We start from the raw sequence: 72,089 nt of genomic DNA, 5'->3' as shown, positions 1-72,089 counted from the left end.
TGGCTCCAATTAAATGCCGCTCGGAGGAATAAGTTTCGAGCGGGATGAGGAGAAAGGAGGGGAGGTAGGGCGAGAGAAACAAGTTGACCGTACTAAATCCGATATCCTGCGTCCAGCTACTCCACGTAGATACGTCGATATAAACGTATAGGATTTTTATCGGTATCCCGTTCAGGATTGGCACGGCTCTCCCCCGATACGACGATCTGCCATTAGTTACGTATCGGGGGGATACACGTCGGACGACGAAACGCGGAACTCCGGGCCGGCGATAAAAGTTCGTAACGTAAAAATACAATTTGGAGGATAGTCACGGGGGCTTGCCCGAAGGATAAGAACTCCCGAATAAATTCTATCCCCGCGTTAGCGACCAAAATGTCAGGAAGATTTCCACGTGTTCGCCGTATGCGGCAGATTTATGTAGAGATTTATACCCCTGTCCGCGGCACTAATCAAGCGAATACACGACTCTCTGATGTTTGAGATAGTAAATTTTACGAATAACTCACGTATCAGAGAAATTGTTCGCGTTAACAGACTCAATAGATAAAAAATGGAAAATGTATTTAAACAAAACTTTATACATCTATTGTTACGTCGTTAACAATAAGCCGGAGAATATACCTTATTAGAACACACAGATTCTACGTTCATTCAGATTTAAGTGGTCACGAGAGTGGAAATATTGCTTCTCTCTCGAATCGATTCCATATAAATTTACTAAATATGTCTACTTGTTTATGAAATTAGTTATCATACATATACAGCATTGTTTTAAGAATGCAAAATAAACTGCTTGTTTTCCAAACAATCAAGGGAAACCGAAGAAGCGAGCGAAACTTGTTTCCGATGTTGCTCGATCGGCGGAGGAAAATATTGTCATAAACTCGGAGGTGTCCTCACAGATGAATCTATTTGTATATCTAGGTCACGAATAAACAAACGCGTAAAACGTATAGCGGTATTTGTAGTATCGAAGAATGATCAGCGCGTCGTCAATTCATTCACAATAACAGGATCGCTCCTCTCTCTCTCTCTCTCTCTCTCTCGTGCGATCCGCAATTACGTGCGCGTTGACCGTGCTGAGTATATCGACAGGCGATGACGCGTTTCGACTGGCTGGGGGCAAAATAAACACACACAAAAAAAAAAAAAAAAAAAACGGGTAATCGGTGACTTGCCGAGCGTGCATTTAGTAGAATTCGCGGGCGCTTTTCGAAACGCGTGCCGATATAGTCATACAGGTCGAATCTCTTGCCGTCACGGTCGAGAAGAATATCGACCTCGCTCGCGTGTCGATTGAAGCAAATTTTGCAGAGCGATCTGCAAAGCGAAGATAGCCGGTGATTAGGACGTTGCAGTGAGATCGGTAACTCTGCATCGCTCTGTACATGCAAAGCCCGCACGCGGATTAATGCCGGCCAGCCGACGAAACAACCCTCTCTCGCTCTCGCCGTCGTGCACACGCTGTCAGCTCACCCCGTAACTTTATTACGACCGTAATAAAGTTGTACGCCGCTAGGCTATCGTTCGTATTAAACCGCGCGCATCGCGAACGGAATCGATGGCCGCGCGATTTCCATCGGTCTCGCAGTGCGGCTCGCCTCGCTAATACGATTGTCAGCCGGGATTCAGATGAAATTGGAAGGTGTGGAAGATACGATCGCACGGTAATTACCGAGGCAACACTGTGTCGCGGCTCGTATCTGGTCCTTTATCCGAACGATTCCGGATAATTTGCCGCCAGAAAGAATCGGAAAAAAAAAACGAAAAACGCCGTCAGACAGCACGGTAATTATCGACGACCGAGGCTGTCGTCGTTCGTGTACACGCAGACACGCTTAAACAAAAATAGAGTATGGTTTGAACGCAATTTTTCGAAGTGGCGACACAGATCGGAATAACGTAATCCCTGCTGGGATCAAATAATTTTCTCTTTTTTTTTTTTTAATTATTCTGTTCACGGAGCACGCGATGCAAATTGTACAGCAAATTCACGACGAGCCGTTCGGCTAATGATTATTTCTAACGAAATCCGGATGCGCCACATTAGAGCCGCTTACGCTTCACGTTCATTCGCTCTCGCGTTCGTTATCACTCAACGGATTTGAATCGGATTACTTTCTCGGTATCGCCGTCATCGTCTTTCGCTGAGAGAATCGTACCGGCAACGGCTCTCGTGACTGGTAGGTCATCTGGCGCACTTAACCGCGCTTCCTCGCCGTCGTTGGCGAAAAAGCATGGAGCGAGCATGCTAAAAGGGGAAAAGTGAACGCCGGGGGGGAAAAGGCGGAAGGTGAGTAGGGTAACACCCGTAGGTCGCGGCGGCGCGTTAAGATCCAGTGGATGGTAGCACGAGCGCGGGCGTGAGAGAGAGTTTCACGCATGTAGGTCAGAATTTACGCGAAATTTTCATACGCCAGTAAATATCCGGCGCGATGCCGCGTCATTACATAATCCTCCTGTTCGCCCTTAGCGGTTAATGCAGCTTTGTCGGGTGCAGCGTTAGCAGAGGAATTTAGTGGTTTCCCCCTCGGTTTTCCCCAAGAGTACAAGTGGCGACAGCGACAAATAAGTAAATCATTTTATCGCGCGATTTGGGGCACGATTGTGGATTGCAGAAATTAAGGACGCCGTAACAAAGAGGGGAAAGGCGTAGGTTCACTGTATTGTGTATTAGTCGGTATAACAATGTTTCTTGTTCTCACTCGTTGGCGATATATTAGTCTAAAGTGCCACGTGTCAGACTAAAGGAGGAATAAACGTTCTTGCTCGATGTCCCATTCAAACGATACTTTATCGACTTTATGGGCTTACGACGGATTGATACCTTGTCCAGGAGAATTGATATCTCGCTAGAAACTATTGCCCCGGACAACAGTAACTTCCGGAAGATTGATTCATGTCTCAAGGGAAGAAGGGTCGGAATATAGTTCCGGTGAACACAGATTTCGAGTCTATAGACATACACGCAGATGACGATGGATTTTTCACAGCCTACGGCTGTGGAATCGAGAAGAGAAGTAAAATGGAAAAAAAAAAAAATATATATATATATATGCAGGAGAGAAAAGGAAATTATATTATTATAAATATATTATTATAAATTATTGTAAATTATTAAACCATTTAACATTTTTGCTAAATGCACTTTCGATTATGATATAATATTTCCGTTGTTGCATTTCCAGGCGTCGTTTAACTGCCATTAACACTGAAATTACTATTATGACCCGCGCGTTTGATTTTCATGCGTTATAGTAGTATTAAGCGTGAAATGCATCGTTCCGAAATCGTTCAGGCTGTAAATTTATGGCGTGAAATATCGTGCAGGTGCAATTAACACGACGTGAGTTTGTGTTGTAAATAGAACCAAAACTTATTATGTTAATTATTACATAGCATCGCACGCATAAATTATTGGGTATATGAGCAGTCAACGTTACATGCGATAGCTCTGATGTCTCCGATGTCGGCTGATCTTGCGCGTTACATTAAGGAATATTTCTGCAAATGTGGGGGAAAAAAAAGGAACGTCCTTTGACATCATCTCTTCCGAGATCCGTGCGTTAATTAAACGAATGACTGATGCGAAAATCCTGATCGTATATCAATAGCGTGCAGCGACTTTGATACCTTTATTCACTGAAATACACCGTGTCATCGGATTTCTGTCAAAGTTACGAGATCGTTGCCGAATCGACGACACCATATTTTATAATCACTGAATCTTTTATGCCGCATAAATCCGTTGTGTTATCCGCTGATAATCTCATTATCGGACGGACGAGATATAGCGAAATTCGAAAGCCCATCACGAATCGTTCGATCGAAATAATCGTAGCGTGATTAATTAGCGACAGCCGACGTCCGGATTGACGTGAGTACATTGTCGTATTCGCGACAATCGGTAGCAAAAAAATGAGGTAAAAAAAAACATGGACTAGGAGAGTCGTTAATGGCATCACTTCTGAACGACAAGTAACGTTGTTAACCGTAACATTCTCGGCTGTGCCGAGGCCATTACAACGTATATCGTACGTGTATGTGTATGTGTATCTGTGTTAGTTGCCAGCGAAAGATTCAATTTCTGGACAATACGTCGGAATATCGGCCGCGCACGGTGGAAAAACCAATCGGGAAAAACTTGGGGGGCGGAAGCGACTTGTGTGTGAAGCACGCTGGAAATCTGCGTGAAGAATTCAGAATATCCGAGTAAATCGTGACGGATTAAATATGCGAGTTGTAAATTTAGGTCAAGTTGAGCGGAGCAAAAACCTGGTCAAAGGAGGGGACTCTTTGTTCAGCCGTATATTATGCACGATGTAAGTCAGTGGGGAATTACAATCAGCAGAAACTCGCTGTAACACGTATGGCCATGTTCGAAAATAAAAAAAAAAATATGGGGAAAAAAGGGGAAAAACAACCGATAAAAATCGCAGAACGAAGGCATTCATTCATTCATTCGGAATCTTCCACATTCGTGCGCAGTTCCATTAAAAACGCAAATTTCACGTGTGACTTGCTCCAGCATTTGCAAAATGATGCACGCTAAATGTTTGCGATGCGCAGCTTGCGTTCCGTCTCTTTCAAAATCTTTTATCATGACTCGCGCGTTTTTGAAAATTAAAAAAAAAATTTTATCTCTTTCCTCCCACAGTTCCGTTGATGAGCGAAGGGGATTATCGAGCCCTTGTAATTTTCCGCTAAAATTCAAGAAGTTTTCGCGACCAAATTTAAATTGGAAAATTCCGCTGCAACAAAAAACTAATGTTACCTCTGGTTATAATGTGGACCGGACAGATTTAATACTTGTACCGGCAGGTCACACTAATTGCTTTGAATTGCATACTTTTATTTAAATAAAGCTATCGATTCTCAGCACACGATATAACCTACATAGCGTGACTTCGAAAGTTATATTTTGATCAACAGAATGTTTATAAATGATAGATGAGATCACTAGTTGCGACGCTTTCAATAACAATATATACTTAATAGATAATGTGCTCCCGAACGCGACGTTTCGAGCTGCAGATCGATAGAAAATTCGCGCTCGCGCATTTTCTCGCTTCCCCGTTCACGGGTCGTTATGCACCCCCTCGTATCGCACGATCAATTTGTCGGAGCAATGATCGCGTCTAGGCAAACGAAAATGGGGAGAGTCGAACCACGCTTGACGGAATACAAAAAGCAACTATCCCTTGGTACACACACAACTTCGTAAAATCTCCGGAGCGGAAGTGAGAGCAGGAATTCATCCATCGCGGTTTTGAGCACCGACGACAAGACGCGTCATTGATCAAGTCATGGCTTTTGCTACTATTTTTATTTTTTAAACGTCGCAATACTCGCCATTAAACTTGACAGCAGGCAAAGCGCTATCGATAAATTTTGTTCGTTACAGCCGTGCATCGTGCAATAAATAGGTATTGATTGATTTTAGAGTTACAGCATACTTTTTCTTTGATTTATGTGATTTATATTTGACTTCCGAAACAGATATCATGTAATTGAAACAAAAAAGTTTGAAACTCAGAAATCTGTCAAACTGACTTGTCGGAAATATTTCTTTTTTAATTGAAAAATTATAGATATCTTTACTGCCTCTCTCTCTCTCTTTCTCCTCTCGATCGCTTTCAAACATCCTCGCCATCAAAACATTATCTATCTCTGGTCTATAAAATCCAATATATCTACGACTGTTTACACGTTATCATGTTTTAAGCGTACACCACGGACTGAAGGCGAAAAATGGATTCAAAAGAAAGTGGCTCTCGGTCTTCATACATCATACATATTCTTGCTGCAGACAGAGTGACAACACTTTTACCCTCTTCACGCTCGGCACAGATATCGATTTGTATTTGTCCATAAGTTAATGCGGCGCGCAGCTTTGCGCATGTGAAATTGCATAACACTCGAGGGTCAGAATAACGACAAAAGCACCACACGGAGAGAGGGAAGGAGGGAGAGGGAGAGGGAGAGAGAAAGAGAGAGAGAGAGAGATATATATCCGAGAAGTCGAGGAAGGGTATAGTGCTTCACTTTCGTGGCAACGTGCCACGTACCCGCCTCACGTTCTCTACCAAATTACGTAGCGAGGCACAAGCGGTATAAGCGCGCAACAGGAAGGCGTACCGAATCAGTACAAATAGCTTGATTCGCAGAATACTAGAATGGTACGGTATTCCAGACGGCGAGCAGCGGTAAGCGGCTCTTAATCAGAACCGATGTAACCACTCACCCATAATCAGAAGCTACACGCGACGTCGCCTCGATGCAAATACACTCTCGATTACGATATATAGAATGTAATCTGAGAGTTTAGTAACAATCTCTCAAATTAAAGACGAAGTAGAAGAAGAAGGGGGAAAGAGACGCGAGGAAAACTTGGGAAAATTAAAATAAAAACTTATATTGATTATAATTCAATATTGAATGTGAGATATAAATAATCGCGCATTTCCATGTATCTGTGCTGCAGTTATCGCCAACGAATAAACGTGAGTTACTTTTTGATATTTTTTACGACCGCAGTCGGAAAACCCTAAGTGAAAATTAGATCTCGTGCGGGGATATTTTTATCTCTTTTTCACGCATCGGCAAAGGAGAGAATACGTCGCGCTAGTCTCTCGTTTTTCGTCCCCCCCCGCCCACCCTCGAATCTCTCGACAGTGAACGCGTTCAATAATTCGCGACTTTGTCGAACACGCGATTCCTCGTGAATATTTTACCGTATGCACCGCTGGGAATGCGGCCGTCGCGGCGAAGTCAAACTACTCACGGCGAAGATCCACGAGTATTGCACACCGCTGACCAGCGGAATTGCTAGCTTTCGGCGGAAACGAACGAGTGGACGGGAATACAGCCGCATGCTGCACCAGAAAACGATTCACGCGGCTCTTCGTCACCGCGCTGCAAAGTACGTTTTATATTTAAACACTGCGGGGGTATCGCTCAGAGCGCTGAATTTTCGATGGCCCCCCCCCCCCCGATTGTCCTGCAGCCGGAGTTACAACGTCGGACTTGGCCAAATGGAATCCAATAACCGATTCTAAGGACGGCGACGTTCACCGCAAGGGACGCGGACAAAGCTCGCGCACTTGACTTTTTCCTCCCTTAATCCCCGAAGTTGAGAAGCGCGAGGTGGCCGCGCGCGACCACCACGGCGCGGCAATTCGCTCGCGTGTCAATAACAGCCGGCACAATTTAGTAAACGTCAGATTTCACGCTATCGCGTAACGGTGGGCTATCGATCAGGCACATCGTGTAAAAGTTTAATGTCCGTCGGTGCAGCGCGTGAGAATTTCTTTTTTTTAATTTTTTTACGGTAATTTTTTACGGTAAGTAGAGATAATGCCTTAAATGGAAGCGCTTTTAGTGCGTACTTTAGAATGAATGAAAAGATTAACGAGAGGATTAATACGCCGGCGCGTCAATTGAGATGAAAACTGTTAGCTCGGCCTCCGTTAAACTGCTGATGAATTCCCAACGACATGTTCCGCGCGTCTCGCGCAAAATACACACGCGCGAAACAAATGCACCGGGACGTTATTTGCCCGAGCGCACTTGCAACGGAAATCGCCGCCTGCGAACAAAAAAATCAGCAGCTCGCCCAATGGAAAAAGTGCGCGAGTCAGAGAGAGAGAGAGAGAGAGAGAGAGAGAGAGAGAGAGAGAGAGAGAGAGAGAGAGAGAGAGAGAGAGACGCGAGATGAGGCAAACAGAAAAAGAGAATGGAAGGGGGAAAACATTCGTATCTCCGTGAGTCGGCTCTCTATCTCCGATGCGACGGCGTTGTCCATCGCGCCGCACCGTCGATCCTCTTTCCACCGGTGGATTTATGGAGAACGATGCATTACGTAAATTGCGAACGCGCCGCGGGCGATAGGGAGAAGAGTAACAACAGCGGGGGTTGCGCGTCGTGTCGGAATCGCGTTGCGGCAATCGGAACGTCACGCGGCCGGCTGGCTGACCGGAGAGCGATCGACCGAACAGCAGCAGCCGCGACGTTATGTTGGACCTACGTTTGAAGATAACGTTCCGGCCGGCAACGTACCGGACTCTTCCGCGCAGGGCGCCCGTAATCCTTTTGTACTCGAGAGGAACGCACAGAAATATTTCAAGATTCGACGGCGTTTGCGTTGCGATAGACGGATGTATCGCCGCTCAAATTAAAAACACCGTTCGAAATTCCGTCTGAAAAATTGAAAATAGAAGAATAACATACCATAGATACACAGTATATTTCCCACGGCGGTTTGATTATAATCGGCACATCTGTAATTCGCACGTCGCAATTGAGGATTTGGTTTGACTAGGATTAACATGGTTTTAAGCGGATTTCTCTGCACAGGTTGAAAAAACGCTCAAACAAAACTAGCCATTCCGGACATGTCGAACTATATAGTTACCGAAAAAGGGAGAGAGAGAGAGAGAGAGAGAGAGAGAAACGCGAAACTAGGTAGGTAGCGAACACAGACGAACACGGGGGCACACTTTTTTCGAGTGTGAATTCGGCGACGAGCTAAATTTGAAGAGCGACCTTAATTTCGCGAACTGCGATTCGCGTAACAGCGCGATCGACCGGCTCTGTGTAATCCCGATTTCATAACCGTCATTATTTTCGGAGTAACTTCGACGCGCAAGTGGTGCACTTTGCGGCCATGCGCGCCGGACAATTGCACATGCGTACGTAGCATGTGTGCGTGCGAGCGTGCGTGCGTGTATTCGGCGTGAACGAATAATGCTTGGACCGCGATAAAACGTGACTGTCGATGACGATATCGGTTACGAGCAAACAGCCGGTCGAGCAAATATTTCGCAATGACGGCCCACACCCGCCGTCCATGTCCCCCTTTCCTCTCCCTCGGTATTATTAGCTGGGATTTCTGGATGGTCTTAATTACGTTTCGCCGGTCGATTCGAACGTGGCAAATGGCCCATTAAGCCGCGCGACCGCGTCTGTATAAATTGAAAATCATAAATCGTCAATCAACCGCGGGCTCGACCACGAATGATAATTGGTCCCGTGCCTGCGTCAGCTGAAAGAAGTTAGAATCGGCTGCCGATTGAGCTACCGAGGTTGGAGGCGACGCGTCATATATTTTTCGCGATAGTCATTTGCGACCGCAAACTTTGAGATCATCTGATCACATCCGCGTTACATCACGCAAATAGGACCAGGCTCTTAATCGCATTCCGATAACTAGTACATGACCGGAATAGCAGATGAAAATCTGCAAGTGTCTCGCGATATCTAAAGAGGATTCCTTGACCTCAATTGCTAATATAATTTTGGTGCATTTTTATTAATATAGTTCGCGACTGCAAACGCCTAATCATAAATTTTACATGGATTTGATCTTAATGGAGGATGTAATCGGAAATTATACAAAGTTTATACACGTTGTGCAAGATTAAAGCGACTTCTCGCCGAGAAAGTATCGATTTTTATATATAGTAATCGAATAGTAACATCTAAAATCTCACAAATAAAAATTTTATAAATGTATTAGACAAATTGGACTTTTTGGCACTCCTGAATATTGAACGGAGTTTCTTAGTGAGAATTTAAATTGAGGTATGCATACTGATTTATTTAACACTCAAAACTAAAGGGTTTTGGCAAATTTTCAAAGAGAGTCCCCGCTTCGAACTTAGTTACAAAGGATATTTAAAGTTGGAAATACAAAAGCTGCGAGAAAATATGACGTTCGGCCAAATTGTTACTGCGGAAAACCGTTCTCAAATTCAGCAAGTAATTTGTTCCTGAAATCTCATCCAAACTTTACAGACTGTCGCGTCGATTAATATTTAAAGCGTCAAAATGGGTGACAATGGTACGGTATAATATTTCACACCGTCGAATTTTGGAGTTGATCTTATCTTTATGAAAGTTTGCTAAATTCTGTTCTCTAATAAGTCCCAGCCGCGCGCAACTCGCGCATCAATCAGCTCCTTAGAGTCTGACGAAATCCTGCCTACGGAATCATCTCGAGAACGTGAAAGATGTGAAACTAGGGCAATAATAATACGATCTGGATATTGGCACTCTCTTCCACGGGGCGATTCGTCCGTACGCGAATGTCCCTGTTACCGGGCAGCAGGCGCACCAGCTCCACGTGACTCGATTGGAGGCGATATGTGTCGGGCGAGGCGTGAAAAGGGAACGAGAGGGACACGAGGAGGAGAACTAAGGGGAAGGGGGCGAGATAAAGTGGTCCGTAGAGAATGCCGAATCCACGGGAAATATCGAAGAAATCCTTGGCGTCGGAAGGACCTCTCGCAAAAGAAATTGAAATAGTTTCGTAACGGCTTCTTAGGGTGAAATCAAGTGGTCGGATAGGATCGTTACGAGATAAAGAGAAAAGGATCGATTCCTTTGTGCGGGGGACCTCTTGTGCGAAAGGACTGCTCATCTCTCGCGCCGCCGTCGTAATATCGTGATTGGTCGCGTGAAACGCTTCCGTTCTCTTCTCCTCGTTCTTCCTTTCTGTTTCTTTCGGTGGCTATATCGATCGCGGCGCAAAGCCGCGCGGTTCGAACTGCATTTCATTAATTTTTTTTTCTCTTCCCACCCTCGCCGTACCTGCGTTTCCGCGCATTTCATTCATTCTAAACAGGGACACGCGATTGTCGTGGGGAAAAAAAAAAAAAACCAGACAGGACGATACAGCAAGAAACAATATAGGTTCACGGAGAAGTAGATCGATTTTCCCGGTCTCTCGACGTACGTGTGCCATGCCAACTGGTGCGCTTCCTCGTAACGAGCAGCATCGAGCTATTTATTTGCAAACCCGTCCAGACATAACGAAAAGTTTTCCGACCGGGTCAACCTAATCTTCATCGTTACTGTGTTCTTCAACCGACAAAATTGAATCAATACTTTTGATTAAAGCAAAATTAATAGAAAAGAAACGCGAGAGATATTTTACATTGATATTTCAACTGATTGAAATTTAAATGTCATCATCACAGATTAATATCAATTTCTGACATAAATAGTAGTGAGAGGGTTGAGGAAATGTTATCGGACTTTGACAAATTCAATTCACCTCAAATTCGACGAGAAACCGCAAAGTTCTGTATACACACATAGACGAACGGTGAAACACGATGAGGCTATAACGTGAATTTATTTGGCGAATGCTGAAAGAGCGCATAAAAGAGCTAAGCAAAGATTTAAAAGAAGTGTAGTGATGTACAAGCGAATGGAAAAGAATACTGGAACAGAGAGGACTAGCCTTGAGGCAAATTCTTTTTCTACTTTTTTTTTTCGTCGGGAAAAGCAAGACTAATACCGGGACCTCCGCGTTTTTTGCTGCTTTTAATCTACAAATGCATCGTGGTTTAAATCAGAACGGCCTCGACTGGAGAATCCTCAGTATGACTGCCATATGAGCAAACATAGCTATACTTATTGTAATCAGAATTCTGAAATCTTCACTTTGATTCATTTAGCAGAATAATTACTCTTAATATTCAACAAATAGTAAATCATAAAAAGCACTGTAGAGCCAAAGCTGGTTGGATTATGTTTATATACACAAAGTTTATTAATTACATGTACAGACGTTTCGGCGCATTGGTTTCGGCCAACTTTAGTGTACAAAAAGTTATTCCAGTACATGTAATTCAAATATTTTAATTTTGCTCTTGACATAACAAAATGTTAATTATAACTGAATTAATTCACTCTGGGACACATAATTCAAGAAACAACACTCTTGTATTAATTTTTGTACAAGAGTGTCGTTTCTGGAAGTAGGTTTCTGGAAGTAGTTCTAGAAATGAATCAATGTCGGGCAGTATATAGTGTTATTATTTAAAATTATAAATAAATATTAGATAGCATTTCGGTTTCTGCGGTACGATCACTTTAATTACTCTGGACCACATTTTCCAATTTTTGGCAGATAGGCAGATTGTTATTTTTTTTATATTGTACTAGAAACAATATTTTGTATATAAAACGTGTTTTCTATGTAACGCTCGTTTGAAAAAAAAAGTTGTCTATTTAACGCTCGAGCTAAACTTTGCCGCCCACGATTGACCGTAAATATCTTTTTCAGCAAGTGTTAAGGCACGCCGAAGAGAAGCGTGAATTTCTTCTTTTCTCTTTACGAGCAAAGTACGCTAGCTTTGGTACCCAGGACGCTCTCTCGTCTCCGCACGACTGTCTCTGGCTTTTCGCATTTTCCACTAGCGCAGCTATTGTTTGTTTATAAAATTATCCGCGACCCAATTGGCCCAGGCGGCTTCGTCGGGAGGCTGATCTTTTGGTCGGTTTACTGCAACGCCGCCAATGGTTGGCAATGCAATGCCATTCTGCTGCATTGCCAGAAACCCCGAGGATAGAAACCCCCGGAAAAGAAAGACAGCGTAAAAGTAGAAGGTACCTTGGCCAGATATACAGGGTGTCTCGTCTTTTCTCAGTAATAGATATAATATAATTAAATTTTAGTAACTAATATACTTCTTGATACATACATTATTAAATTCGTAAAAGATACATAATTAAATTACAATGATATAATTCTTAATCTGGCTTCAGCTATAAGCTGGTACTTTAATACTTTAATATTTTAACATGAGACATAATTGTCAAACTGTTAAGATTCAAAACTAAGAGCACCTATTAATCAAAATGAAGGGGAATGAAATTCTCGGCAGAATCGATTTCACATTACGCCTCTCAAACTTAATTCGATCAAGTCCTCTAGCTTTTTATCGTTTATAAAAAGATGAATAAATCGGAAAAGAGTACGGAGAAACTAGAGCGCACTAGTATAACGGTAGAAGCGCCAGAGGGGTTAACGACTCGCCGATACGGTGACGGAAAAATGGGAATTTTTTAGTTATCTCTTCCGTGTAGATCATCGCCTGAAGACGACGCGCTTGTTCAATGGCTGCGTTTACGTTGCGCCATGCAACTGCGTTCAGGCCTCAACGACGTTTATTCTTGCTCTTAACCCCTCCCGACAGCGTAAAGCTGGGCTTCTGCTACCGTCGATCTCGTTGCCGCAACAGCACGCCCGTTTGCTCTTTTGCTTTTACGTTTACGATGCGGTTTTACTTTTCCACTCGTATTATTGAAAGATATGAAGAACTCAAAATTCTCATACAAACACCGCGATATCCAAGAAACGGCTACTCCCCTTAGCTTTAAACCGTCTGTTTCTAAATTTTATTCATCTAATAGCGGTACGTAATGTGTGCGTATGTAAATGCAAGATATGAGAAGCGTTATGGTTATATTTGTATGTTAAATGTGCAATAGAGTCTCCTTCTTTTATATCAGCTTTATCTTTATAATTGATTCAAGTTTATTTAGCTTTCTCAGCTATTATGTTTTACATAGGTTTACATACATGCTTCTTTAACATCCGTTTAAATACATCAATTCTTTCACAGTTTCTAATTTCTGCTGGCAAGGTATTGTATAATTTTACGCCCTCGTAACACACGCTTTTTTGCGCACTTTTAGTTCTAACGAATTTTATGGCGATAGTCCCTTCCTGTCTTGTTTTTCTTTCATTTCCATTACTAATTACTTCTAGTCTATCCCTTAAGTAATTTGGCGCTAAGTTATGTAAAATCTTAAATATAAATATACATACATTATAGTGTAGTCTCTGTTTTATAGACATAAATTGCAACGCTTGTAACATATGTTCTATTTTGGTGTATCTATTACATTGTAATCTATTACTCGCATAGCCCGATTCTATGCTACTTGCAATTTATTCAATTGCGTTTCTCCCATATCTACCAGTAGAGACTAAAAGAAACCGGAAGAGACCGCAAGAGACGGGAAGAGACCGGGAGAGACCGGGAGAGATGGGGAGAGACCGGGAGAGACGGGTAGAGACGGGGAGAGACCGGGAGAGACCGGGAGAGATGGAAAAAGACCGGGAGAGACGGGGAGAGACCGGGAGAGACGGAGAGAAAGAGAGAGAGAAAGAGAGGGATTGAGAAAATTATGAAATATGTAATCGTATCAATCGTAACCGAGAGTGATCGTAATAGTTTGCTCGTAGATTTTCAAGTCGGCGTGCGTAAATTATACAGCGACGCGCGAGAAAGTGTTGTGCTGTAAAGTAAAATCTTCAAGAGCTAAAAAATCCTCTCGGATCTGCACTCGAAAGAAAACGCCCGACGACGTCCAGACACGCTATATATCAACCCTGATACCTTTTATCGCGAGGCGGTGATGTGTTTTCGCAACGCGCCGGTATATAATACTCGTATGTTTTCCAGAGCACGTGCACAATCATTTTATTAACCGCTACCCGACGGGACGAAGAAAATAATCCTACCGTGTGGATGGCTTTTAACGCATCTCTCGAGGTTACCATATTGCTTCGTTCGCAGCTACCGCTGTATCGGGGAAGGGGGGGGGGGAGAGAGAAGGAAGAACGAAATTTCATTCTCTCCGTACGAGAAAGCAGCTCGGGCGACGAGGCGCACAATGCACTACAGCGAAATGGAACGGACGACACACACCGTGCAATACACCGTGCAACCAAGTATTGCATACGACAATGGAAGAGATTGTTTTAGCCTTCGGATGCGCTAGATGCGCGAAAACATTAACTTACCTCTGTCGGCGAATCGACGAGGAGGAAATTCTTTTTCACTTATTTTCACTTATATCGCATAGCGTGTAATCTTTTATCGAGAAAGACGAGGGTGTGTATTTAAGCCTTTCATTTTCTTCTCATTTCAGCCTCTAATTCTTTGTCTCAATGCATAGCCACACGATAAAAGAGAGGGTCGTCAAAGACGATCGATCACGACGCCGCAGCGCAAGGAGTGCACGGGGTCAGTCACTCGACGACGTTACGTTTCCAGTGTAAAGACAAGAGTCGCGCCGACAATATTTAGACGCGATGTAACATTTATGCGATTACACCGCCTGCCCCCGTGGCCTGTATTAATATTTACACGCGGAAGGGGATGCTGTGTGTGAAGACGCACCTCCCGAGGGGATAACAATGTTATGTCTTTGTTGTCACGTGTTTATAGTTTATAGATAGTCTGTAATATTTTTCTCTTGCCGTCCCCGCGTTTCGCTCGGCTTTTAGCGAGAACCTCGCTGGTATCGCGTTACGAAAATTATATGCCCTTTGTTTCGACAATAATGCTATCGAATATCCGCGGTGCTTTTTCACATTAATTAAATTACAATAATTAGAGGCTGACTTTTGTTATGTTGCCGCCGACCCGCGCGCACGCTTCGCATACACAGTTGCGTAATTGCGCTCCGCATAAAACGCGAAATTCTTCTCTACAAAAGTCCATTTTATTATTTTACCCACGAGAGGCACTACCCTCGCCCATTCGCGTCGGCGGGCTCGAGGACCGCGATATACCCGTGCGAGGCATTGAAAACCGGGGCGGGGTTTATTCCGCCCTCGCGTAATCAGCGGAAAATCGGCGCGCGACGCTCGCGGGTGTATGGATCGCGACCGATACGGAAAGCAACTAATTTGATATCCGAACGACATTCGTGAGAAACGCCGCGCCGGGGCTCGTAAGGGCCGCCGCGGTATCGGCGACATTACCGAACGAGGTCGACGGAGTGCTTTCGAGCACGCACGTGCCATTTGCGGAAGTAAGTAGGAACCGGCGAAGGGATGAAGGAGGATACCGCGACGAGTACGGCGTTAAGGCGAATTTACACTCGTTTCGACGGGTGTCTCGGATGACTCGCGCGAAGCCGATACGGTGAGAAACGAAGGGAATTTCTTTTATTCTTCATGTTAAATTTTACTCAATATTTCGCATCTCTTTCCAAATAAATTTCTCTCTTAAGCACAATTTTGAAGTTATAATACAATTTTATCTCCTTTTTGATTTCAATCCACAATGGGGTAATTTCCTCGTTAAACGTTGCGACATCCGTCGTTCTCAGACTTTTTATCCACTTTGAACCGATTCAGTTGGGATGAGCATCAAAAATGAACCGTGTAAATCCGCCTTCAAGTGTACCGCGGGTAGCGGGAGCAGGAGTAGCGGGATTGAGACGGCGGGCGGAGAGAGGACTACGTGGAAATTACCGCGCCAGTAGCAGAGCGTCTCTCGTTAAATGCATCCGACTGTTGTTTTATTAAGCGTAAGCGTAATCGCTTTAGCGATGCCAAGCGCAATCGCCGAGCGAATACGGCACCGGCGAATTGAGTGGTGTGCCGGTGCACTTTCGCGAGATTTCCTTCCGCCTTTGCAGCTCGCAGGATTGCGGACAGTCGTGACGTACCCTTGGGTAAGCTCGTTTCTTACAAAACGGCAAACGGCGCTCGCGCCGAAGCTTTTACGAGGCCGATTACGGGACGACTTTGAGGACGGGGGACAATTCTCCTTGTCATATACAATGGTACACCATTCGCGTAGAGCGAGACCGAGGATGATTTCGAAATCACAGAGACGACGAGTCGGTTGTTACCCGGAGAGGTCGAGAATATACGTATTTCGAGATTCCATACGCCTCGATTCCAGCCGCCGAAATATTCGTGAAAATGTAATCAGCTCACGAAATCAATGGTCATTGAATTTTACTTTCTTTCTTTTTTCCAATGGCCAATCAGAATTTTCTGCTGTTTTCCGCGCTGTTCATTCCTGAGCCCATTGTAATACGCGGTCATAGAATATAGGTACGATTACGGCGCGCACGCGGAAAAGCCCGGAATTTCGTCCAAACGAGCGTTACAAAGGGCGGTGTCCGTGTTCTTATTTTACTGCCCGGAGAGGAGGAGAGAGAAGACCGGGCCGGACGGTTCACGGTAATTAGTACGCGAAGGAGGAGGGGCTTTTTAGTCTTAAATGAACTAGCTTGCCGGGGTTTATCCTGAAAGCGGTGTCGTTAAGCCGCATAGACAAAGAAACGGAAGGAAAAATACGAAGAACGGAGACGGAATGCCGGCTGGCTGGCTGGCCCGACGTGGTGGGCGAGTCGGTTCTTGCGAGGACTTTAAAATGCAGCCAATCTCGCCGATGTGAAGACGATTGCCCGCGATGCACTTTATCTCGAGACACGAGTAAAGTAGATCAAAAATTCCCAACGGGCTTGGCATCGACTTTCCGCAGGTCGATTTTGACTTGGAAAAAGAGTTCGGATGCCGAAAAGATTGAACGTCATCGGTTGTACAATCGTCTTACCTTCTTTAATAAACAATAGTTTTAACCACCCCCAAAAATGTCTTTCAACTTCACACGAGATAAGAATGTGTATTTTCCAGATGGAAATCTCGAAGTGAGATATAATAGAGGAATATTTTTATTAAAAAAAAAGAAAAAAAAAGAAAAAAAAACTCAACAAATACGGAGAAGATCTGAGAACTTCCGCGATGGATCTTTGGTAGGGACGGATGGATCGACGACGCGCTCGGCTCTCGACCCGATTTCACGAGCGTTGCATATTCGCCGCGAAATTATGGCGGCTCGTTTCACGGGATAAGATGTACACGGGTGAAATCGCTTCGCGGAGATCCTATCACATGACGTGCAAGCGCGCACAACGCCATGAGATGAAATTCGGCTTTGGGTAATCGAGAAAATCCGGGATTGAGAGTATCGCTGCTTGAGTAGGGTAACGTTAGGGCGGAAGTTACCTAAGAATCCTCTCGACCGTAATCCACGTCGTAATCGTCGGCTATACCTACGGGCCTGGCTGGGACCCAACTCTATTTTCTCTTATTCAAACTTTCCTCTCTCCTTCTCTCTCTTTCTCTCCCCCGGCGTTCAATTTCTGCATCCTCCTTCATCCAACCTGAGGTGCTGCGAGAGCACCATATCGTTTTTACAGATTTGCGCAAATTCACGGGATGCTCTCGTGCATACCGCGATTTAAGGCGAAATTACAATAATTGAGCCACCACGTGGAATAGCGGCGTGAATCGGTAAAAATACAATTTTGGACTGTACCAGTTTTCGTGCACAATTATTTCGGCACGACTAACTTTTCTTTACAGAGCTGTGGGAAATACTGTAATGGAATAATTAGATTTCACATTAGATAAATTCCGCGAAGCTGACTTCTTTCTCCTTAAAACAGAGGAAATATATTCGGTATAAAACGGTCAAAATAATTTCAGCAGATCCTTTTGTTATTTAATGAAATATCATTGTGCTTAAGACGTGTTATTTAATAACGAAAATATATAAAATATTCTATGTGACGGTTTATTTCCACATAAATCCTACGATATTTAAAATTAATTTTTCCTTCTAGACATTAATTGAAAAGAATTAACTTTGATAAAAAAAAATTATTTAACGTAAAGAAAATTATGATAAATGCACTGAATAAAAATAGAAAAACTTCAATATTTTTCAAAAATTAATTTACAGTTATTCCACAATAGATTTTACAAGTGCCAATTTTTAAAGATAATTATTTTATGTATGAGAATTTTTATACATTTCATAAATAATATTATAGATAATGCCAACATTCTCGCAATACGCTCTTTTCTTGTCAGTAGTATAAATGTTTCTGTACGATCTGTATAAATTTCTGCATGGCTACGCGTTGATAATTCAGTCCCAGTTGGCATAAAGGCCAATATGCGCGCGGCAAAGATACTTCGTACGAACAATGCTATTATAACCTGTTGACTCGCAAACAATCTAAATAATGTTTATAATAGGTTTGTATATATGGGACAACTATACCAGCATATACCATGTTATTGGTTAATGAGAGATTTCTATTATTTTATCAGTGACGCCGTTAATATCGATCCACATTTGCGAGACGATCTTAAACAAAATGTCATTGAACGTGAACATGCAGTAGTACATATGTAACGGAGAGCGATTACTATTTTAGCCTTTGTGTTTACTTAGTGCCTCGTATCTCGAAGTTTAATGCCTTGAATAATGAAAATGCGAGTGTGTAAAAGCTTCGTAAAATATTAAATTGCACAACTCAAATATTCGATGAACTAACAGTTATAGCTCTCCTTCCATAAATAAAATAAATTTTAAAATTTTTATTCGCGCGCGCCGATTATACAATATCAATAAAAATCTATCTTATTTAATAATTTAAAAAAAGCATTCGCATATGCTATTATATTTTTATTCATTTATACAACCAGAAATGTTATACGTTACGCGGATTTGTTATATGTTTTGCAAGTAATTACATTTCTACTTTCAGATATGTTATATTTTAATAATATATACAATCTGAAACGAATTAAGTAAAATACAAATGGTACTTTTCAATATGGTTTGAATATTTCGATGTTACATGTTAACTGCTATAAAAGACTTTTAATCATTTATGTATTAACGTTTATTTTAACATTTGTTGAAATAACTTTTTTTATTTACTTTAAAAAAAGTCAATAAATGTAAAATAAACTTTAAAAAACAAAACGTTGTTACGAGCTTATTACTTTCCAATATATGTATGATTATATTACATTCATTTATTTCAACGCATTCGAAATCATAAATAGGATATCAAATAAATATTATTTTTTACCTAAAGCATTACATTTCTATAATCGGTCCAATTTGGAATATTTAAAAATAAATTTTATATAAAAAAAATTTAAGCTGTGATAAAAAAATAATTTGCAATTATAATGTATTCAACTAATTACAGATAATTAAATTAAAATTAAATATAAAACTATTGTTAATTAATTTTTTGCATTATTTATTATATATCTCACTTAATTTTAAAACCAGTTTAATTAAATTTTATTACATATTTTAATAGCAACTCTAATATAATATATGTAATTGCATGTTGCAAATTGCATAATTTGTTTAAAAAAATAATTGTGTTTTCTTTATATAAATCGATTTGTCCCATTATTTGTACGTAAAAGTATTAAGGTACGGTTATCAAAAATTAATAGTTTACATGTTCACAAGATACTTTATATGTCAAGATATGACAGAATAAAGTATAAAATAATTCGCGTGTAAATTTTTTATTTTAATAACTCTACTGTAATATTAACGTTGTTTTACTTTTACTAGGTCATGTCATTTTTGAAAACTTGACACCCGTAGTTCTATTTGACCAAGATTGAGTTATTAAATTGAGTAATAATCAATAAAATCAGACTGCCATACATCTTCGTACGTGTGTTGCTAAATAATGTTTTTGCTTTTTTTAAACACCCGTAAATTGTCGCGCTGCCTGTACGGTACTTTCCCGACCTCAGAAACTCGAGAGATGAAGACTGAAGCATCGGCTTGTCGCATCGGTGCAATGATTTTTTATACGCGGTCTCACGGTGCGAGCGTTGGCTTATCCTGAGATAAAGCCCACGACATCAGAGTCACGTACACCGACGTACGTTCGTCAAGACGACGTTCTCTCTTCGTAGCAACGTCCGCCGTGCAGATATAATATGAAGACACGAGAGAAGAAGACGCGAACCAAACGAGCCGTCGCCTTCTTCTCCTCAGTGTTGCCAGTGATAACACTAGATAATGAGATTCTGTCTTCTTCATAAATCAGAGGGGGCACTTTCCGGTTGTGTGCTTAGGTTCGCTTTGAATTTTTAACGATCTTTGAGCATCGACAGTGTATCATCTTATCACTGCTTAACGACGGGAAAAATTAGATTTGCGACTAAAATATAAAATTTTAAAAAATTGCAAAAGATTAGACTCGTAAAAAAAAAACACGAATTTTCTTTTCTCGCTTACAGCTTAGAGTTAAAGAATTTCAAATGTGCGTGTGTCATACACACGCACATCTCTGGTTGACTTTTCAGATAAATAAATGATTCGAAAAGATAGGGAGGGTAATCATAAAAGCAGAGTTTATCGACCGGCCGATCGTAAAACTGAGAGTCGGTAGGTGCGCGATGCCCATTCGACCTCGGTCACTTGTCCTTCCGGTCACGCGAAGTCCGGTTCGGGGTCTTAAATACCTAGCGGCTACTTCGACCGTTAATTGGTCGGTCAAAGGTGGCCCGACGAGAAACTTGTTCGCCGATCGGACATCTAGCGCGGACACGACACCTCGGTGTCGTGTCAAATTGGGCAGCACCTTGGAACCCGAAAGGGCTAAATGTCGCGACACCAGGCAATCGTACATTTTCAATGAATACAGGATTGACATTTACGGTCAATTGGTACGAGCCATGATCATGGTGGATAATGGGCCACCATGCTGGTGCTACTCGCGGAAAGATTTCGATTGGGATAGTAGTGACACTTGATCATCGTTGCGTATACCCTCGATGATTACAGAGACCGTTGAGATAATTGGGGAGAGCGTATACGTCTATAACGAGCGGATGTACTGACGGTTGAAAATGAGCTAATTATGATAATGTCTCACGGGAACGTTTTCGACAAGGGTCCACCACGGCGCCTGCTCGAAGAACTCTTTACACAGGACGAAATGAGAACAAATAGCACGATCCCCCGTTGTCATTTACTCTAACAGCGCGCGAGGTGCCGTCGTAATCGAGCGTGTAATGCCGTTGCTTTCAATTTCGGCAAATCGCCGTGCAATCCCAGCTCGAGAGGAACACCACTTGAATACCTGGCTTCTCGGTCACTTCGCCATCTTTTTTCTTTTTTAAGCTTTTAAGGGCGAACGAAGCAATGAAAGTAACGGGGGAAAGGCAACGAGATTATTTGGCACGTGCATGCGAGCAAGCGAGAGCTTTGCGGAACCGCGAAACCGCCGTACGTTGGCTTATTTCTCGTGACGTAATCGCATTCTTCGGGATAGCCGATATTGTTCTGGAACTCGAAATTTCGAGAAAAAAAGCGTCAATGAGAACGAGAAAGAAGGAATTGTTTACCGATGGGAATGAGCGACCGTAATGTCGGATCAACCGTTCGAATTTTCTAAAAATAATGTTGTTTTATATTGTCTAGAAAGAAGAAAAGAGAAACCGATAAGAGCTTATTTAACCGGAAAGAGTTTCTTACAGATTATCCGATGATTACTCCGGTTGATCAAGCTGTTTGCAGTCTATAAAAATTTACCAACACCGGAAAGAAAAATGCATTTTATCATCTACTTGTATCTATGAGCTACAAGCCCGCGAGAAAAGGGGTGAGGAAGGAAGGGAGGGGGTGAGGTGGGCGAAAAAGCCGTTTGTTCGAGTCCGAATTTTCCGAGGCACGAACGGTCGCGAGAAAAGTTGCGCGTCAGAAGAAATAAATTCACTTTTCCAATAATATCGACGTCCTCGAGCACGGAATCGCGTAATTCAACGGTCGCCGCTGCATCGACGTTAGTTCATTAACTTGTTACGTAGTTGCATGGCGGACGTTATCGATTTTCAGTCGACTTCGATGGCCGAACGACACGACGTGGAGTATCTTCGCGGATACAAGCTAATACTCTTCCGTCCAATGCTTTCTCTCCCTCTTCTTCTCTTCCCCGGCCCTCCCTCCCTCTCTCTCTCACTCTCTCTCTTTCTCTCTCGGGCTGAAAGACGCATATACACTCTTTTCCAACGATCTCATCGATCGTGCGACCTACTCATCGGGCGCGCACACGTGTCGCAGGTGCCGTTTTACAGGTGCCCGTGTCCGCGTCTGTATCTAGGCGTCCAACTAGGCGACTCGTGAATTTATCACGACGTTTTCTTCCGCGGTTTTCTCTATATGCTGATGGTAATACGATAGCGGGCGATAAAACCGCGGGAATTCATCAAATAACTCAATTGTTATCGAGCAAACTTTATTATACGGCGAGCCGCGCAATTTTATTAATACTCCTTTCCTTCTTGTTTTCTTATTAAATTAATGCCTCTCATTTTTCGCGTGATATTTTCTTTAAAATATATTCAGCTCGTTATAAATTCAATTCCTCTGAAAATAAGTGAATCATATATATATATTTAAGTAATGTCTGTTATTTGAAATAACCCCGTAACCATCATCTTGAAGTTAACGAAGTTTCCTCGGAAATGATTCCCTTCTTAATGATATACCGACCATTCTAAAGATATCGTAACGTCTCTTAGCAATGAGTATTTTTATTCAAGTTGATCAATGTCGCAATACTTAGAGAAAATTTATGACATACTGTTCCGTCATGACTTCGAGTTCCACTACTAAATATCTTGGATAACTAAATGTGGACTAAGTTTCCACGAAGGTAAAGATCCATTTCAAATTAACTCTCGGTCGGTCTTAGCGTAAACCTTGGTTAATCAGAGAAATTATTCCTTCTACGATACTCGAGTTACAAAGCTACTCTAAATGAGACGAGAATGCGAATTGCTCGGCGGCACTCCGTATATATGTCGAGAGAGAGACAGAGAGGGAGAGAAAGAGAGAGAGGGGAGGGGAGAGGAAAACTACAGATCTCGCGATACAAATTCCGGGGGTGCAAGGGGGAAGCGGATCTCACTTGAAATTGTATTCCCGCGAACGTGACGGGCCGGAAGAACGACGGCGCGCGTGCGACACGAGGAAGCCAAGCGAAGATCGGTTCGGTCTCCCCCGGGAGTGGCGTCTCTCCGTGACCGACGCATAGAGACATGGTAAACGGCACAGAAGCGAGTCGAGCCGAGCCTCGCCGTCGTCAACCCTGCCTCGCGTGCCGGGTCGAGTACGAGGAGGACGGAAGCGGCGACGACGGTTCCTCGTCGTCGAGAATTTTCCTGTGTGGTCTCGCCGCGCGAACGGCGACGATATTTTAGAGTGGCGGACCGGTCGATTTTATACTCGCCGGCGACGGTGCCCGGGGTCTCTTAACGCGCCGGGGCGCTTCCTATGTCGCGTCGACGATCGTTAATATGCCCGAGGGTCGTCCTCAGCGCGGCAGCGACGTGAAATACTGCGACGCGTTCCGTCCCGACGCTTCGCTGCCGTTTCACGTGCCGTCGCGCCGTCCGGCGCGAGTCGTTTCCACGTTAACGCGCCGCTATTTCGTGGCTATCAGCTGGTTCCGCCGCTCGCGCGCGATTCGCCGCGATAATTACGTCCGAAACCGGCTACCCTCCCTTGGCAGAAGGCGAGATCGATTGGTAAGGGCAACGCGCGTGTAATACGTGTGTTGAATAAAATCGCAGTGTAATTTGAAATATGTGAAAACCAAGATCCCCTATTAAATTGATTATATAAATCCTGTAAATATATTTTTAAGTGTTAAGGCACCTGTAACTTATAAGATAAAATTTCAATACGAGTCTGTGACAGCAATGACATTTCTTGACTAAACCTTCCTTATTTTTGAGTGACGTATATTATGTATATGATAATACGTATGGAGGTATTAATAACTTATTTAAAATATTACGTGCGGAATATTCTTGTCAGAACGCGACATATTTCGCCAAGACGGATTTTAATAAAAATCTGTCACGTTGAAATAATTCGCTTTTTATACAAGGTGTTCTCAATTCCTTAAACACTATTCAGTACACATAAAAATTAATAAAAATACCTTACATAAGAGGCAAATCATTTAAATTTGACAGACTGCTATTAAAATCGTAGCAAATATATGTGTATACACACACACACACACACACACACACACACACACACACACACACACACACACACACACACACACACACACACACACACACACACACACACACACATTAACGTTTAGAAAATCTCGTTGCATAAATTTAAACGTTGATCCCCCATTTATTGCAGCGATATTATAAGATTTTTATACGATTCAAGAAATGTGACAGTAACAATCGAATTAATTGTTACTTGCCATACGTTACACGTGTAACTTTATTATCGTGACATTATTCCTCACAATCCGTGCGCACAATATCGCAATCATTTCATATGCGTCCAACCAACAAAGTTCGTTCTCCATTGTGATGTCCGCAATCCCTGTTTCCGATCATTCATAACTCGAAGCATCGATGCGTAGGAACGCGCGTTTCAGGTACACCTAGTATGGCCGACGACGTCGTAGTCGTCGGCGTCGTCATCGCGAAACTCGATCAGAGAGCGTGAGGGGAGCACGTAGACGGGGTATCCGCACGTTGCCGGAGGCGGTAGAGAATCGTCTGGCATTGTGCTTGCAAATCAAGCAGGCCGAATTTACATGAGATTTATGGCATTCCGTTTGCCCGTGCCCTCGGACCCTCCATGCCCCTCGCCCCGGCCCCTCCTCCTACTGTCTCTGCCGATATCTTCGGACGTAATGCGCCCGGTTCGATCGTTACCGTCCGTACGTGTCCCGGTGTTTAAGATCCGCGTCCGATTGCAATCGGAATCCCGCGACAACCGACAGCTGAAAGAGTTGTATTAATGATCGCGGCGCCGTTGGCGAACGTTCAATTGTTTCAGGGTTACGGATTTAAACGTATGCTAATAGCGAAACATTTTCCCTCTCTCCGCCACAACAGTCAGAATTAATATACTCCCTCCGGCTATTATTATCTTCCTATTATAATGTCCGCCTACGTACTATTACTTTCCCGTTATATCGCCCATCTATCACCCAGCGCTCAAGCGCGTACTGAAATTTCAAATATAGTCGAAGTGCAACCTATTTATATAATTGCTCATAATAGATTTCTCGATACGAGCATGCTGTTAAATCATAGCATTCTCCTCGATTGATTTTATAACGAGATATCTCTATCAGAATAATGTTATCTATATAAGTTCGCTATGAAGAATTAACGCAATATTTATTCGCGCGTTTACCAGCTCAATTCGCCTGCCCGGATTCGACAAGCGGATCTCCGGAGATGACGATCATAAGAGGACACACGTGTGCGAGCGTAACGTTTTTTGCAAGAGATGCCCGAGGAACAAGGACGGAGGGCTGTCGCGAAAACCGGTCGGACAAAGACATCGGGATAATGGGTAGGTACCGCGCAAAGCGCCTACGCAAAAAGACTTGGAAATAACGGCCCCGGGTCCGCCCCATCTCGGGCGATATCTGTACGGCAGATGCAGCGATCCGTGGCCGTAAAAGGGGAAGAAGAGAACGTCTGTTGTGCGTGTCGGCTCCGCGGCGAAAAAGAAGCGTACATAAGTATGTGCCCGACGAATCGCAAAACCGCGCGTTAACGCGCCTGCACACTCGATATTCGCGCCTCCGAACCACAAGTGATAAAAACATCCAAGGCGATTAACAGGCAGCGCGTTAAACGGTTCGTAAGTATGTATTAATACACTGTTGAATTTTTCATTATTAATAGTTTGCAATGAATCATTACAACCGCATAGAGTGCTACGGTGAGTGAATTTTCAGATGTTAATTCCAAAAATACAGTTATTCAGATTTTGATAGTTTAAAATAGTATTTAATAAGATATTTTTTATACTAAAAGTGTTAATTTGATTATTCTTACAATTAAATGTTAAAAAATCTTTATTATATAGATCAATTTTTATTCATAGTAAAATTAACATCAGAAAAGTGTAAGAGAAAATATTAGCACTCTAGAATTAATAATAAATATATGCATCATTCATACACGTTATTGTTCTTTTATATTAAATATCTTGAAAGCTTTTACGATTGAAAGTTCAGTGTCCTTAATTAGTAGCCTCTCTTCATTAACGACGATTCTTCCGTATCATCGAACTCATTCCTCCCCCTCCGCATTTCTTAATTTCTTCTTAATAAAACAGAAAATTCTCACTTGATCATTTATTGCCATACAGAGCATGATACGCGATTTTTTGCGCGCAAATATACGTATATATCTTTATAATGGCTGCGAGGAAGTGCGATGGAAAGAAAGAAAGAAAGAAAGAAAGAAAGAAAGAAAGAAAGAAAGCGTATACAGATGTAAATAGGCAAATGCACCTGCAGATCCATAAATTGATAGCTTTGTGTTTATATATGAGAATGTTCGAGACACCGAGACAGGAAGTAACACCGGTATAATTTCAGTTTAGACACCGTTGCTATAAAGCAGCGGAAATGTTATTTGTTCGTATATAGTTATGAATATATCTAGGACAATATAAAACGAAATAAATCACATATATCGATGAACATCCAATCGCTTCTCAAAAGTATCGCGGAAAAAGGGAAAATGAGACGTATACGTGCGCTCGCGCGACGTAAAGGAAAGCAAAACTTCCTCCTGCAATAACCACTCCCATCTCCGACATATTCGAATCAATATATCGATATAGGGGGAGGATCGCTTCTCACGATGCAGCTGCATCGGGCTGGTTGGTGCCGCAAAGTGTGAGCTTCGCCTCGCATCACCGCCTTCGCCTCGGAATTTCGTGAGATTGCAACCAACATCCGCGGGTGGTCCTTTTTAATTTCCTGTCCAGGATGCGCCTGGACCGCCGCTCCGTAGCTCCGGGGACAGGGAGCACACCGGTGTGGAACGAAAGGAGACAGAAGGGCGGTAGATAGAGAAGCGACTTACAGTTGCTGAGCCGGAATTCGCGCGAATTCTTAAAATTCCGGATTTAACTCTCCTGAAGGATTAAAGCGCGACCTATTCGAAAATGTCCAAGTGCCAAAGAACTTGCACGACTTTTTTTTCCCTTCTCTCTATCGCCCTTTTCTTTCCGCGCTTCTGAAGGCAGTACTTTCTTTCATCTTTGACGGAGTTTTACTACACTTGGGGTGGGCATTTTTTTTTTCTTTTGCCAAAGTGACTTATGCGAATACATATTTATGCCTGGCTGTACAGTCGCTTCCTGTACGTAACATGTATGTATTATAAATGACAAAAAATCCTTTCGGAAAAACATCAAATCTTGTTCGGCACATCTCGATCGAGGGTAAGGAAATGGGAGGAGCGTATGGCGCGTCGGTAAGTGGATTCGTTCCGTGTACGGCATCTCAGAGATGTATGTATATGTAAAAACCATGAGCGCGCTCCTCTCGGAAACCTTCGTGACACACGTTACTCGAAAATAGAAAGAGTTGTGCCGGGGGAAACGTCCAATAAGCCAGGTCGTTTCTGACTCGTGAGCGACGAACAGCCAGCCCATTTTTAGGGCACGCAAAGAGCGAGATACAATCTCCCATTGCATTTTCAAATGTAGGTTTAATTAATGACATAACTCACGCGTTGAATGTTGGCCGGTAAATCTTCTTGCTCGCGAGGCTCCATTGTACCGGGCGAAATTGCGATTTCAGCGAATTAAGAGTACATCTCTATTTTCGCGAATGCACCGAATAATTGAAAAAATGTACGACAGTAATTTTGTCAAGTTGGCGAGGATATAACGATATTGAATTGGCGAGACGGTAGTTTTCCTCCCAGAAAGCAATATTTGGATGACAGCTTGACAAAGCTGTTACACCAGCGTGAAAGCAGTTGATAAAGAAGCTACGTATAACATGATAAAAAGTTGTAATCGAAAGGAACTAACACAATAAGTTGAAATCAAAATCCGTAGGATTTTGTAACGTGCCATCCAGGGGTAAAAAAAAAAACACTTTTCGTAATAATTCGTTTATCAACGATCTTAATTTTCATTCTCTAAGTGAATTTTAATTCCGAAAATAAAACAAAGAAAAACACATTACTGTATTCTTTGATCATTTTAGCGTGAAAAAAAAATGGAACGCAATAAGCTAATGTGTTTAACTTAATCGTTTCTGTCACTTTTACGAAGGCGTACATATATTCACGACGTAAAAGTTTTGGCGAAAACGGAGCGCGTCGAATAACATCTTATGCTCGGCGCTGTGTTAAAATATTTTGTATCGCGCGAGAAAAAGAGCGTCTCGTATTGTCACGCGTTCGACCCTTTTTTACATACCGTCATATAACGTTAATGGAACGAGCATTTCGCCGCGCATATACACGAATAAGGCGCATTGCAGACGATAGTACACGCTACTGCCAAGTATGTAAAAAGGCGCGAGCGAGCCAGATATCATTCTTTGATCTCTCTGTCTTCGTATTGCTACCCTTGTCGAGAATCGTGATAAAGTTTTCGACGATTGCTGGAGCTACATAGATCAGCCACCTCTCTTTCTCACGTTTTTAGATGCCGTTGCTTTTATGTCGCGACGACCGCGCGGAATCGCGCGCCCGAGATGATAAAAATTTATGGAGATAGAAGTAAATTGACATCCCCCATAGAGCAAGTTCCGTCGCTCTCTGTTCGAGAGATCGTTAACTTTCAAGTAGATAGAATCGAAAGGTAACGGTGAAAATAATAGATGGGATCAGCAACGTGTCAAATATTGATTGGGCGTGGATGTGCTTTGAGACGAGTGTATCAGAGACATAAATATGTCGCAGAAATGTGTTATCGTTACGTTTTAACTGTGAATACTTGGATTTGAATACAATTACGGAACCGCGTAAAATCCTGTTCGCGTGCGAGAAATATTACGTATGTTGTCAGTACGACGATTATTGAAACATCCCATGAATAATTTAGAAGTAGTCAAAGATCGAATGCGAATAGACGTGAAGAGGTTTTAAGATTTCAGAAGCTTCCCTTGCTCCTTTAGCAGAGTACAGTTTACATGAAAAATACAAAGATTTTACTTTTGAAGATTATTTTACATTATTATGTGTTATTTATTACAAGTAATAAATACATATGAAAGAGAATAAATAAACTGAATTTGTAACATAAGAAGTTATTTGGAATATATTTTGAGGTCAAATTAAAAATATTAAAACAAATGAGAGAATGCAATGTGCGCGAAATATTTATTGCAAGAACTGAAAAACAATCAGTTAACACGGGAAATTCGCCAACTCGGTTTGCATTGAACTTTATTAACTCAATTTATATTTTATTTTTATAATATTTGTATATTATTTACGTATGACCTGTTTATTTAAGATCAAAAAACAACATTTTTGAAACAAATTTACTTTCGTCAAAAGCAGTTCTATCTTTTTCTATATATTTTTTAACTATATTTTTTTTAATGCTTTAATTAATTTCGTAATACAATATCGCTGAAATCACATTTATTATCGAAAACGATTATAAAATTATAAAACTATAGTTTACATAACTGTAGAAGCGTTTAATATTTAAAATAGCGAACAGTTTCTAAAATCAACCATTTCAAACAAGATTTAAATTTTAAACTGTTGATTTTAGAAATTGTCCGAAGATAGTAATGGTTTTTCTACATTTAAGTGAAGAAGATACGCGGACCTAACGAAAATGCGAACGATATTGCGAAAAGAGGTCGCGAGCTTAACAATGCAATTAAAGGACATCGTTACTGGAACCGGCCACAACTTGGCGTGCAATCGCGGGGCTCTCGACGGAAATACATTACGCGTGAGAAAGAAAGAAAGAGAGAGAGAGAGAGAGAGAGAGAGAGAGAGAGAGAAAGAAAGAAAGAAAGAAAGAAAGGTGGGGTTACGTTGCGTTATTGTTCCGCGAATAACGGCATTGCCATACCTCTTTCGACGGCGATGCGGCGCAAAGTACCCTGGACGCGCAATGCACCGCCGCCGCCGCCGGGGCGTAGGTTTCTGTGTAGCTGCACTTAGAAACCGCTCGGCGTTCGCGGGGAGAGCGCAATTTACACCCCGGTCGAGGAATCGTAGCCCCGGTAGCCGCGCGCGATTTAGATTTACGCCTTTTCACGAGGCGAGTTCGAACGCAGCGCGTATACACGCCCGTCGTCGAAATAAAGTAAACGAGCGACCGAACGAGCGAGAACGACTCGTCGTCTAGCGGCATTTGCCTCCCTCCCCCCCTCCCCCATCCCGTCTCTTTCTCTTGGCTGCTCTGCAAGATGTAGAGCACTAAATCACAACGACTATCGCCGCCGAGGGAAATATAGCGGAACCGCGACGGTTCTCTCGTTGTTTCGACAACGATGTTAATGGCACAAACGAGGCAAATAGGACAGAGGCGAGCCGAACGGGCGCGCGAGATTTACGGATGGAGCGGAGCGAGGCGAACACATCCGCGACAACAGCATCGGAGAACACGGACGGGATTGTAGCAAGTATACTCCGGTATCCTGCGGGTCCTGGCTATCCGGTCCGAGAAGCCGTTTCGACAGGCAAGCCAAGCAGGCAGGCAAGCAGGCAGGCAGGCAGGCAGGCAAGCAGGAAGGAAGGAAGGAAGGAAGTCTCTCGGTCGTGTGGCTCACAAGGACTGCAGAACTACACGCTACCAAATAACATGCAAATTCAATACTCTTACCGTGAGATCGGTTCAAAGCATCTCAAAGACGATAGTAGCTAGATGGTTTACGGCCCTACAAATTCGCGCAGGTGGCTTGCCACGTGAGACATTGCGTCGGGGATACCGTGTACCTGACAATTAAGGAAACATTCCAACTCCGTGCGCCTCAAACAAATTACGAAATGATTGCGACGCGAAAACGAGCTCTCTGTTGTGCATTTTCGCTCGCGACACGTGCTTTCGCTTTAAGAGAGTTTCAACCTTCGCGTATAAACGAAAAGAAAATTAGTTTTATTAATGCGCGGGAACAACGCGAAAGAGCCCCGCGCGTACGTACATACGAAATATCACGCTCCTCTCCTTTTAACCACCAGTTTTCTTTTTTCAATTATTTAAATTCAATTTTCCCTCGGTGATTACTTTATGGAATATCTAATTATGAAAATACTTTTATTACTGAAGAATAACATGATTTCACTTAATTTCAATTTAATAAAAAAATTTAATATCGAACTGAATTCAGTTTTAGCATAAAAAAATTTGAAGAAGCTTTGCAAATAATATTCCATTAAATTTCGACGGAGAAAAAGTCGGTTAAATATTAAAATAAATTAAATAGGTCTGAAATATAGTATCAAACGCATATGCAAGGCATCGCGCGCTAAGCTGTATGTTCATATTTAAAGATAAATGGCATATTATGAAGAATGAAGAATGGCAGTGGCGATTAAATGCCGCATCATTTAATCGAAATGTTTCAACCGCGCGGGCATAAACTATACCATCGCGCGGACGGCGCATCGACATACATAATTTAATGTCGAAATAACGTCGACGGTGCATTTTGCTAAAAATTTTCAATTTCCAATGAGCGCGGCCGCCGCGACGCGGTAACACATAATTGATGTGGGCCTCCGTAATTCAAACTATTTCGCCGTAAATTACGCGTGAGGGATATTCGTAATAACAATAATTACAATAATCTGATGGAGACTGGCACGGGTATCGGCACAGAAGCAAATGCAATTAGCGCACGCCACATTGGACCGAGGGTATCTGAAATTGATGAGCTAGTTAGATAGGTTCTCGGCACGCCGGATTTAGGTATAGAGCTAGGGGGTAGCGTTGTGCCGCTGACCGAAAACTACCGTCGCAAGAAATTTGCATCCGCTAAACCTCCGAGTGCGCATTGCGAAACAAACCAACCGCGGGTCAAGCGTCGCGTAAACGTTCATTAGAAAAATACCTCTTAGCTCGCGTCTTTTCTTTTTCCTAACTCTTACTCCAATCCGTTGTGTTTTATAAAGCCCTAAAAACACGAAATTCCGTATGACAATTCTCTTCGTTCGGATAAAAACCTTCGAATTTCTCCTCTCGCTCGTTGACGTTATTCTATATGACCGAGCTTAACACATATTACGAAAGACTTATTCCGACTTCTCCAAGTCCCTTAAATCGGCTTTAGGAGAGAACTCGCTCCGTTCTCTCGGGCATTCAATTATCGTCCGACGAATTCCAAGTCGGAGCTCTCGGTAGTGAGATTTTTAATAAATGTCACCTGTAAAGTGATATGAATGAGGAAACCCCGTGAAATCTTCCGCCGTAAACCGGTATAAAACCACGGCCGAAGGTTTACCGAGCGCACCCATACGTGAAACGCGCGCGTCGACGACAAAACCGGTTCCCCGCGAACGATCACCTACGGCTCTACGGATGTGTGACAGGAGTCAACGTCTCCGGGATGTCCCCTGCGCCGTAATCTTCGCTGTCGTACAAGCGCGCGGCCCCTCGCTACGGTGAATCTTCGGGAGGAGTGGCTATGCAAAGAGAGCGGCGGCACGCCCGATTCGCCTTTATGCGCCCGGGGCCCCCCTTCCTTAATGCCTATCCCCCGGGGTTCTTCATCGCCGAGAAATACGCGCCGCGTATAAGCGGGCCTGGATTACCCAGAAAGCACCGGTGAGCTCCGCGTTTTGAATAGGCAAATAGGTTTACTAAATTCCGCGGGATTAAGCGGACACGAGTAAATGAAGCGAGAAGCTAAGTAAGGAAGCTACGTACACAACACGATTGTGTGCATGTTGCTGGATACGCAACCGCTGAATCCGCTTCATTAATTTACGCCACATAACAATTAAAGCTGCATAACTTTGTGGTATGTAAATTGCGCGCGTATATAACACAATTTTCGTCCAATTAATATACCGGTGAACGCATGGGGTTCCTCTCGTGAGCTATCACCGTAACACGAAACACGGACAACGTTGTTATCAATGACGCGATAAGAAATTTACAACTTATGAGATTATCAATCGAATAATACCGAATTCTCTTTCTCTTATTGACTCGTCAGATGATATTTTATTTGTCGAGTAAATTATTTCGGCCGGCATAAAAAGGATTTCGTTTTGTTCGATCAAGATACCGTTGCGCATTTCACCTGTCGGGTCGTTTTCACGGCATCTTCGATGAAATATTGGGATATAAACCTTTTTATAGGCTCACTTAACCAACGTGTTCCTCGAGCATTTATTTTTAAAGAGAATATTTCAACTGTGTGTCACACAAGGCGACAAGATTGACAATAAAAAAAAAAAAAAGACATCTCAAGTTGACGCGACATTTCATGAAAGAATTATGAGAAATGTTCCATGCAAAAGTTTCAAATGAAGAGGAAACACGGCTACTTTACATTTTCGAAACCACACGTAATCACGTTCGTACATCAAGCACGTGTTCGTTCAATGGTTGTCCGCGGCAAGTTTCGTTATGCTTATTGCGTGTACCACGCAGGAACGCAATTGTCCCCGCAGCTAGAAATATTGTTGTAATGATGCGTAGCCGCAAGATTGCTCATCGGCCGTGGAAGACACCTAACTACTGCCGGCAAGATGAGCCATAAACTTTTTCCGCATGGTCAAAGCTCGGAAAATCCAACGATCAACGGCGTAACCAGATGAGAGCGAAAAGGACAAGAGACCGGAGAACATGTGTACAAAGATCATTGTAGACGTAAAGCTATTCAGCTGTATCAATATGTACATGTAAAACGACGTTAATTTCCTCAGGGTTGGAAAAGAGAGAGATGGAGGGAGAGAGAGAGAAAGAGAGGAAGACTACAACGCTGAAAGTAAGTAAAAAGAGAGAGTGCTTTTAATAGAAGTCGGTGTCTTCTGACCATGCTAGACCTAGTTACGCCAGTGCCGCCGATTTTTCCGGACGGATGTTAGAAGGACGGCGAGATGTCGTACTCTTTGCGGTTTCTTCTCAGCTGGATGCAATGGGGCGTTCACGGCACGATGGCGAGCCGATTTCGTTCCGGTCGAGAACCCGAGAAAAACGAGAATCGATTCGTAGTTACGACGGAACATGGACGCGCTCGTTTCGCTCCGCGAGTCGATCGCTGCGGATCGGCACGGCCGATGTCGAAGAGAGCCTCGATCGTGGTAAGTGCTCGAGGAGCATTCGAAACTTTCGCTGGAAATGGATTTTTACGCCGATGTAACCTACAGACCATAACTGACCAGTTTTAGCTACTTAACACATTAACAACGATAATATGTCCAATTTTTTACACGCAGAGAAAATCATATCGATATTATATCTTCAAATATTACATAATTCTTACGTTTCCGCTTCATTCGATCATTGATATATATATAAAATATCTCCGATATCTCATATTTTATAAAATATATGTCATTAGCACGAATGATTATTCACGTAGACAATTAACATTGCGGATGTAAAAGGCGAATGATTTAATTGTTATTTCACTTTATTATGTTTCCTCTTGAAGTAATATCAATTTTATAAAATCAGTAAATATTATCATAGCTTATTTTACTTATCATTTTAATTTTATTTAAACAAAACAAAATGGTGTAAAAAAATATTTTTTTTATTCTAACACACACACACACACACACACACACACACGCGCGCGCGCATATGTACTCATACATAATCATTATTAGTTATAACTAAATTGTTGGAAGCTAAATCATTTTAGAGTTTCGTGTGTTTGTGTATGTGTAAACAAAAGCGTAATTGTATGTTAATTAAGAGAAACGTAAATGAACATGTAGATTGAAAATACAGATGAAAAATTTGACAGTAGCCCAAAGTAAGCGGGGATGCATGCATTATGTATCAAATTATATTAATTGCTAGAATAGTCGATGGAACTGCAAATGCACCTCGACATTTGCTTTATGTCATATTAATATTTCGGTCGCCACGAAACAGAAAATTACCTCATTTGAAGCAAATTGCCTCGATATATACCGCCCGCCTCTCCATAACGTCAAATTATTCGACAGAAAAATTGTAGTTTACCGATAAAAGCAAACATAATCCATTGTATATAAAAAAGTCCAGTAATGGAGTTTTTAACGCTCGTGGGTCGTATGGCTATAGAGAATTGGATCGACTCAAAAGTTTCAAAAATATGGGGATAATGTGAATGAAAATAAAGGTAATGCACGAGAAGAGTGTTTTCATAATTTCTGCTGATAGAAATCACGCGCTAATAACATAACAGTTGCACATTAAGATTTAAAAAGACAAAGTAGGCTGTACGCATGTATTTAAAAATACAAAAGCGAGAAAGGACAAAACGTATTTATATTTTAAATCGAATCTCTCGACAAACGCGAATACGTATAATTAAATATCTTTTGCTCGCATATAAAATTTTGAAAATGCACGACAAAAGTAGCGTAACACTCTTTTTTTCACCTGCCCTGATATGTGAATAAAAAAATCGTTGTGCCGAAACTGTATCATTCTGCAATCTTGACTCGTGTATGAGTCAGAACGGTTTTGAAATGTTATAATTTTATATCAGTTATTAATTACGTGCACAGTAATATTTGTCATTCACAATGATAAATGTTACCAAGAGATATGCAAATAAAGTCACATTGCGCTCATTAATTTCTCAATATACAATCCACAAGTGAATATAGAAATGTGTCAATGCGTACATTTCTACTACATATTTGCTTGATACTCGTTTACGAAAATTAATTTTACAGATTTACCCATACGTTCTTAAATTCTGTACAGAAGAAAATATGAAGGATTGGATTTCGATGTGATCGCAAAAATTATATTAATCTATTACAATTAATAATCACGCGCGCTTGTATTTTCGAATAAAAAATCTAATTCACACAACTTATTTATCTATTCTGACTTCTTTTGCATCATAACTGTTAATCAACAAAATAAACGTTTGTTTGTTGCCACAGATTCTGTTTGTACGATTCATTGACGGCGAACAGATTCGCGAATCCGCAGTCACGGACATTTCGTTACTTTCCATGTAACAGCGTAAAGAAAGAAATAACGTGAATCTGGGAGTTAACGATTCGTTCCCGATGGTTCGGGCCAAATAGAGCGCACGCGTCCAAATTGCTCGTACATCCTCGGACGTATCCTTCGGGACGGCCGCGGCGAAGTTGGGAAGCGAAGAGCGTGACGCGAGAGAGGACGACCGATCGAAGATTCGAAATGCAACCGAGCGGCACACGACGACCAGGAGCGAGCAAAACGGCGAGCTTCGGTTCTCATGGCACGTGGTACAGTAACGGCCGCGCGGAATCTAATGAAGGGATGTCTAGGGAGCAGTTTAAGCAGTTTCGCCTAATCTAACTGCCGCGGTCGCCGCGCGGAAGCAAAGAGAGAGAAGCTATACGTGGCTTTTGCCGGTCCGCGATAGCGGTAACTCGCGGATGCAAAAGGGGAGAAAGAAGCGAAACGAATCCCATTCGTGAGAAAGTAATCGTGAAGGGGCAACGAGCGAGAACGAATTTGGGGTGCGATAAGATCGCGATGCCGATCATTTGATCTTTGGGTACACGGCTCGTTTGAGCTTTGCAAATTGCGCAATCCATTCGTTCTCGTACACAGGCAAATGCGTAATTAATATCACTATTGATCTCACAGCACATTATGCACCCCCGGTGAAAGTTATTGCATCTGAAATCTGATTACGATGGATTTAATTCAGAAAATTTCGATTCAACTTTTCCCCAGTCAATTTCTTTCATTAATAAAAACGATCGAATCAATTGTCGCTTTAACTCTATCAATTGCAAATAAAGTTAGTTTTATTTAATTAGCATTGTGACATTAATGACAAATAAACTACATTATTTTGCTATTAGCAAACGAATTTGTAAATGGCGTTGTTATAGCGAGCGACACGCGGCACGGATTTACATCGAATTATACTCCTCATTACTGATTCATAAAATAGTCGACGAAGTGACGAAGGCCCGGATCTGCAGCCCGCCGGGCGCAGACCGGAGCCGGAAACGGAGATTTCTCCCTTCCCATCTCCTTTCCTCAGCGACGAAGATGGTCACGGACGAAATTGACGATTCGTCTTTAACCATTCTTCGCTCTGCTGGATCTCAAAAGTAAGCAAGAGTGGTGGTAGTAACCGACATGGGTACGAAGGTAAGCCCATCGAGTATTCATGCGGCTTTAATTACCGGAACAAACTTTCGGCCCGATTGGAAAAGTTTCGACGATGCCGGCGTACCTGATCACCGTGCGAGAGAAGAAGGTTGAACCGGCCGAGCTAAGAGGAGACGGATAAGGACGAAGATATCGCGACGGAGAAGATATTAAAGGTGAACCCGTAGTACGGAACTTCTCCCTCAGCTTCCACGTCTGCATGCTACATGTGCGCTCGGCTCCGCTGCTACTTTACATCATTACCACATCTTTGATCGTCGTGCGTCTTTTACGACATCTCCTGAAGTGACGCCGGGAATACCACATCGTGGCGTAATCCGAATCGTAACATTAAAATTGACCATATCTCCTACGTAACGATCACCTGAATACGTAATTCACGAAATATAAATTAAGAAATAAGTAATGTTACACTTTACAACGAAAAGATGAGTCGCGTTGTCAAGTCGCCGTTTAACTGCAACAATTCAAGCCTCGCAGCTGAGGTGACGTTATTATTAAGCAGAACAAAACGAAAAATATCAAGTTGGAAAATGATTTATTCGTTAATTTAAATATTACTAATCCGCCGTTTAAAAAAATTACTTTAATCAATCATCAGCGACGTTAGAATTACATTATATATTCTTCGCGTTTGACTTTGCATGCAGAGGCGCGATCAGCGGTGCATTTCCTCCGTTCCTTTAACCCGCATGCATTCGCGCACTGGTGCGCGAGCAACGTGCGTTGCGTGCGAGACGTCGAAGCCTGACGTAGCCGGCGTCGCTTATCGAAAATCTTTTCACGCACTGTACGCGCGAGTATGTCATGAAACTCGGCTCATGCATCTTTGAGAAACCGCGAAGTCACCTCGCGCTTAAGAGCTCGCGGCATCGATTACTCCGAGTACTTGTTAGCTATGCTAACGACACTCAGCTCAGCTACTTGCCGCGCACTTAAGTTCATAAATGTTCTTCAACTTTCGTAATTATTTTCTTCAGTTCTACGACCCCCTCCCCCCGCCCCTTGTAGATTATCATCCTGCCTATCATCCGTTTCATTTCCTGAAGAACTAACGGCGCTGCGCGAACGATCGCCTTAACGGTCTAGGCCATTAGGCAAATTCCGACAGCTCGGAAACGTGTTAATCGACGAGTTTGTGCATATTGGAGAATTATTTGCGAACGTCTCCCGTTTATAAAATGTAAAATGTATAAATGTGCCTTTATGTTGCAATGAAACTTTTTCGAGAGAAATCATTCCGCGATGCACGTCATACAATTTTGTATGATTGTCTTTCCTCGCGCGAGGAAATTTCCGATCCACTTGCCATCGGCGCTATCGACGGTATCGATGGGGGGAAAGTACAGACAACGACTTCTCAATACGACATCAAACGGCCGAAATAGTCGACTTTTACGAGCGCCCGTGATACGAGGCCGACGACGTGTCGCGTCGCATCGTTTCTGCAAATTCAACCGTCGAACTCCCTACTCGGCAATCGTCCGTTCGATCAGAGGCACGTCATTTCGAAATTTCGTATCGACCGAAACGAGACTTTCGCTCGACGCCGTAAATGCAAGTGGCGGAATTATTGATAAGCGATCCGAGAAACACTTTACATAGACTCATTCGGATTTTCGAAATAATTTGTAAATTTATCATTTGTGCGTCTTGGTATTTTTTAATATGTTGTAAAGCTAACGAAAGATTTTTGGTTAAGTTTTTCTAAATTCAAGTGATACTGAATATTTAGTCATTCATTTTCCCTCTCTCTCATTCTCTCTTTAATTTATAATTATACTGCGCGGCATAATAGAGTGCAAAGTGTTTTCGTGGCTGAAAAGAGCGCGTCGTAAGGTGCCTAAATGTGCCGTTTCTAAAGTTTTAAATCCGCCACCGTCTGGAGCAAAAGACGAGAGAGAAAGAGAGCACGTTAGCCCGTCAACGCGCCAATCTAGAACGTGCCTGGAACGAGTAGTCGGCGGCTTCGCCGTTGTCGTCACCGTCACCATCATCGTCCTTTCTCGTCGAAGTTACGCTAGGTTAGGCTAGATGTGTGTTTTGTCTAAACGAAGGAAGAGGCAAACTGAGGAAGAGAGAGAGAGAGAGAAAGTGAAGGAACCGAGAGTGAGTAAGACCAGGCAACTCGCCGAGCGCGATATTGGGACCCATTGTTCTAAAGTCGCGACGCCCATAGAGACGAGGTACCATTGTGCGAAGGGCCGACCGCCCTTGTTGTGCCGCGTTCGCCGGCATCACAGCTCCGCTCGATTAAAAGGGTGTTAATTGATCCCTCGATCGACGCTTGGATGGCGAACGCCGCTCGAACGAATTCCTCATATTGCCGGGCGCTTACAAGCGACTTGTCCTGCATTTGCCTGCATTCTCCGCGTGGTGACATTCTTCGCTTTACCGATTAGTAATTTCATTGGAGATTTAATAAAACGCCGTTAAAGACTTTGCATTGTGTAACAGTTTTAATAAACTAAGATTTTTTTTAAACGTAATTACGCGGAGAAATTTCGATAACCTTTCTCTTCTCTCTTCAAACATTCGCCGTTTGATAAAACTTGTTACGTAATACTCATTTATAGTCATTTCATTTTTATATAGTGACTATAGTATTCCATAAATAGATTCTCTTGCCGGTATAGAGAAAAATATGTTGGCCGGGTTCATGATTTTATCCGATCAAATTTGACCGAAATATCTGTGCAGCGTCACTTACGACATAAAGACGCGTTTCCATATATGCTAAAAACGTGGGAAGATCGTCGAGATACTCTCTTTCGAAAGAATATTTCGGGGATCACTCCGGCGTAGCCACGTCCGGCTGGAACGGTGGCCTTACAGAGAAACGGCCACTGACCCGATCGCGCGTGTGTTGCAGAAGGAATCGATTCCGCGACCGTGGCGGAATCCTGAACGTATATCGATCGATGGCCTGGGTCTTGGGATCGCGCGGAGCGTAGAAACGGCTTTTATGGTGTCGACAACCCGACGACGGTAATACTGCCTCGGCTGCCGTCGTTCCGAGGGTCCACAGTTCCGTCGAAAATGCACATCGCGGTTAGCGATCGTCAGTTGAAATGCAAGTAAAAGTAAAAGCGAATTTACTATAACCGTACGCCAAGCGATCCGTAATTGTCATCGAACGCAATCTTACTTGATTAATCGAAAATAATCGATTGGCAACACGACTATAATCGTAAATTATGTTATGTACGTCACACATTTACATTTCTGTTTGTATGTACGAAATAAAGATTAATTAAAGAAATGCTCTATAGTTCATTCTAAACGATCATACAAATAATAATCCATAAGAAGAGAAAAATGTAATCGTTGATCGTAAAAAAAGAATCAAGGATCATCCAACGTTGTCAAATTGAACGAAAGTCGCGCGACGTCTAATCTCTGCGATTCACTTTACGTAAGTAACATTGCTCGATATACGTATACCCCCTCCTTTAGAGTGCAGTTCGTCCAAGTATGGCCAGCGGAAGCGTAACGCGTAAATTCACCTTAAGTATATTCCCACCCGGGCGGCACCCGGAGTTAATAAGCAGCCGAAGTACCGACCAAATTTGTGGCTTCTAACCGTAACGCCACGTCCCGCACCACGTTTCGCCCACTAATATGGCTCGTGCGTTCACCTACACGCCACCCAACTTAGCTTCTACCATGCCAAATCCCCATGCGATACGTTTATATTTGCTGTAGCGGCGGCGGCGGCGACGATGGCGACGACGACGACGACGACGACGACGACGACGACGACGACGACGACGGCGTCGGCGGCGTCGGCGGCGGCGTGCCAGCCGATTCGCCAAGGCTGGTATATCCTCTTACGACCCTTCGAACTTCCTCAAGTAGGTACGTCTAAGTTTGCGCGGACGGTATCCCACCGGGCCGAGATATCATCCGTTATTAGGGCGTTAATCCGAAATATGCCGGCGCGCCGACACGATTGCAAATTACCTCTAAGGCCGCGCATGGCGGGGATCGCGGCGATCATCTCGGATGTAGGTCGGACCGTTGCCGTTCGATCCCGTCGCGCAATTAGGTACGCTAAAATTTAATGGGTTATCGATCGTCCGACTTTTACTCACTCGGACTGAAGGGCGGGGGGGGGGGGAGATAATCGGTAATTCGCGGTGCCGTTAGCCATCATCAAGGAGACAGGCTCGCGCAATAATAACGAGTATTATGCAGCCGGTATTATGGATATTATGCAAATGTGCAGTATTACGTACGCGTTTTAACGCGGAGAAACATTCCCGGGATAAATCTCAGCCGCCTGCTCCTCCGTACAACACACCGGCTACAATGATAATATTAAGGGCACAAATCTAATGGAACGAGTCCACGCGGCATACTATATCAACGTACCTATGGCGGTGAACACGCCGAGAGAGCGTGATACATGGCCGTGCGAATCGAGTCTCGGATTATCTCAGGCGGTTTCTATCGCTAATGCAATAGGTGGTAGTCGAAGAACCTCCCGTGCCCGGAGACCGAACTATAGTGCGATAGGGAGCGCAATTAGAACAATCGTGACGCGATGCGAAACAAATGCGTGACAAAGAGCCGAGGAGGCTCTAATCATTCGCGTTCGCGATGGGGAGACAACGACACCGTACCAGCGATCGCATCCGCTGATACCGCCATACGAACCGGGCCGCATCCCATGTGTAGCACGGCGCCGTTTCCCATCTTCTTTTATCCTCGCGACGTGTAATACCCTTTTACCCGCCGTGTAATAACTTGAATTGAATTAAATGAATCCAATTTCGCGATTATCAAATACTCTATCTGCAGCTCTCAAAATTAAACGTTAAATATTTCACGGATATCTCCCGGGGGTCTCCCAGGATTTTTCCTATCCGGTTTTTCATCTCTCTGTTTCTACCAGCCGCGGGACGATACGCCACTTGGACGGAACGATTCACATGGTAGCGTGTATCGTCTTCTTCCTCGGCCAAGTCCACGAAACGGTGGCTCGACGAGCCGTGACGGAGGCTTCCGGTCGCACGGCCTACGCACGCATCGCATCGCGCCGGCATAGACGGTTCAGGAAAGATAAAGAGTAGACCGCGAGGAGGAGGTCGCTCGGCGAGTAGGGGAATGAGCGCGGGACACACAATGAGAGGGAAACCGGAGCGAAGAGTTGCTCGCGGTCGAGCGTGACCTGTAGAATTATTCGCATCGAGTCTCCTCGGTCTGATTATAAATAAGAAAAAAAAAAAGATACTAAGTACAGGATCGACTGCACCCTTTCAATTGCTCATCTGATTTTGTCATCCGCCCCAGCAAGATACTTTCCACTTTTTCTTTCCTCATAATGAGTCAAAGTTTCCATTGTTAATAATAATAATAATAATAATAATAATAATAATAATAATAATAAAAATTAAAAGAGCGGAGAAGAGAGAGGGACAGAGAGAAGCGTCGAAAGAAGGTAGTCAAAGTTTCCTGAATTTCCTAATAACGGAAAATGGTGGCGACCGAAAGTGCTGATAAGCGAGAGTCGAGTATTAGGTAAACGTGCAAGGGCCGCAGGTGATATTGACTTGCTCCATCTTATTCTCATCCCGGCCTCGATTAACGTATCTGACTCATGATTAACATACATCGTCACGGCTTCTGCGCTTTGCGTAAGAAAGTGCTTTATTCTTCACGATTATAGCGCGGTTATTTCTCAATGCATTGTCTAGTCTGACGATCATTTATATCAAACCAGCATTATCTTGTAAAAAGTATATATTTGATTAAATTAAATGCCATTTTGAAACAAACATCTAATTGTTTCTTATGATCGCAATAACAGCGATATTAGATTACAGCAATATTTGAGATGAAAATTCATCATACATGCATGTAATTGACGATGCAGCGCGATGACACGATGGTAATCTGTCGATTTTCTAGGAAGTTCACCAGGGTGTCGTTAACCAAGTTCGCGTTCTCGTTTAGCATCCCTATCTACTGGATAATTTATGATTTCCGACGTCTGGGTGTCGACAGTAGGATGCATAATTGATACGACTTTGACTAGACGTTGAGACATATCTCGAGGAACAATTCGGTTAAAAGATATCAAATTTCTATCTGAAAATTCAAGGGTCGATTAGTGACGCAGTGCGGCAGAAAATTATTATATAAAACTGTGTATGAATTAACAATATTATCGAGTATATATAGAATGTCTCGAAATTTGCGAAGTAGAATATACTATAGCAAAAAAGTTGTACAAATAATTTGTAAAAATAAAAGTTGTACAAAACAAATAAATATTAATCATAAAATACAATTTGTAAATTTTTTTTGGAACGATAGTTTTGGAAATATGAGATTTAAGGTAAGTCAATCAGAGATTACGTTTAGACGGTTATCTGTCGTGCGATTACTACTGCATGTGCAAATCGCAGACGTGCGATAGACTGTTGTAAATGACCAGTTTTAAACCCTCATATTCCCCCAAAGCCGTTTAAAATAAAAATATACAAATAACTATTTTACTTCATTTTTCGAATACCCTTTTGCTATTAGTACATCGATTTGCAAATTTAGATACGTTCTATATATTAAAAATTTTATTTTATAAACGTATCACAATTAAATTTATATGTTATATGTATATAAAGCTAGAAAAAGAGAGAAAAACTTTTTATTTTACAAGTAAATTTTACTTTTGTGTGGAAAATGTTTCACATGAAAAATTTGTCATGCAACTGTTGCAAACTATGCAATAAAAAAAATATATATTCCACAATAATTTCTTCTTTTTTCTCCAAAAAATACTCTCTATCTTTTATTATGTAATTTATTTGATTTATATTTGCAATCTTTCTCGTTTTAATTATCGCGACTTCAAATTATAAATCGTAAAACAAAACTTGACGATGGGGCGACATAAGCTTAACGGTTTTCATGTGCATCACCGTGTCCATTGCACACGACGGTCGACATCGGGGTTACCAGAGTGGCGGTTGGCAGGTGCCCTAACGACTGTTTATCGTTTGATCTAACCGTGACCATAACGTAAGAATATGAGATACATGAAGGTATAGCAGCAACTTGAAAGAGAGCATTGCTTTATATTCAGATGGCGCCGGAAGTTACATGGTACATTGATTTAAAGTTATACATTAATGCTTTGTTAAATTATCCCCGGACCTCGAATTTTCATTTATATTTCAATACCTTTAAGCCACTTTCCGTTAGCATTATTAGTATTTTCATAACCAAGTATGTTGTATATAAATATAAAATATAAAGCGAAAATTTTCCTATACCGCATACGAAAAGTTTAAAACAAAAATAGCATTTGTTTTAATAAACTGAAATACAGAGCGCACAGTTATTATTCTAACAATGTTGCACATGATAGAAACACGAACTTTAATAATTATTGTTTTCGGTACATAAATTACGAATCATAATTGTATGCTATAAAACAAAGGGGAAATCTTCAGAGATCGCAGGTGTGTAACAGTGCGTGTATAAAATAACGTGTCTATCCGAGGGTTAAAACGGACATTCGCACATTTCTACCGTAACGCACAAAGCGATGCACCCCTTTGCACATTTCGCGCCTCGCATGGCTGAATCATAATGAATACCGGGCAACTGATCCATTACATCAACGCTATTCACATTATTATGTCTTCTCTTATCTCACGTCCTTGACACACCTCCAACTGTCGCGTGACCGAAAAAAAGCAGAGAGTTTGCAAGAAAATACAACAATCCGTCCATGCATAATACATATAATAATACGACGAATCGCTATTGAAATTGTATAAGACTAACTAAATATTTATTCAAACGTCGGGCGATAAAAAAAGATGATATCCATTGTTATACTCGAATCAAAATATTTCGAATACTGAGAAAAATGGTTTGATTATATCAACAAGACACGTATGATTGAATTCGTTTTTGATGATATCAAGCGAAATTTCTAATTATTATTAGAAGACTCGAGATTTTAACTAGAAAATTTAATAAACTTTACTACATTGCGGTAATTCCTACAAGATTTCCGATTTCGTCAGTTTTTGAACAAACATACTGATTGAATCGCCACATTTCTAACAAGACTCATTTTTTAGTGTGGTCTTATATTAATTTTAGTTTTCAATAATAAGTAAAGGTATATACACGATATTATGTAATATCATATCGTATGTAATTTTAATGTCTGAAGTTTAATTAAATTAAAATATTTTATTACGTAAATTGCGCAAAAATTGTTTTATGTAAAAGATTCTTTAGCAGTAACCAAATATTTTGTTTTATATAACAAATTTAATTGCATCTACAAATACATTAATTTATATTAACTATAAAGTTAATAATAATTTTATTTTTTTATTTTATATATGCATTTCGCAGAAGCAACTACGTTTTTCATATATAAAACAAAATATTTGATTGTTATTAAAACATCCTTAATTAAACATCCTTAATTAAACTATTACTAAAACATTAAATTTTTTGCTAATATGATTCTATTTCCTTATGTGCAGTTATTACGCATACTATGTAACTCGATGATAATTAAGGTTTATTATCAGTAATCAATTATACCAATTAAGCATAACTGATTATTATAATACGTCACAAAAATTAAATATTAAAATTTAATAAAGAATTACATTTAATTGTAAAAATTGGTTAATTTCTATAATATTAAATTTTTCCTATGCTTTTTATACAGCTATTATTTAATACATTGTATGTTCACGTATTGACAAATTTTTATTTAACTTTTTTAATGCTATTAAAGTACTATACAATTGTGTAACGTTATATAATTATTGTTCAATTTTCATTTTCATTTCTTTATTACAGACGCAAATAGAAAAGCGTATGCAAATTCAAAATAAATTGGTAATATAATAAACTAAAATTTATTCAAATGCATCTTTCAAATGTATCAAATAACTTTGATGTAACATTGTGATAAATCGTCAGTTAAATGCAATAAAAATGTAGTAATTATAAATGATGGATCACAGATTTTATGGGCCGTTTACACTGTACTATGTGATAACAAGTTTTTCGTAATCATTAACAATCAATTTCGAACCATTAGGTTCGTAATCCTAGAGAGAATTGTGCGACGAAGAACTGTGTTAAACCTTCCCGTCTTTGCCTCTTCGCCAAGCTTCGAAGTGGCACCTCGAACAATTCTCCAATAACGGTAACTACGTGTGTTACTTCGGCAACGAAATTCAGCAAGACGATTACGGTTCACGGACCGCAACCCTTCTCGAGAAATTGTTTCGAACGACGCGGATACTTGATTTAGAGAGACTTCCGAAACACGATCCCACTCGATTCATCCTGCCTGGGAAAGGCTAGGCGGATGGCTACCGACAAAGCCAAATCCGATATCTGGCAACAACACCGGTATCGTCGTCGGCCGTACGTTCGAATGAGACAGTATCAGGGCCATAGTAAACTACTAAAGCGGGAAAATCGCGTCTCGGGAGAGAGTAGCACACGCTGAAGAGAGAGAGAGAGAGAGAATAAGCTTCCTCTTATCTCTCTCCTTATTCTCTTTCAGTTTGGTAATCGCTTGCGCCTTCCTTTCTCTCATTCACGCGCGATAAGAGCAAAGTAAGACGGGGAGAACTCGGCGCTTTGGAAAATACAAGTTTATCGCCTCATCTTTTAATTCTGCTGTTCCCAAATTATTTCTTAACACTGGAGAAATACACGAATGTCGTGTTTTGTCCGTGTCCCACTTTTACTTACAACGATGCGCACGTTCCGGAGTGAGAGATAATTTTGTCGATTAAAAAGCGCTGTAATATATTTCGCGTCTTATCTGAACGTGGATTGAGTCACCGCAAGATTTAAATCGACCCTGTTCGACTTTGACGTAATTCAGCAAGACCGTTCGCAATTAGTTCCCCCGTATTGCCTGACCCCGCTCGGGCGGAAAATTATACGAGTTTCCGAGTGCCGCGCGCGATTTAACGACTTGACTAATTCGGATCGTTTGGGGTGAGCCGCGAGCTTAGAATAAGAGCACACGTTCGCACGTGGGTAAGCAAGCAAAATGCGTCCATGTGAGACTATGCGGGATACCGTGCGCACCCCCGTGTAACGCCGTGTCCTCCTTTTCTCATCGCAAATTCGGGAGAAACTTCGGCCGCGCGAGTACGGCATTGATTATCGCCGACCGTTGCCGCCCGCGACGGGGAAATCGCGAGACGCGGGACAGGCAGTTTGACAAACGGAAGTCAACCGCGGGACATCGACGGGATAAATCTTCATTCCTGTTTCGCGACCGAGGCCACGCAAAACCAAAGCGCGCGCATACGACAAAACACCTCCCCGATGGTAAGGAGAGCATGGACACCGGGCTGCGATGTTTCATCGGGGGATAGTCGGAGGAAAAAAAGCGGAAAGAGGACAAGCAAGGGGGTGCTGGATCGATAAATAGATAGCTGACTGGAATTACTTGTTTCGTCTTGGGATCAAGAGACCCGGGCTAGCGTGTGTATATAAGCTCATGTTCTTCCTCTCCGATCGTAAATACGCTCCACTTTGATCTGTCGGATCTAGGCCGAGGATATTTGGAGCTTCAAAAGGCGCGCCGCTTTCTTTTCGACTATTGAGAGTTATCCCTTATAAATTCAAATCTTATTTATCTAGATCTAAAACAGAGAACTTTTGTAAAATATTATAAACATATTAATCTTTAACTTTTTATCTTTCTACTATTTTACGAATAACTTTTTTCTCTAATATATTCTTATAATTATGCAATCAACTTAAAATCAACGTAGGAATCAAAACTTCGATGCAAGCATTTTAAGCGCAAGAAGAATATATCCGCATCTATTCGGAAACCAAAAGATGTTAGTAATTTTGACGAAAGTTCAGACTATATCCTTCTTCGTCATAGTGTATCTTTTTTACGATTTTTCTCGAATGGACAAGAAATGAGACAATAGGAAGAGGAAACACACGTACATACACAAAAGTCAAGAAATGCTATTTCTTTTACGAGCGCAGCGAGACGTCGCGCGAGCGAAAACTCCAGCGGGGAAGAACCCTCACAAGTCAGCGACTAATTTAAAAACCATAACGAGCTTTCTTCGTGATGTACGCCACGTTCGCTTCGTATTACTTGATCCATAACCGCCGCGATATACCTGCATATACCTTGAGTACGTGCTCATTTCCGATATACAGCGATCCCTTTGACTTTCTTTCCTTCTTTCTATACTAACTTCCCACATATTTTTTTACAAAATTGCAGAAAAAATGCTAGCACGTAAGTTACTGAAATTTGCCGATTAATCCGTGAATTTTTTCAATAAATCTCTCTTAGTTTTCCTAGAATTACCAACTTTCCAAGAAAATGCAATCTTGCAGTTTTATCCAACAAAATTGAGGAGCTTTATACGCATTTGATACCTTCAGAAGACGACGGTTATCGGGATTACGTAAAATGTGCGATATCTAGCGCTCCCTCAGCACAATTTCTTAAAAAAAATTCGATATGTTATTCATATGATTACGTAAAATAAAATAAATATACTTCTACGAAAGTAAACTTGTTGTTAATCAATGATTTAATGGTACGGTTTAATTCAAGGATCAATTTGAACGGCTGTAAAAAAGAAACGTCGCCTATATTTCCTTCTCTCGAGACAGAAAGTAGTTCGATGCGGTTCCATGATTCTTCTTGATAGCTCGGAGAACCGGAACCAAACCGAGACAATCCGATTTGACGACGAGTCAAAGCGAATGTTTCTACCGGAAAGCAAAATGGTCGATGATTAATGGCACTGTAAAAATATCTTTTGCGAAATCAGCGAATGAAATTTCGATCCTCTCGAGCTCGTAAACTGGCCGTAATTCTTTCCAATTTATAAATTCCTTCCAGAATTTTAGCTATTTTAGCTATCTACGTTGCAAGCCTTTCCTTTACTTTTTTTCGCTAGCTAAGCTGTGTCGCAACGATTTATACAGAAACCTCAAAGCACTTTTGATCTTATGATCCATCTTACCGAAGCAAAAAAAAAAATAAAGAGGATTGAAAATGAAACTACTTGCTGAAAAAAAGAAAAGAGGAACATAAATTTACCTGTACTTTCTATAAGAGTAATCAGTGCCATATAAAAAATTAAATAATATCGGTAACCTCAATTCCGGAAGTCAACTTTCGTAGTTCAAATAGTAATAATTCTATAGTAAATATGGAACCAGTGTTTTATCTTCCGATGGCTACCGAACATTAATCGCTATTTACCACGGATACGCCTATTTCTCGCACAAAGAAGAGCAAGTGCAAGAAATGTAGAAACTGATAACGACAAAGTAGCAAACCGACCAATGAATAACGAATAAATATTATAAATTGCAACCCCCTAAATTATAAACCTATATATAAGGGAGAAATTCTGCAAGCGGGTAATCCATAATCTGACACGTATGCTGCAAAAAAAAAAAGGAACCGGGAGACCATTCCGTATTTTTCATAGGTGAAAACGGATCCGGTTGTGTATAGTAATGCGTCCATGGCATCGTTTTTACCAGGCAATTCTTCAACTTTTGAAACCTCTGTTATTATTTTGGACTGACAGCGACGGAACGTGACGCGGCGTGAATATTTTGAGAGCCAGTAGCAGTCATAACATATTTTTTTCCATACACATACACGCACTTTCTCCTTTTTTTTTACTCACTCTCCGCAACAGCGTAAAAGACTACACTATGAATATACGATGGGGAATACAATGAAAACAAAAATCTCCCAATGCTTCTCGCGGCTATCCCGAGAAAACCGGTAATGGCGGATGGTACTTGACAGCAGTGCGCGATTTTGTCATTACAAGTCGGAGAAGAAGGGACCTCGGCTGGACGAGGGCTGCGCTTGGCACGAATGAAACGCACGAAGAAAGAAAAAAAGGAAAAGGAACGAGAGAGCCACAATCGGGGTGATGAAGGTGGAGGTTGGTCTTCGCGGGAAGAAAAGGAGACGGTAGGTCCGGTAACGCGTAAAGCACCATGATTACCCTTCCACCGTAGGCAAAAACCACGAAGAAACGGAAGTAAATAGGCGGACGAGCGAAACGAGAAAGAAAACGAGAGAAGAGACGACGGCGAGCAATACCGCACGAGCTGACGCAGAATGAAGAAGAGGACAACACACATTCGAGAAAGGGTCGCGCGGTCTCGACCGGAGTTCAACGGACTCGCGCGTTGCATCTAAGTACTCTGCCGTAACGCTCTCACTCTTTCTTGTCCTCTCTCTCTCTCTCTCTCTCTCTCTCTCTCTCTCTCTCTCTCTCTCTCTCTCTCTCTCTCTCTCTCTCTCTCTCTCTCTCTCTCTCTCTCTCTCCCCCGTGCCTCTGTATATATGCTCCTCTTCCATCTACTACTCGCCGTACATCTTTTTCCGTGCCTAACGCTTCTACGTACGTGCACAGAGAGGTCGGTATCGGGCTAGCTGGCTGGCTGCGAAACGCCGGCCGGCGAATGTAACGGTAGCCTTAAGCGTGGTCCGCGAACGTGGCTTAGTCCAGGAGGATAAGATAAACGTATAGTAAGATGGATACTGTCTACGTGTTCCGAGATAGAGTCCCTTGGGCTCTAAACTATGGGCAAGAGAGTGTGCATAAATATCCCTTTACCTGGCGGAGATTAAGGGAAATTTCGGCAATGCTGATAGAAAAATTTTCAATATAATGTATTATTTATCTTTTATATTTTTCTTTAAAAAGATGTTAATGACAAAACAGTGTACGTTGACATGTATCTCAGAGAATGATTATTATTTTAATGTTAAAAAAATTATGAATAATTGATTTTAAAAATATGTTTTATAAGAGACTTCAAAACATGATAAACAGTCACTTGTCGATGAAAATAGATTTATTATATAGCGTTATCACGAAATAAACCGTCCATTAAAGTCGTATTTTGTGATCGTTGTAGTATAAGCGAGTGTAATTACCTCTAGGGTATATCGAAGCTAGTTGGGAGAGGGACACGATGAGGGATAAAGGGGCCGGATAGTCGTTACGTCGTGTATACAAGAAATTGTAGCCCGTGGCTGAGAACCAGGGGAAGACGATCCGTAGAGGTTTTCGTCATGAATAACGCACCCGCTGCAGTATGTCCGCGGAAGCGTGAAGTTTCGAACACGCTTTTTTGATTTAGTAACGAGCAGATGGAACGGAGAGGCGACACGTGCACCCGGCGCCGTGAAAAACTTATCGCAAATAACAGTCCAAATAGTTGTTCGTTACGCTGATGGCACGCTGACCGAACACCATATGGAAGTCTACAACTCTTGCAATCATAATGTTTCAGGACAATTCTAGAATCCCTCACTAATCTTTCAACTAATTCTGTCTGATGCCTATGTTGTTTAATAGAAACTTGGAGAATTTAATAGTGTTACTTGTAAAGACACGAGCAATGAAACTGTTTTCAGCGAAGGTAAAATTTATAGTAACACTCTATTAGAAAATAGATAATTTTTTTTAATGCATAAAAGGTAAAAGAGAGAAAGGATTTGAGTCTAGGTATACGGATCAAGAGCTAAAGAGCAAGTTTTGTCAAAAGAGTGTTTCAGTTTCCGTCCTTCCCTGCTTCATCGACCCTCGACTTGGAGCTTAACCTCGCTGCCCTGCACCGTCGATTGCCCTCGTTAGCATCGCCGGCGCATACGCACTTCCTTCTCCGCCCGCACTCCCACGTCGCGAATGTACCAGTTCCCCTTAAGTTCCCAGAACACCTTGGTTGCGCGCCATTGCCTATCCGCATTCCCGTGGCGGCACATCCAGGCCAAAGTTTGCGCACTTAGGCGAACTGGGAGTAACGAGACGAGGAAGGCGAAGCAACACGTTGCACGAAACTTGCTCTATTTATCAGCGGTTAAGAGATGCAGCCAGCGAGAGTACTCAGCACGTGTATATTCACGCGCGATGCAAGAAGAGAGAGATGGGCGGAAGCGCGTAATGGACTAGTCACGATGAAAGGCAAAAGCGAAAGAAGCGATCGTTGCGAGGATGAAAATCGTTGCATTATTGTTGACGTGACGTTTAACAGTTGCGACAACAATAACGATCCATAACTTTCGAGCCAATACAGAACCACTAAAATTTCGTACAATATGATTAGAAATAGCGAACTACTGCAACTTCTGAATTCCGTTCCGCTGTATAGTATCTGGTACAAATTAATTGTTGTAGATCACCTCTTTCAGTAATATTAGTTGCACTATGTTCCTCTGTTATCTTAATTTGCATAGACTTTCGCATATTTCGCAGATATTTCACGAGTTTCCCGATTTTTGAAATTATTTCATTGAACATATATTCTTTCTCCAGAAAGAAACTGTTATTACCATTCCTACAGAATATGTTTTAGATGATGTAATAGAGTGCAATGAATAATGTAAAGTTAATTAATATATGCAGATAGGGAAAAGTTTGTTTATATACTCGATATTCAGTCTATATTAATTGCAGATTATACCTTCAAAAAATATCGGTTATTTTAATTACTACCGATACCATCGACATACTGAAGAGATGGCAGTTAATACGTTTTAAAAGTGGGTTACGATTCTTGCATATAAATAAAACAAAATAAGTTAAAAGCATGTAATTCTGCGAAATTTACATATTAACTCACAAGCAGTAGCGATTTAATACAACACAATATGAATTTACATAGGTCGCATAATTCGCGAATTTCAATAAAGCATCAATTTAATAGCAAAACCTCGTTTCACTTGTCGTCATACGTAATCACCGTTGTGATTTTCGATTAATTAGTGACGCCGCTACCGTAAAATGGAAGCTAACGCCAATGTGTGATGTACATGAACGTGCCCACTCAAAGCTTAATATAAATGCAATGTATAATTAATATACGCATAATACGCAACTGCATAGAGATGCTTCTCAATCGTCACACACGAAACAGGCATTGTATCTATTTGATAATAGATTAATCTTATCACGTGTAATTCATTATTTTCGTTTTTTGCAGGGCGCGAATCAGTGTTTTATGAAATTTTTGCAAGTTTAGATTAAACAATACATACAATATGTTGATATCCCACATTTAGAGAAGGAGAGAGAGAGAGAGAGAGAGAGAGATATGCAAATATTGGCTGAGTGAATTTAGATTCAAGCTGACTGAATTTAGATGAATCCCGAGTGAAAATAAAGTCGTTTGGAAAACGTCGTGACGTTACGCGAGCTCGGCATTTCACGACTTAATCTCAACGTCATGGTTTTTGACGTTCTTCAGTCAGGCGAAAAGAAAGGCTGTCATCGGGACGCGCAGGGCTACACTTACGAGTGAACGATCTGCCGTCACTCGACTTTACGACGCGGTCGCGTCCGCAGTTCGGGTTTTTACACTGTTTTTATGAGCGAACCCGAGCCTGCTTCCCCTAGCGGGAGAAAGGATCCCACCGAGAAACGTTGCTCCGCGCGCGTAAGACCACCCTCCTCGTCGCGTTGCGTCGTCGGTCGCGAGGGCCACCCTAGGACGCAGGAACAAAGGAGGAGAAGACCGCCGCGGTATCCCGGATATGCGCGCTGTTTCGTCTCGTCGTCATGTCGTCGGGAATACAAAAGGGATTACAGTTTCCGAATCACTGGATGTCTCTCGCTTAGTCGGCGTCGCTTTCGCGAATGGGGCCGGATGTGCGGGGGGTTGCGGAAGGGCCGGAGGCCGAAACGAAAACGGGGTTGCGACAAACTCGAGTAAGTCTCTTTTGCTCGCTCGCTCTCTCTCTCTCTCTCTCTCTCTCTCTCTCTCTCTCTCTCTCTCTCACTCTCTCTTCGGGTCAACATTCGCCCGGGGATCGCACGCTCTAGGCCGTATGTTTGTTCTTTGTCGAGTGCGCCAAACTCTCCCGTTGCGAGCGAGATCGAGAACAAACGAAAACCCGACTCGGTAATATCTGACAGCGCGGTCGATGAACCGCGCGATTCTCTTGCGGTTTCTCGCGGATTTCGTGCCGTGGAAGTCAATTGCATTCGTGGTAACACCCGCGAAAAATCGCGACCTATTGAAAGCTTCCGCGACTCGGGAATCGACGAGGTAAATGCGGAAACGCGGCGGAGAACAAGAGTTCGAAGGTAAAGAGAAGAAATCCAAGAAGCGATTTGTCGGTTCTCAACGAAGTCGCGCTTGGAACTACGAAATCACGTCGTCCTCGCGCCTGTCATTCTCTCTCTCTCTCTCTCTCTCTCTCTCTCTCTCTCTCTCTCCTTTTTTCTTGTTTCTTCTAATTTAACTCTCTCGAGTCTCTGCCGCCGGCAGATGCTCGACTCAATTGAAGAAATCCCTAAAGAGGGACTAGACTAGAAGACGGTAGGAGCCGACAAGGTAGATTGAGAGTAGATGGGAACGTGAGTTGGCAAAGATAATTATATCTAAGAACAACACTGTGAGTGTTTGTTTTTGCGTTGTTTCCATATTATTCGCGAACGTGCGAGCATTACATTTTCCCTAGTATAATCTTGAGATTAATATTTTTTGTCGGTGTGAAGCAAAAGTACGAAACGATCAAGATTTATTGATATCGCCAATTAGTTTTATTTCCTTCGAGGGGAAACGATAAACTCGAGTAAAGTTGAAGTGAAGTCTACGATCATCGATCTTCCATTAAATAACATCGGACGTTTTAAATGAGAATATGTTCTCTCTCTTTATAGAAAAAAAAGTTTCATATAAAATAAGAAAGGTAAAAGTAAAAATTAGAAGTGTATTTTTTATGAGCAATTTAAAAACTGAGACATTATTCATTTCCCAAGCTTATCATTTTGCTGTTTTAAAGTCCATGTAATTATGTTCTTTATTGTAGTTGTAAACTTTATCGGACTTAAATTTAGTTTTTTTTTTCTTTTCAACGACGTTGAAAAATGATAATTAAGTAACGTGGACGTGGCAAGAAACCGCGTTCAGTTATGCGTCACGCTCAGCAGAATTTCGAAAACTCCTGGCGTACCACGTTAATGAATCAGCGGACGGGTCCGCGCGTTTAATCACACTCACAATATGCGAAGTAGTAGTCCAGTGAACGTTTAACTACCTTCACTTAGTAGCAACGATGTAACACACGCGAGACCGATTAAAAAGCGAACTTCTATTCCGTTGGGCCGCGTTTCAACCGGTAGCTGTTGGTCACCATGTTATATTTTCGATTCGCGACATGGCCGTCAAAGATGCAGATTAACGCGTAATGCAAAACGCAAACGCGTCAGCGCCGGAGGATACAGATCGCCAGCTTCAGTTTTGCATTTTTAGGTCGCGTCGCGATTCGCATTCGTGACATGCGGATTTAAACGCCAACGCGCAAACAATAGTTAAAAGAACACGGCGACCATAAATAAACGCATTCGTGTACAAAGCGGTTAATCCTTAACTAAAATAATACTTTTTTGATGTGTCTTTTGCTTATAAAACATAACGTGGGTTTTACACAGTTTGGAGAAGTGATAATATCAGTTACAAAACAATATTTGCTACAGAGAAAAATAAATAAAAGAAACATAAATTGACGAAATAAAATAGGTAGATAAATTTTTTTTAAATCTTTAAACAGAAAACTGAATTTTTACAAATACAAATTAAAAAATTATGTATGTCTAAATTTATAAATAAACATTTCTTCCGTTAAGAATTAATATCGCTTCAGATGACAATTCAATAAACGTAAATTCAATAAACGTAATTTGAGAGATTATACGCTTACAGTAAAATGCCGAGTTTATTTCTATCGCGATACGTTAACCAGAAATGGAAAATATTACAATATTGATATCTTTGTTGTAAATGCTATAAGATATTACACATTCATCTGTAATATCGGTGATACTGAAAATTACTCTTAGCGGAATTATAACGGTGTTTCAATCTGTGAATTCAAAACATACACGAAATTTATATTCTCGTATTTGCGTAACGTGATTATGCTAGAGTAATATCGCTGTCGATGTCTCGCAATAACGTCGAGACTTATTGTTTGCGATCCTAACACTATTTTACGCGATAGACGTGGCGCGATTGAAAAAAAAAGCGATGAAAAATGTACGCGGAACAAGTTTAAAGCGTGGAACGCTATCCTGTAGTCGATGCAATTTGAACGCACGCATATTCGAGTGCGGGACTGTTTCTCGCTTGCTGCCTCTCTCAATTGCCTCGCCGAAATACACGACGAAAAACGCAATTATTCGTACGTGCGCAGTTATCAACGGCACCTGCAATGCCACGCGCGATTGTAGAACGAGAAAATGTTGTTTCGAGCTTAATAATTCTACAGCATCTCATATGTAACGATTACTCAAGGAGTTTAAAATTATACATAGAATTTTTTATATCATTTCATATATATATATATATGTGTATATAAAAATTCTAAAAAGATTTTAACTGATTTTAATTTATAATTTTAGAATTACTAACTCTGTTGCATCCTAATATTAACTAATATTAACTAATATTAATTTACTTACTGTTTGATATAATATGTCAATACGTGTATACGTATACGCATTATGTTAGACAGCAAATAAATTATTAATCGCAGATGTTAATTAGTATCGATGATAAGTGATATTAGGATGGGATAAAATTGGTATAAGTTTCGAATTATAAGTTAAAAATTAAAATTATAGAAATCAAAAATTTATGCGAAAATAGGTTTAAAAAATACCTTTAATAAATATGACAAAGATAAAAATATTTTTGTATATTATGTATATATTGTAAAATTAAGAGAGATGGAGAGAGAGAAAGAATAAAAGAATATGTAAAAAATTAATGAAAATATAAAAAAAAAACTATTAAATATTAAAGCAATTAAAATAAATTGTTGATTAGGGAAACATATTTCATGAAAGATATTTGTTATTCTAACATTTTTATAATTTTAATTAAAATATATGTACGTGAAGATATTATGCAGAAGTTGTAAAATCTGAACAGATTTAAAAGCTATTTTCTTATCTTCGGAGTACGTCATTGTCACCAGCTTGATATTCATTCCTCTTAGTATTACAACATACAGAAGAAGTCTCTGATTCGAAGATGCAACAAGAGCTGTAAGCTGTAGAAACGACGCGAAGGAGATGATCTGACAAGATAGTGAGAGAAAAGAAGCAAGGGGAGAAAGAATGAAGGAGAGGAAGAACGGAGAAACGAGTCGGAGAAAGTGCAGAAAAGAAGAAGAGAAGAAACAAAGCACAGAGGGAAGCAATTCCGACAGCAATTGTCCGTAAGCCGCGCAAAGATTGCGGACCAATTTCCGCCCCTCCGTGCGTGCGCGAATTTATTTCTTCTCTTCTTCCCGCTTCTTCGTTCGTTCGCCTTCCTCTTCCGTGATTTCTGCAGTAGCCACGGTCCATCACCATCCGCGTTTAAACCATCCGGACATGAAGAATAACTGAACGCAGAATGCACAAAGTCTCTAATCTCCATATAAAATAATGTGATAGGATACTTTATGTCTTGAAGAAAAACGATTTGACGATGTGTAGGCTTTTAATATTAATGACAATTTTTTGTACAAACCACCTCCACACAGAGGTTCGTAATTTAAAAAAAAAAAAAAGTTCGCGCAATATATGATAGAAAATATCATCCACGTTTGATATAATCTACATAGATCTATCTAGAATTTATTAAACCTAGCAAGTTTATATAGAAATAATAGATATCGGTAATCTATTACATGGGCAATCGGAGAAATATAATAGGAGTTAGCACGGGGAAAGTTGGAATAATCTGTCTGTGACGTTTCCTCGTGTACTGAATTATCCACTGAACAAATCCAATTTGATTGGGGGGAGGGCTTGTGTATCCGCAGTCACTGAACACGCTCAGTCGATTTGGTCATTCTGTCTCCGCGCATAACAGCGATATCAGGTAAATACGTGCAGAAGGATTTTTGCTCTTGGCATCTAGCCAGGTCGGTAGATGCCCGCGTACATAACTGGATGGATGAATCTGTTGGGGGATGTACATCGCGGCAAAGTCGGGTAAAAGGGAAAAAGTCAAATAAGAGAAGGAAAAACGCTACAAAGGTCTCCGGTCTACAGCGACTGGCTAGGTTTTTCGTTTAGCTTCCCGTAACAGCATCCGCAACGATGCACGTCTCGCGATAATCAACGAGCGCGTATAATCCACTCGAGCGGCACTTTTCCATCGCGAATCTAAACTTTCTCGACTGCGACAATTGCACACTTGTGACACGCACTAAATGTTCCGCTTAATCCTCGGATGCAGTTTGCATTTTATTTTGTCGAAAAGTTGAACACGCGCGTACGCGTGAGATGATAATTATCAATTGCGTGTATGATAACGCTCGTAAAGCACGGTCTAATTTGTGCAGGATAAAATAGAAATTTCGCTATATATACATTTTGCATGATCTCATCTCACATTATCGTACATTATCGTATTCTCCCGTAAAATATTAATTGTAAACAATTTGCTTCTGTTTTTTTTTTCTACTATTCTGATATATCTATCATACTTTTAAGAATTTTTTTCTTCGTGTTTTTCGGTTTTAAATACTTTTAAATAATAATAATCTTTTTAATAATAAAGCTATATATATGTATCTTTAATTAATATTAATGTTTTAAAAATACAAGTAGAATTCATGGAGAAAAGTTGCCTTTTTGTGTAAAATTTCAGCTCATTAAATAGCTCGTGCACAGATATCAAAGTGTAAGAATTTTTTGACAAATTCGACATTTGTGATACTTCGATCTTACATTACTTACTTATTGTACATTGTCATTACGAAAGGTGATAAACATAAAACTGCGTTTCAGCTAAATTCACGTAAGTTAACTACGTTGCTTGTAATTACTGTCTAATGGTTGTGCAGCAAGAGACAATGCGATTAATCGCGAAAGGCCGGGGACGTGGAAGACGAGAGGCGCGCGATCCAGCAGCGGCGCCCGAGCTTCTGCGTCGCTGTCATAAGCTCTAAACACTTTGTTCGAAAATGCCCTAAAAGCTTGCTGCGCCTCTCTCGCGTTCGACAAATTGGAACACCAGCCGGACAGTCGCGTCGTCGTTAAAGACTGCCGCAGCTCTTTGGGCGTGGCGCGCTTTGCCGCTCGTTAAATTGGAAAACTCGTTAAAAATTACCATTAGAGGTGCAAAGGGCGCGAGCACGTGGAGAGAAAAAAGATTCCGTGAATAACGGGTGGAAAAAAGAAAGAAAAAGAAGGACGTGGACTTATATTCATGCCTGTTTAACGCTTCATAATGAACGGTATTCTCACGATGCTCATTTAAATTTCATGTTTATTTATAGAAACAGTTAATATAATATTCGGAATATTGCGAATTGAATGTATTGATTCATCGAATTAATTATTATTACGTCTACTTTAATAAATACTATTTCTGCTTGTTACCTTTACTGAAATTACGCGCATATTTGAGAATATGGCGAAATGGAAACTAATCGGACGGAGAGGAAACAGCACAACGATCTTTCGATCGCTATTCGATTGCGATAGACTGCTCAGTATAATTGCCCATCGAAGCGCTGTCATTCGGCTAAATACGAACAGATGGGAAAGGGAAAGATAAATAGGCCGATAGACGAGGGGGGGGGGAGAGGACGGGGTGTGAGAGGTGGGAGTTGATCGGGCGACGAGGAATGCGATCGGAACTGACCACCGGATACACGCGGTGGGTCAAGTTAATTAATCTTATCGCTAATTAATTTCACCTGGCGCGCGATAAGCCGCTTCCGAACGAATAACGCGGAAATCGGCTGTGATGTGACTCGCGGGATGAGTGCGCTCGCGTGCATACTAACGCGCCGGCGTTTTGTTAGTCCCGAAATAGATGCATATAATATACGCCCCTCGCAATGAGAGACTCGGAATAACACTTTAAGCATTATACAGCTGCCACGCGATAATACTCGCCACCACATTAATGTCCGTACGAACGATAATTCCCATTTAATAATTACCGGTGGCATGATAGCGCGCGCAAAGCCCGGGGCCATAATTACTACGCATCGACGGAGTACATCCCTGCCAATAATGTCCGCGAGCACTATGGGGGATTGCTTAAATACGGCTACGGATAATATTTTCATTAGCTTCCCCATTACCGAATTAATTAACGGTTATATGTCACAGAGAAAGAACAAAGGGGGGAGAAAAGAAAGTTGGGACAGTAAGAAAAGAACTTAGTTTTAGTCTTTTAAATTATTTCGAGATTTTAGAAATCCACTTAAGATAATGTATTTAATATTTGATGCATTTAATATTCATGAAATAAAATTTTCGTTCTCTTACTGTAAATGTCATGATATTTACGTATGATTCTTAATTGGTTATTTATAACTACCAGAGACTCACACATAGAAATAAAGAAATAGAAATGTTCACCGCTAAGATATTTAAATGAATATTCAATGAATAAATATAAATGGCAAATGGCCATTTCTTTATTGTTTTTGTTGAATATAAATTACCAGTTTGTAATTTGAAGCATTTTATATAACATTTTTAAAAATAATAGTCTGTTGAAAATCACGTTTTTGCTTTATACTCTAAATTCTTTTTAAAAAAGAAATAATTTTAAAATAAATTTGTTTTAATTATGTATATAATACATAAATATCTTTTATCATTTTAGTATAGATATGCATTGCCTTTATTATTAATTTATATTGTTACGAACAGTGAAATGTTTTTATAAGCTTTTGCGGTCAATTACAAGTGCAATCCTTGAACGTTTAGAGATATTTTCGCGTCGGAGCGAAAATATCTCTAAACATAAAAGACGCTTCTTTCCGTAAACGTCGTACGTGCAAACTTTTCAATTTTTTACAATTTATGAGAAACTAAGAATGCAATTGCTAATAAACGCGATAATCTTTCTCGTATGTATTCGCAATACCGACGAAACAAATGTCCTCCATGAAATATTGCTTCTCGTACCGCGAGTAAACGGATTATTATCGAAGAGAATTATTTTCATCCGTTCACCCAGAGAATGGATATTTTTGGACTGTAATTCATTGTTTTGCAAGATTCATACATTTTACATTTTTCAAATTAATTTTAAATTAAAAGGAAAGAAGTATAAAAATAATTAAAAAATGAAATTTATATATTTAGAAGATAATATTAAAACAATAAGAATTAAGTTTTTTAAGAGAGTTCAACATTTTTTATAAATTTTAGAACCTTTGAAAATGTTCATGTTAAAATTTGCGTGTATGTGTATGCATATTTTTTTGCACAGCAAAGCAGTTAAACCGATTATAATCTGTGTGTGAATCTATACGTAAAAAACATTATACCGTCTGCGTACGTTTGCGCTGTAAACAACTGTAGATTGCTATCGCTATCGATTTCACTGTTTTAACTAATCAAAAATTACTAAACTAAAATTAAAACTAAGATTAAAGAAGAAATAATACACCTACTTAAAATTGGGAACGCATACTTGATGTGATATAAAATTAATATTTATTTCAGATTCGGGTCACAAAAGGACGTCGTCTTTATCAAGTAATAAACTGTTTTTATTTGTTTTTCTTCAATATATAGAATAAGTCTAAATAATCTTTACGTATCTTCCATAATTGCAATTTCTGATATTTTTAACGGTAATTTATATCGTAATACGATATAAATTTTGATAATCCATTTACGACTCTAATTTGTTTATTTTTCTTCTGATTTTTCCACATGGAGAACGTTAAAAATAATTTACGTAATAGGAGTATAAAAAATATTAATTTTTTTTTAAAACATTTAAGATGAAATAAAAATGCTCGAGTCCACCTGCGGTTGTGTATACTTATGCGATTAGATGTGAGCGCCTGTCGTGATCACCTTGATTTGAGATTGGTCGTGAAGTTATGCGTCAAATACTACGTATAGCTACGCGAGAAACGTGATAGTCATGTCCTTGAATTTTCCGGGATGTCGCGTTGCTATAATTCCCATCCGTGACGATGGAGGAGAGCCCGACTACAGGGGAACGGTGGCGAAATAACCTTCTCGTGCGTTCTCACGCGAGGAGTATGCGCGCCTATTAGCTTGCGCACGGCACGTTCGTGTATTATACACCACCGACACTCTCGGGACGGCGTAAGGAACGCGGAGAGTAGTACGCAGAGATGCGTAATCCCAGACCTCCGAGCGCTTTCTCGGCAACCCTGTGATTCATACGTATTACGGGCAAACACCGGGTAACCCGTCACCCGTTCTGATATATGCACGTACACGCGTTTAGACGTATACGTGTATGAGTGTAGGCTGAAGAGAGAAAAAAGGCGCGTGTGTGAGAGAGAGAGGAGAGTGAGAGAACGGATATGCAATCGTAATAACGTGCATGACAATAACACCGGTCGTAGAAAGAGTGGCGAAAAGATGAAACTAAGGAGAAGGTAGAAGGTGAAGGAGTAAAGGTGACGGTACGAAAGTGTGGGAGATGTAGCTAGACGACTCACCCGTGGACATGTCTCTGGAGATGGAATTTGCAATCCAGAATGTGTCACTGCAACGCGAAAGCGATATCGCTTTCGATGTTATATTTACAGTGCATTGATGCATTTCCATTTCTCTCATCGTTAAATTTACGTCAATCTCGTAATGATATTATAAAAATATCTGAGTACCAAACTCTCTTGATATATCACGGCATAAATCATACATCCAAAAAAATTTTTTGCTGATATAGACAGATTTCTTGATATCACAACAACTAAAATGTATCGCTAATTTTTGTATCTGCTAGAATTTTGGCTCACATATAGAATTTAAAGATTCTGCTTCTATCAGCTAGAATAGCTGATAGATTGATTAGGTGCAATACATGTACATATCACAGTGTTTGCTAATTATTTATCTGTCTCAGCTAATTATTATACACATATAATTTTTGTTGAAGTTGCAAGATCATTTTTTTGAGTGCACAAAGACTAATATTAGACAAGTTAGCTATGATATTAAATTATACAATTTTTTAGATCTGAAATAAAACAGTGAAGATTAGAAACAAAAACTAGAGCGATACAATAAATATTATATAAAAAATATTAATAAACAAGTCAATATAGAACATATTTATTGTCGAATAAATCAATATGATGTAATATAAATAAATTCAAAATTTGCACACCTCTGTCGCACATCATTGCTTTAACAATTTAATGGATTCCATTGCTGTTGTAAAAAAAAGAAAATATCTCATTTTTTTCGTGTATTTTAATTTGCATTTTAATTAAATAATTATTAAACTGTATGTGCCCTTATATATATAAATAAATTTATCTGATTTTATATATTACAATTATCTATCATTATTTACGTCGAACGATAAGACAAGGAGATAATTTGGAGTCTCTCTCTCTCTCTCAGACAGCTTTTCAATAAAGCTTGCGGCCCACTTCTCAGACGATCTCTATCAGCCACCCGCAATCTGTTGACTTTTTTTATATGCTCTTTTTTTATCCACTCCCTTAGACGCGCTCGATTTTTCTTTAGCACCACACCGAAATCTTTTTTATGGACGAAGCAGTCAGTTATATGTACATGTAGCGTGGTACACGGAGTATGTCGAGTGGATAGCAAGGGTCGGAAGAACCGTAGCTACGGCTTATGAGCTCTTGTTGCGCGTCGCATACACGAATGAACTCCTCTCATCATCCCCTTTGGCCGACATTCTCTTTCGAATAAAAGGAATCAGCTGCCGTGAGTCGAAACAGCATTTCATTAGTCGAGCCGGTCTCAAAAGATTCCTCGTTTGCGTAATAACGCGGAGACGGTTGTAGGAGAGGCGGGGAGGAAGCGAAAAGTGTACTCTTGCGCGGCTTGCGAGGGCAGTAAAGGGAGGAGCGATAGGGCCGAAGGCGAACGGCGGAATAAACAAATTAAATTGCTCCGTTTCCGCGTTTTCCTTGGCCCTTCTTGCCGTAACTGCGCCGAGCAGGAGGTACGCCGGACGGTTCCGTGCGTGCGTGTAACGCTGGCGCGCGTCGCAGCCATAAGAATTCTACCGGATCGTGCGTCGTATACGTGCTGCGCGAGGAATTTTTATTCGCTGTTTAGTTTTAATCAAAACCCCGTGCCGGGGACTCGTCGCAGTATAGTCCGCAGTTAGGGGTTGGTGCTCTCCTTCTACCTCAATGACGATCTTTTTTTTCTCGTCCTCCAACATGCGCGGAACGAGAGTCAAACAGAGCGGACGAAATGAGAACGAGGATACCGGACACAGAGGCCACCATCCCTGTCGAGAAATAATTGAAAAAAACATGAAGTGGATCAAAATTCGGTGCACCAAAAGAGCAGCGAAACCCAAGTGCTACGGGCTCTCGGGGAAAAAAAAAAAAAAAAAAAAATTTGATAGCCCTCCGGGTTTTCGCATCGGGCACGGACTGGAGAGGAACAGTGTCGCGCGGTAAAAAAGCGATGTGAAATTGTTTTCGAAAGTAACTACCGGGAATTATAAGGGGATTACTCCCACGTAAACGGCAGACTAAAAAGTAATAAGCACTTTCATTTAAATCGCCCTGCTAACGCGCGCATACGCGGATAAACATAAAGACCCCCGACATGGACGATTTAAAACGAAAGAATAACGCTACGCTCGATTCGTTGTTTTTTTCTGTTATTCGTTTGTAGGTCGTCGAGTTACACACTGACATTCCACAACGCGCCGCGATATTCACGAGACTTTCAGTTAAAAAAAAAAAAAAAAAAAGCAGTATTGCCGTACGTTTAATCCCCTCGATTAGGTAGAGATGTAGAAAGTAAAGTAAAGTCGTTTACGTTTTTTCCCTGCAATAATTGCCACCGGGATAAATACATTCGGCTAATTTCGTTAGACGTCTCTGTGCTTATATCGTTAATCTCTCGTGCTTCTTCCATGATCCGCAGCAGTTTTGCTGTGCGTTATGAATAATAAATACCTGTTTCATTCGATTCGCTTATTTGTGACTAAAAAGAGAAGGTATAAGAGGAGAGAAAGAGAGACCAATGAATTCTCGGTCAGTCGTGCTTGCACACAATGGAATATCGAAATCGCGGGACGTTAATCGCCTCGATGACGTGTAGAACGTGCAGAACGCGCTCCCTTTTTGCTCTTGCTCTCGCTCGAATCACGCCGCATCCATAATTCCGCTCGCTTGTAAATCTTCGCGAATTGATATCCGTGGAAGAAACGCACGGGATTTAGCCGTACCGTAGGATCGTAGGTCACACTGTCCAATTTAACGTTCGTTACACTCGCTCTGCGATGTACTCGCGTCGCTTACCAACTAAAAAAAAAAAAAAATAAAAAAAAGGGGTGAGTAAAAGGGAGAAAGAGATTCTGCTTCCCTCTCGCCTCATCGGAGTACACCATCTGATAGCGGCTCGCAAAACTCCTGTGTGCCAGCGGATACCCAGCGGAGCCAGCAGGGCGCGGAGCTGCGCTGCTGAAAGTTATACCTCGTCATAGGTTGCTACTAAAATTCCCGACGAGTTCAACCTTGCGCAGAGGAACGATTTACCTCACCGAGCCAGTAAAACCTTCTGAAAATCCGACGCGCGCGAGTTTACGCTTTTCGCGTATCAACTCGCGGGATACTTTTATTACGCTTCACGGCACGTAGCGCGCGCAGTTTTAAAACGATTAATTCTCTCAGAGCGATAACGAAAGCTTTCCCTACAATCCTTTAAACCGGGGGGTATTCCGAATCTTATCGTGTCGAGATCTATTGCGGAATGACAGTGAATTACGTAGGAAATTTGTATCGCAGTCAACCGGAATAATCGTGTAAGCAAAGGATTTTTCAATAATAAATAATAACCGCATCGTGAAACCGTTAAAATAATAATTATTTAGAATTATAACCAATTGTATTTTTTGGGTAATATTGTGATGCCACGAGTATCTCGATTAAAATTAATGTAATTTTATACGTGATTAATATAATATTTCAATATTTTATAAATTATTTTAATATATAAAGATATTTTTAGATATATCATACATTTAAAGTGTAAAGAATTTCAAAGTAGTAATGAAGCATAAAAAATGTTAAAGAAAAGAATAAAGCTATTATCGAAGAATAAAAAGAAATATTAATTTAATTCACGTTTCTGAGACATCGCTGGCCTTCTTTCAAGATTTATCGACGTCTCAAAAAAATATAACGAATCATCCAACGACCTTTTAATTCTACTCTTCATGCTTAACAGGAAGGTGAAAAATACTCAACAAAACAAAAAACGATCAATAGTATTGCATAAAGACACTTCCGCGACGAACACAAGTTACTGTTTCTTGTTTTCATATTAACGTTGATCCAAGAGCTTTTTGTAACTTATCATTATTTTCGATAATTAATAGGCTGTGTGACAAATTGATCGAATATATTTAATAATTTCAATTATTAAAAGAGAATAACAGTTTTGCTTGAATTTATCCGAAATGCATACAATTTACAAATTGAAACTGTAATGTATATGAACAATTTATATGAATGCAAAACTGATTTACAAGCAATAGTTAATTTACAAAAATATGGCATTTCATATTATTATGAAAATACTCTGAGAGTCGTTAAAACGCAAATGTAAGCTGATCAAAATATAAATTTCCATTCACATATACTTCCTCCGTTTAATTTATTAAAAGGTTACTTAATTACAAGCAATAAACACAGAAAAATACGGAAATTTGTAAATTTTATTTAACATGTGGTATTGAGGATGAAAAAAAAGAACTTACGCGTTACTTCTACGTTGCTCATCATGTCTCTAGTACCTTGTTCCTAACATTCCCAAAAACACAACAGGTATTACTAAGCGTACCGCAGCAGTGGCAAGAGAGAGCGGCGAACAATTTGCTTGACGTTTTAACGACCTTCCGTCGTTCCCAGCCCTTGTAAACGTAAACCGGACTCGATGGGAAACCGATCGTTGCTACAGTGCAACGGAAGTCCTTCCTCAACAACGTTTCCCGTTACATAGGATTCAAACACTTCGAATTACGATAACATAGTAGTACATTCGATCTGAAAACGTTTTGTTTTCAGATCGAATTTTTACGATAAAGAAAAATATAAAAAATTATAAGTGTACTGCTACAGTAATCTATCTCATATCTATTCTGTATCGAAATATTCTATTTTATGATAATAAAATTATTCAATTCTGTCAATTTCATATTTTATATTCAAATGCCATTAAATTTTATTAACGATTTTTACGAGAATATATTAAGAAACTAAGAAACGTAACATTATTTAATATAGTATAATTGAAATAATTGTACAGCTATTCTTTTTGTACTAAATTTTTGCATTGATAATATTTTATTATTCCCTTTTCAAAATAATTAAAGTATTAATAAAACAACTACTGATATTCAACGAGTTAATCCAATGTAAATTTTGTGTATGGATTTAAAGTGTCAAATATATTTATGCCGTGTAATAATTTTTAAATTCTCATTTTCTAAATTCTCAATTTTTGAGCATTTCGTGCCACGAATGCATAAATATACATACATATTCAGTATCGATTCATGTGAACTTATCTTAAATAAAGGTTCAATTTCGAAATCCGATTCACTGATGAATTTCAATGAAACATTCAATGAATATCAACTAGTGCACTAGATTGATTTAGCAAAAATTTCCTAACTGAACTTACATCACCTTCCAAGTAAATGATTCACACAAGGTAGTAGATAAATGATTGATCAGTATATAATAACACGAGAATGTATTTATGCTACGATATATCAAACTTGACATATCGATTATAATCGTTTCTAAAACAAGTCTCGAGAGTATTTCCTAATAATCGGTGTGCATATAATATAATCGCAATAATCATGCGTCAATGTTTAAATAATTCATTATTTTTAATAAATAAATGCAAAATTATAGTAAAATACCTTTTACTTTTCATATTTCTCTAAATAAATTTTTAAGCAATTTTTTACCTAAAAGCTGAAACAAACAATTCAGAAGCATATCCATATGTATATAAAAGTATCAATTGTAATTTTATTAATCTCTATTTTAATTATTAGAAGAAAGATTCTTCCTTTAATTCTGTTTTTATGTTTTCTTTCAAAATCTGCTACTAAATTTCATCTTTCTAATTTTTTTCAGAGAAACTACCGATTATTTTACAACAGTACTAAATTTTAAATTATCGCAATTATTTCTATTATTTGAATTTTTAAATTTATGAGAAAGCGTGACGCATCCAAGAATTAGTACACTCATATTACTGAATGGTTGTCTTTGATAACTGAAACATATGATTGTCTCTAGAGCTCTTATAAAACTGATGTGCTTTCGCATTATCGATCTCTGATCCGAAGGAGGCGTAACCGATGAGAAAGTTACGCGCGTCGCGGAAGCAGTCTCTGGAAAGTCTTTTCTCAACCGCAACTGTTGGAATGAACAGTTAGTCCCCTTAAAGAACCACCCCCAGAGAGATTGGCTCTAAAATTTCCAGTGGTCATCCACAAAGGCGTGATTTTCGAACACATGTCTCCCGCGGGATATATCCTTATCGCTGCGACTGCGTTCGCGAAATCCACGGGGGTGCACTTGCATATATGCTACACGGTCGCTCCGGTTAAGGAGAAACTACACAGTTCGCGTTTAATACCACCACACGTTCCTCGGTAGAAGCAAAGACTCTCCTCTCGTCCGCGTTCACGTTAATTTAAAGCTCCCTCTCCCACCCCCACGAATGACACGCTGACACTCAAATTGCTTTTACTCGAGATCTATCATACAGAGATCATCATCGAGAGTGAACTATGTAAATTTCATTTCAGGAAGCCTCTCTCCCTCGCTCGCCTTCCTCCGCTGTTTGTCTCGTATTTTCCCGCTCTCTATCTCTCCCGCTCTCTCTTTCAACAACCGTCCACTCGACGACTTCGTCGCTCCGCAAATTGCCAACATTGTGCGAACTTCCGCTAATCCTAATCAACGTCGTCGGAGTCGACGTTGTAGCGTCAACGTGGCCTCTCGAGTTTCTCTGAGTTTATCGATGCACCTGAGGAAGACTATGGCTTGTCCGCACTACTCTTGCCTCGAGAGAGCCCTCCTTTTGCACAGTTCATTCATTTCACCAGGAATTGCTAAATTTGGCCCGTGGTGTTCGTGGTGGTTCGGATTATAAGCGCTTAGATTAACGAATATGCATAATGCGAATAAGCTCGAGGCACTAATTACAATGTATCGCGTTGTAATAATGCAAAATTGTAGGTGAATCGTGTTAATTTAGAACGCTTCTGGAACGCTGTCAAAATTGGCGGTAAAAAAGCACGCGTTGCTTCAAATCGAACAAAACCCCGCGCAGTTTTGTTCGAATTTACTGTATTTGGAGCATTTAGATCATACATTTGAGTAATATATGATAAAAAAGCTTGACAAAAATAAAAACTTTTCACAGAAAAAAGAAGTCTTACGTTAACAAACAATATTATCAAGAATGCTAGAGAGAAAAAGTTTTTAAATAAAATATTAGTAAAAAAGAAATAGAAAACACATTTTGGATCAATGAAATTCGAACAGAACAGCAGGATTAAAGTGTCAGATGTCAGATTTTTTTTCGTCCAGGCCCTTTTTTGTGCACTTTGAAACAAATACGTATATTAGAAATAACTTTAAACCTTATATTGTGATAAAATATACATCGTACAATTGTTGCGTAACGCGGGGATAATGTTGATTTATGGTACAAGTATCTGTAAATTAAAAATGACTGAATCTAGTGTGTCTCTCGTTCGTGACAAAGTCGACTAAAGTGCATCAGCGCATCTGCGTGCAATGCAACAGAGAGAAGAGAACGAGCGTGGGAGCAGCGTGAGAGGGAGAACAAGCAAAGAGAAGCGATGGTATACAAAAGGGGGATGGGAGGGGGATGAGAGAGAGCCGTACGCGAGGGAGAGGGATGGCGAGAGATGCGCGATGCGGTGATTTGTGTATCCGCGTTAGGCGTGAGGTCGACGCGGCCATAATAATTTATCGTTGTAAAATATTGTCTCACCGACGACGGTACCAATGACGCGGAAAGCCCGCGGTAAATCGGACGAGATCACGCGAGCGCGCAGGCCAGGTATCGCGTGTCGATCGCGCTCGATTCGATTTGAATCTATTTGCCGCCGATTCGTTCGGCGCGTGACTTCGAGTACGTGCGCTGTGCGACATGGAAACTTATTGAAACACGTTCGACGTGTCCGAGTAAAATACCGCTTATCGTGCGGGGACTCCCGCGCGAGCGTCCCGCGTGGCTCGCACCGCCACGCGCCGCCGATTGAATCGCAACCCGGAATTACGGTGACGTAATTGTGTAATCTTAATCCCTGGTAATTTCGGGCCCCGAGCTTATCGATTTGAATTTAGATTTCATTAAAAATGTATTGCGTATTAAAATGATTAAAATGATTAGCAAAAAATGATTGCCTTTGAAAAGGAGGCATGTAGAATCGCGAGAAAGATATATATACGTAACATCTCCAGAATCTTTTATATATACGCATTTATATGCGGCATTACATATTCATTATTTTAATTTAAAACAATATTCGTTCGTTAAAGCCTCTTTCTCCGCGGCGAAAATGCAGGAGCGAAACATTATTAAATGTCTTCCTTTGCTCGGAGCAATTCAAAGTCAATGAAAACGGTAGTAACCGTTAGTGACGGTAATAATGACTTCTGTAACTCCTTCATTGTCGCAGGAGTTACGGCAAACCATACCGGCGGCGAGAACAATCGAGGAATTACCGTTGTCGCCCGTCTTGTTTCGACTGCCCCTTCTCTGTCTCCCTCTGTCTCTCCTTCACACCCCGTGACTTTCAGCTCTCTCTTCTTGTCGAGTAATTTTTCTATCAATACGGTACAAAAGAAGAAGCAAATCATGCGGAGCAAATTATTTTTATCTGAAAATTGTCCACTTGACAAGTATCGATAAATATTTCAAAGAAGTCGTTCGAAACTAATAAGTGCGCTATTCAAGGATTAATTTTGCTCCTATAATCCGGTGTTGCTCAACGAGATAATTTGGAAAACAAAATTTACCAATCGGATACTCTTCTCTTGTTCTCCCGGGAGAAACGTAAAAAGATACAAACGTACTCGTTCCCACGTGCTCGTGTTCGACAATTCGCGCGATAAGGACGGCACAAGCGGAATATCGAGCTGCGCGTAGCGATAGACGAAAACCGCGGGGGGGAGTGGGTGCTCATTCTCATTTTCGCCCACTTACGATAAGACCGGGCACTTCCGATAACGGCGGAAGAAAGATTTCGCCATTAGTATGCACCGACTTCTCCTGAGTGGTGGATAAAAAAAAGAAAAGGAAAGAAGGAAGGGAGAGGGAAGGAACAAACGTCGGCGCGGACGTGCACTTAGCGACGCGCCAAGCGTGTCGTAAAGCGATCGCCGTAATGTCGTCTGAAATAGAGTTACGGACATTTACGCGCTTCCGCGCGCACGTTTCACCGATATGGAAACGACTTGCCAAGGAGTTACAACGACCTAGGCGGACACCGTAATGGCGACGCAGG

The 72,089-nt window shown here is 41.0% G+C and overlaps 1 long non-coding RNA gene across 1 annotated transcript; it reads left to right on the top strand.

Moving 5' to 3' along the window:
- Positions 1-23,399: 23,399 nt before the first annotated feature.
- On the top strand, positions 23,400-33,607 carry LOC118647105. The gene is made up of 3 exons (XR_004964409.1): positions 23,400-23,977; positions 25,638-25,796; positions 25,884-33,607. It is a non-coding gene; the product is annotated as an uncharacterized LOC118647105 (long non-coding RNA).
- The last annotated feature ends 38,482 nt before the right edge of the window (positions 33,608-72,089 follow it).

Source organism: Monomorium pharaonis, chromosome 8 (assembly GCF_013373865.1).
Source record: "Monomorium pharaonis isolate MP-MQ-018 chromosome 8, ASM1337386v2, whole genome shotgun sequence".
NCBI classification, from domain to species: domain Eukaryota; kingdom Metazoa; phylum Arthropoda; class Insecta; order Hymenoptera; family Formicidae; genus Monomorium; species Monomorium pharaonis.
The sequence above is the reverse complement of the archived record's forward strand: the minus strand, read 5'-3'. Positions and strand labels throughout refer to the sequence as shown.